Below are 72,089 nucleotides of genomic sequence, written 5' to 3'. Positions count from 1 at the left end.
AAAATCATCATGTGCAACGGTAAAAGGCAACCCATCAATACAATCCTTAACAAGAGCAAACTTCTCCGATATAGTGTAGTTGGGAGAATTCAAAAAGATAATAGGACTATCATGTGTGGGTGCAATAGCAACAATTTCATGTTTAACATAAGGAACAATAGCAAGGTCATCTCCATAAGCATCATTCATATTGGCATCTTGGCCACAAGCATAGCAAGCATCAAGTTCATCAAAAAGGGATATTTCAAAAGAATCAACGGGATCATAGCAATTATCATAGCATTCATCCTTCGGTAAGAACGAAAGGAAATTAAACAATGTATGAGTTGAAGAGTTATTCTCATTAGAAGGTGGGAACGGGTGATCAATCCGCTCTTCCTCCATTTGTTGTTCACTCTCCTCATCATCTTTTTCATCCAATGAGCTCACAATTTCATCATTTCTTCTTCCATAGACTCCTGCAAAATATCAGTCTCTTCTTGGACAGCGGAGACTTTCTCAATAAATTCATCAATATCGGAATTGAATTTATAATTATCATAGCAATATTTAAGGATAGCAAAATTTTCAGGTCTATAGACTGAATCATCAAAATCTTCAAACTTTTCAAACAAAAAATCAATTTCATAAGCACCCTTAAAAGCAACAAATTCTTCTATTCGTTCCACATCATAGTAATCATATATATACCATTAGCATAAGAAGCCAAGGTTTCATTATCATTAAATTCACATGAAAAGGGAAGATGTGGAGCATTCATCCTAGAGCAACAAGTATAATCATATCTCTGGCATAAATTCCAAGCATACCAATGCAACATATGAGTTTGATCCCATAACAATTCCCCTTTATGAGTCAAGCGATAATCCCTAAAGTATTCGCGTTGATCCAACGTTACTCCCATTATCAAGTTGAATGGGGTTTTCTCAGGATTATCAAAGTAATGCATAATATCTTTCACATAACGAGCATCGAGGGTTTTAGGAGGTTCCCCGTCTCCAAGAGTAGCAAGAACAACTAATTTTTTTTGGTGTTTCGTGTTCCATATCCGTAACTAAAGATAGAGAACAACTTAGAACAGAAATTAAAAACTACTTAGTGATAAAGCAAACAAGCACACATGAGAATATTCACCCCACACTATTGCTCCCCGGCAACGGCGCCAGAAAAAGGTCTTGATAACCCACAAGTATAGGGCATCGTTTGTAGCCTTTTTCGATAAATAAAAGTGTTGAGCCCAACGAGGAGCTAAAGGTAGAACAAATATTCCCTCAAGTTCTATCGACCACCGATACAACTCTACGGACGCTTGACGTTCGCTTCACCTAGAACAAGTATGAAACTAGAAGTACTTTGTAGGTGTGATAGGATAGGTTTGCAAGATAATAAAGAGCACGTAAATAAAATCTAGGGGCTGTTTAGATAAAGACACAACTAAGTTAGTTTTAGTACAGAGTTTTTGTCAACAAGAAATTCATTTGTCCCTAGGCAATCGATAACAAGTACCGGTAATCATTCTTGTAATTTTATATGAGGGAGAGGCATGAGCTAACATACATTCTCTACTTGGATCATATGCACTTATGATTGGAACTCTAGCAAGCATCCGCAACTACTAAAGATCATTAAGGTCGTGAAACCCAACCATAGCATTAAGTATCAAGTCCTCTTTACTCCCATACGCTATAACCCACCTATCCGCGTTTGGGCTACTATCATCCTCCGCAACACTGACAATAAGCAAACCATGAACATATTGCAACACCCTACAGCGGGGGCCCCTCACGTTTGAGCGAGACGGAGGGCACCGTAGGACAGCACCATAAATAAAATATACAATCATACCAACTGTCGTGGTTTTGTCACGGCAGATGTCCTAGAGAAAGGACTTAGTCGTGGAGCCATCGCTATGGGTTAACTTAAAGGGGTTAAAGCGGACAAGGGACGCAAGAGAGTTTTTATACTAGTTCGGCCCCTTACGATGAAGGTAAAAGCCTACGTCTAGTTGTGATGGAATTGCTGGGGTTTCGATGACCAGGGAGCGAATACGCTTTGCCTGGGCCTCGAGTTGTTGTCTGTTGTCCTTGAACCGCCGCCGGGTCGTCCCCTTATATACATGGGTTGACGCCCGTCGGTTTACAGAATCCCGAGGCCGGCTCATAATCGTGTCCGCCTTGGTCTCTGCTACTTCTATCTTACAACACAAGTTTACATATCAACGCCGGTTTATGTCTATGGGCCTTAAACCAGCTTTGGGCCCTGGGCCTTCATAAAGCATCACCGTCTGTCTTCATGGACTTCAGATACACACGAACTACTTATGGGGTTAACCCGGCCTCTCCTGGCCGGTTTACGCCCAGTGGTAATATCCCCAACATTAGGCCCCAGATTGATTTGAACTGGTTCATGTCAATCCGCAATACTTAAGAAAATTTCGTCTTCAACATCTTCACATGATCTTGTGAACCGCCGTGACATCATCTTCTAGGATCATGGTAAACCGCCATGACATCACCTGTTATTTAAAACTGTGTATAATCCACCTTCATTAATGAGCCTCCGACAATCGAGGCGACAGCTCCGCCTCATATCCAAAATTTAGGCTCCTCGATTTTCACGCCTGACGCTTATCTTTCTACCCTTATAAATAGGGCCAGGGGGTCTTTCCATTTCCCCCCTCGTGCCTCTTCGCGTCATCGTCCTCCTCGCGCCGACCGACCCTCAAGCTCTGCCGCCGCCGTCGTCCTTCGCCTCTGCTTCGACAAAGTCCGCTGCATCAACCTGATCGTATCAGAGAAAAGCGGTGATCCTCTGCTACTTCCTCCTGCACCAGTAAGTCCCTCTTCTTCTCGCCCTAGATCCGCCATTAGGGTTCGGTGTTCTTTGTAGCTTGAAGCTGTTCTTCCTTCGGTAGCACCAACGATCGGTTAGATCTGACTATTTTCAGCGCCTTTTGTAGTTTAGAATCCTTTCTTCTTGTTAAGGCACCTGCTTGATATCCAACTCATCTGAACTTACTGAACTTTTTAAGCGGTTGATATTAGACCATAATATATTTTGTTTTTCCAATGCGCAGTAGATCTGAAATTACCATGGCAAGATGTGAAACTTGTTTCTTCCTTCGCTTATACACTTTTAATACCAGATGGGGCGGTTTAACTTCATATACAAAATGATGACCCAGTAGATACCATTAGTCCCCTGTTGAACCGCCAATGAATTCATCATTGTACTGTTTCCATTAGCACACTCCGGATTACGAATAACCAATTCCGGTTTAACAATATGCTTACATCCTTATACCGTTGTATAGTTGTCCATTGTAAATCTTAAACCGGCAATAATCATGTTTCAGATCTTTCATTGCCATGGCCAAGCAAGTCTACGAATGCAATTGGGCTCCTTCTTGAGTAACCGAAGAACAGCTAAACAATCTTGTTAAAACGGGCGCTTTAGCCAAGAAAGATGTCATCCACTGGAGGGTCCCTGGATCGGAAAATCCTCCTACACCCATGGACGGAGAGGTAGTCATGTTTGCTGACCATCTGAGTCGAGGTTTTACCCCTCCCGGTTCGAAATTTTTCTGAGATGTACTAGCCAATTTTCAGCTGCGCCCTCAAGACATCGGTCCCAATTCTGTGACCAACATCTGCCACTTCCAAGTCTTCTGTGAGGTTTATCTGCAAGAGGAACCTACAGTCGAACTGTTTAGGGATTTCTTTCACTTAAACCATCGCACCGATTTCTCGGATGGACCCAATACGGAACTGGGCGGAATGGCGGTTCAGAAAAGGAAAGAAGTCACCTTCCCTCATCCCAAACTCCACAGTCACCCCAAAGAGTGGAACCGGACTTGGTTTTATTGCATGGATACATCTCCACCTGATGAAAACCCCCTGCCGGGTTACCGCCCTGAACGCCTGAGCAACACACATCCTTTTCCTCAGAGGTTGACTGCAAGAGAAAGGGCCAACTATGCTCCTCAATTATCAAAGCTTAGAGCCTTCATGGCAAACGGTTTGACAGGAGTTGATCTTGCTCGTTGTTGGATAAGCTGGAGTATTCTGCCCTTAAGCCGGCGCTCCGGTTTGATGTGTGAGTATACGGGGAGTTTGAAGGATGCTCAGCGGCACATTGACATTCAGCTCACAGATGCAGAAGTCACTGAGGCTGTAAAAAAGATACTAAACGAACCGGAGGCTGTCTGTGCCCAAACCGGACTACTCCCTTTCTGCACCTTCAACAAACCACTAGTTGTAAGAATCATATAATCTTTTTATCTGAAGTTGCTTCTGTCCAAATATTATGTGAAAGTGTGATTATTTTCTGACAGGGTGATGATCCGTTCTGGAACAAGAAACCATCACAAGACAAACCGGCGAAGCCGCAAGACAAACCGGTCAAGCTAGTTCATCCAAAGACCAAGGTTGTTAAAAAACCTGCCAAGAAAAGGACCACTGCATCCTCCGATCTGCCAGCTGATGACGATGTGGGTAATCCGGAACCAGAGGTAGAACTTGACTCTCTTGGTTCATTTTTCATACACCTCATTGACAATGATTATTATCAAGATGACGCTGAAGGCAGTCATGCTGATGATGTAGAGGTAATCATTCTTTCCTCCGATTCAGATCCTCTACCGACATCAAAAATCCGTCAAGCAAACCGGAAAGTAAAATTTTTCTCACCCCCTTGCTTACTTGGACCCAAACTTTCTTTTGAAAACACAGCAGCACGAGGCTCGCCGCACAACCCAGCACAACGGCCAGGTAGTTACCTTCGCCGGTTTACTGAACAGTCCGGTTCAGAAATGCCGATCAGAGGTCTCTTATCCCATTGATACTTCATGCCCCCAAAGCAAGTTGTTTCCGCCAGCCTCTTAACCCATCTGATTCAAATTATCAGGGTACTTCTCACTCATCTTCTGGCGAGTCGTCGGCCACAAAACTTCCACCCCTCAAAACGGTTCTTGGGTGAGCTATACACTTGTTCTTATCCTTGATGTTCCTATTTTGATATACTGTACTGATCCTCATGTTTATTTTTCTCAGCGCCAAGCCCAGACCCAGCAAGAAAGCTCGGTTGAATAAACCGGCTGATGAAGACGTGGCTGTTGAACTGGAGAAAACTCCAAATCCTGAAGAGACCAACATTGATGCCATACTGAATGACCCACCGCCTCAAGATCATGACTTCGTTGCTGAGCAGGCAGAAGTTGACACTACAAGCCATGCTGACCAGCCAACCAGCCCTGTCCGAACTGACAATAAACCGGCAAGTCCAGTTAAAAATACTGGCAAACCGCCAACCCCAGTAATGGCTGCTGATGACAAAGATGATGATATTATGATTACTGGCACTGGCCATACTGCTCCGGGCAATCCTGTCGCTTTGTCAAAGCATACTGCCAAAGATGAGCTCTCTGCAATTGGCAAAGGCAAATGGAACGCCGATTTGTCAAATTATGCCCATCTGAATGTTCAAGACCTTCACTCTGGCTTCCTGAACCGTCTGTATACCAGCCGTGATTATGAAGCCGGTTTGGTAAATATGATGAAGGAGTGATATGAGGTATCTTCATAAGTGTTTCTCTCTTATATTTAGTTGCAGCTTATCAACTCCAGTAGCCCCCAAGTGACGGTTTAAGATACCAATTTAAACCGGGACTTAGTAACAATTTCCTGTTTGCAACAATGCATCTTAACTTCACTGATGTAGCCCCCAAGGGCCGGTTTAACTTTATAAAGATGAACCGGGACTTTGTAGAAGAATTCCCATATCAGCATTTTATGAGCAAATACACATTAGCCCCCAAGTGCCAAGCTTAATCCTTGTATTGTGCTTGGGGCTTGTAAAAAATTTCTGATAAAGAGCAAATATGCATTAGCCCCCAAGTGCCAAGCTTAATACTTGTATTGTGCTTGGGGCTTGTAAATTTTTTTGATAAAGAGCAAATATGCATTAGCCCCCAAGTACTGAGGGCATAACTTGTTATGTACTTGGTACTTCAAATATGTACTGTCAACTTATTATATATCTGTCTCTTTGTAGGCTGAACTGAGCAAGAAGGAAAGCCAAACCGCTGATCTGCAAGAGAACCTCAAGTCCCAACAAGCTGAAACCTCCAAAGCGAAGGAAGAATTGACCTGCGCTCTAGGCGCTATGGAGAAACTGAAAGAGGGCTTCAACAAAGAGCGGGCGGTTTGGGAGACTGAAAAATCCGCTTTGATAAAAAGGGCTGAAAAAGCAGAAGCCGCTCTTAAACCGGTGGTTGATGAACTGACCGGCGTAAAGCGGCAGATTCATGCCATGACTGCTGCTGTGTTCGGTAAAGATTTTTTCCTTAATACTTTTAACATATCTTTCCCATGTTTTGTCGGTTTACTGATGTGTAAAATGGTACAGGAACTCGCATTAGCCATCTGGGCTCTGACGTACAGAAGAAATTGAAAGCGGCCTATACTCTGATAGCGCAGCTGTATACCGGCGCGCAGCGGATCATCTACACCGCTTCACACAATAAACCTCCTCCAACATTGATCAAAGACACCTTAGAAAGGCTATCCATGCTGCCTGCCCGGGTTGAAGAACTAAAGAAAGCTGCGGCAAGGGCCGGAGCTCTGACCGCTCTAACCCGGGCAAAGGCATGGGTGCCTGATCTTGATCCGGTGGACGTGGCTAAAGGCTTCCCAAGCTTAAAAGAAGACGGATTAGAATTTGGCTAGGAGGATCTCCGCGCCATAAACCGGGAAGTACGTCCACTGGCTTGTCAATTGACTGAAGAAGCTGATCTCTCATACTATCAGGCAAGTTATGATGACAAGAACAGACGGGTTGCTGCACCAATTCCGGAAGCGCAAAATCTGATCCCTCCAATCCGTAAGCACACTTATGCCCCTGATATTGGACCGTCCACCCTTATAAGCGACGAAGCTGTGTTCCAAGCTTTAACTGGGATCGACTGGGCAACTGTTGACTTCCAGCCGCTGGGTAGAGACGAAGAAGATGAATCGGTGCAAGATGATCCGCAGCCGTCAGGTCAAGCTGATAAGCAATCATAATCCGGGGGCCGGTTTAGTCTTCCACGTGCTGCCATGCTTATTGAGAAACAATTATCCCTTTGGGCACTGAAACGCCTTGTAATAGGCTAGTCAAAACACTTGGTCTGTTATGCCTTCGTGCATATTTATCTGCAACTGATGCGTGCTAATCCGCCATGCTTAAGATATGATGTTCATAATCCATAGCTATTTATTCAAGTTGTTCCTGCAGATAAGAAGCTTAAAGCGCCCTGGCGGTTTACCACCGGGCGGTTCATGATACCCAAATATATATATGACCAAGGTTTATAACCAAGGTTGTAAAAGATAACCAAATATGGAAATATATGGTACCTGTGACCTTTAGGCATAGTGTTGGCTGACCAACTATGTAATGAGGGTAATAACCCTAATCCAGAGTAGAAGTAACTCCTGTTATATGATGTCGATTTATCAGAAAACCGTTTCGGGTTGCGATAAACACCGGTTTACTCCATACTGGTGACTTTCAGTCAGAACCAGACCGGGCTGATAGTCTCCGGATTATAATTTGATCTTGTACTGACAACTTGTAGTTGACAGCCTAACTGGGTTGATAAACACCGGTTTTAAAAACATCACAAATCTTATGAGACAAAGAAAACTTAGCAAAAGGCAAATAAAAACCGTTGTAGTCGAGGCTTTTCACGGGCTGCCAGGCCCCAAATTCGAGGCTTTTCATGGGCTGCCAGGCCACTGAGTTAAACCATTTTTGCAAAGCCTTTTAAGATGGTCCTCAATCCTTAACCAATCATCGTTTTAACTTGACAAGTTCAGGGTCTTCATTTCAGAGTAACTTGTCAAAGTTCGAAGGGTCATACCAGGTTTACCTGGGCGGAGTGACTTACTTAAATAGGCAGGTTAACCCGGGGTTTTAGGTGTATACACCAGGCTTCCAAGCCATGGCTTGATAGCCTGTTACAAGTGTAGATTCTGAGTTCATTTCAACAGCAAGGAATCCCCAAGCAACATTGTGAGCTGTGCTCAGTGGGTGCCTATGTTTGAGCTGTTGTTTTACAGCACTCTCTTTGGCCCCGGATTGATGTGGCTTTGAGCCGATCAAGAGGTGTAGCTATGGTTCGGATACGACCAAGCCCCCAAGTGATGATGTGGCATTGCACCGATCAAGAGGTGTATCTATGGTTCGGATACGACCAAGCCCCCAAGTGATCTAATATAAAGCTTTGAGAAGCTAAATCAAGGGGTAAACCGGACGCTGCTTTGTAAGCTCCATGTAACCACACATGATGTAAGAAAAACAACAGATAACCCGCTTTAGCTGAGGTTCCGGTTTATTATATTGATCATAATATATACAATGTCATAATATGTACATAAGCAGAGCCTGTAGCTCAAGTATAGTAGGGCCGAAGATGAGCAATATTCCACAGCCGGTTGGTCTCCTCCTCCGATTTACGTGAGTCTTTGCGCTCTCGAACATCGATTAGGTAGTATGGCCCGTTGTGCAGATTCTTGCTGACCACAAAGGGTCCTTCCCAAGGGGGGATAGCTTGTGCATATCCGTCTGGTCCTGGATGAGTCGAAGCACCAAATCTCCTTCTTGAAAGGTTCTGGTTCTAACCCGGCGGCTATGATAACGACGCAGATCTTGCTGATAAATCGCCGAACGGGCTGCCGCCATGTCACGCTCCTCATCTAACAGGTCAAGAGCTTCCTGCCGTGCCTTCTCGTTGCTAGCTTCAACGTATGCCGCTACACGAGGTGAGTCATGACGGATGTCACTAGGAAGAACCGCTTCCGCTCCATAAACCATGAAGAACGGTGTGTATCCTGTCGATCTGTTGGGTGTGGTATTGATGCTCCATAACACTGAAGGTAGCTCCTCAACCCAACAACCCGACATCCATTGCAAAGGAACCATAAGCCGGGGTTTGATGCCTCTCAAGATCTCTTGATTGGCCCTCTCCGCTTGACCATTGGACTGGGGGTGAGCCACTGATGATACGTCAAGCCGGATGTGCTCACATTGACAGAACTCCTTCATGGAACCCTTTGACAGATTGGTACCACTGTCTGTTATAATGCTGTGTGGAAAGCCAAACCGGAAGATCACCTTTTTGATGAATTGAACCGTCGTGGTTGCGTCACACTTACTAACTAGCTCTGCTTCCACCCACTTCGTGAACTTATCAACCGCCACCAAAAGGTGGGTCTTCTTGTCCTTGGACCTCTTGAAAGGCCCAACCATATCCAGCCCCCAAGTTGCAAACGGCCAGGTGATTGGAATCATCCTCAATTCTTGAGCCGGTACATGAGCACGCCTCGAGAATTTCTAACAGCCATCACATCTTTTGACCAAGTCCTCGGTATCAGCATGAGCTGTCAACCAATAGAAACCGTGATGAAACGTCTTGGCCACCAAAGATTTTGAACCGACGTGGTGACCACAATCTCCTTCGTGGATCTCACGCAAAATTTCACGGCCTTCCTCAGGAGACACACAGCATTGAAACGCCCCTGTCACACTGCAATGATGTAACTCTCCATTGATAATAGTCATGGACTTGGACCGCCGGATTATCTGTCTGGCCAAAGTTTCATCCTCTGGTAACTCGCCCCGTTTCATATACGCCAGATATGGAACCGTCCAATCCGGGATAACATGAAGAGCCGCCACCAACTGAGCCTCTGGATCAGGAACAGCCAAGTCCTCTTCACCAGGGAGCTTGACGGACGGATTATGCAAAACATCCAGGAAGACATTAGGTGGAACCGGTTTACGTTGGGAACCCAGGCGGCTTAAAGCGTCCGCCGCTTCATTCTTCCGCCGGTCCACATGATCCACCTGATAACCTTTAAAGTGACCTGCAACAATATCCACCTCACGACGATATGCTGCCATTAGTGGGTCCTTGGAATCCCAAGTGCCGGACACTTGTTGAGCCACCAGATCCGAGTCACCGAAGCACTTAACTCGGCTTAGGTTCATCTCCTTAGCCATCCGAAGACCATGGAGTAAGGCCTCATATTCAGCTGCATTGTTAGTGCAAGGGAACATTAAACGGAGAACATAATAAAACTTATCACCTCGTGGGGAAGTTAATACGACTCCAGCCCCCGAGCCCTTCAATTGCCTGGACCCATCAAAATGAATAGTCCAATAAGTATGATCCGGCTTCTCCTCTGGCACTTGTAATTCTGTCCAATCATTGATGAAATCCACAAGTGCCTGAGATTTGATCGTCGTTCGGGGTATGTATTTCAACCCGTGAGGCCCGAGCTCTATAGCCCACTTAGCAATCCGGCCAGTTGCTTCCCTGTTCTGGATTATATCTCCCAACGGAGCAGAGCTGGCCACCGTGATGGGATGACCTTGGAAATACTGCTTAAGCTTCCGGCTTGCCATAAAAACCCCATACACCAACTTTTGCCAATGCGGGTACCTCTACTTGGACTCAATAAGTACCTCACTGATATAGTAGACTGGCCGTTGAACCGGATATTCCTTTCCGGCCTCCTTGCGCTCCACCACAATAGCCACACTAACAGCCTGGGCGTTAGCTGCCACATATAGCAACAATGGCTCTTTGTCAACCGGAGCAGCGAGAACCGGCGGATTAGCCAGCTGCCGCTTTAAGTCCTCAAATGCTTCATTAGCGGCGTCACTCCAGACGAAGTTATCCATTTTCTTCAGCATCTGATACAAAGGAATGGCCTTCTCGCCAAGGCGACTGATAAACCGGCTCATCGCGGCAATCCGTCCTGCCAGGCGTTGAACATCATTGATACACTTCGGTTTGGCCAAGGAGGTGATGGCCTTGATCTTTTCCGGATTAGCTTCAATACCCCGGTTAGACACCAAAAAACCCAAGAGCTTGCTTGCAGGTACACCAAAGACGCACTTGGCCGGATTAAGCATCATTTTGTAAACCCGCAGGTTATCGAAGGTTTCCTTCAAGTCATCAATCAATGTCTCCTTCTTCCTTGATTTCACCACAATATCATCCACATAGGCGTGAACATTGCGGCCGATCTGTTTATGAAGACAATTCTGCACACACCGTTGATAAGTCGCCTGGGCACTCTTGAGCCCAAAGGGCATGGACACATAGCAGAAGGCTCCAAAGGGAGTTATGAAGGTTGTCTTCTCCTGGTCCTTAACTGCCATTTTGATCTGATGATAACCAGAATATGCATCCAAAAAGCTCAAACGCTCGCAACCTGCCGTAGCATCAATAATTTGATCAATACGAGGGAGGGCAAAAGGATCTGCTGGACAAGCTTTGTTAAGGTCTGTGTAGTCCACACACATACGCCAAGTGTCGTTCTTTTTAAGGACCAGCACCGGATTAGCGAACCACTCAGGATGGAATACTTCAACGATAAATCCAGCCGCCAAGAGCCTGGCTACTTCTTCCCCAATAGATTTGCGTCTTTCTTCACTGAACCGGCGGAGAAACTGCTTGACCGGTTTATACTTGGGATCAACATTGAGAGTGTGCTCAGCGAGTTCTCTCGGTACACCTGGCATGTCAGAAGGCTTCCATGCAAAGATGTCCCGATTCTCACGGATGAACCCGATGAGTGCGCTTTCCTATTTTGGATCCAAGTTAGCGCTGATGCTAAACTGCTTGGACGAATCGCCAGGCACAAAGTCAACAAGCTTAGTCTCATCATCCGATTTAAACTTCAGGGCCGGATCATGCTCTGTAGTTGGTTTCTTCAACGAAGTCATATCTACCGGATCAACATTGTCCTTGTAAAACTTCAACTCTTCTGTTGCACAAACCGACTCAGCATAAGCCGCATCACCTTCTTCACACTCTAGAGCAATGTTGCGGCTCCCATGCACGGTTATAGTTCCCCCGTGACCCGGCATCTTGAGCTGCAGATAGACATAACAAGGCCGTGCCATAAACTTAGCATAAGCTGGCCGTCCAAATAGGGCATGATACGGGCTTCTGATTTTCACCACTTCAAAGGTCAAGGTTTTTGATCTCGAGTCATGCTCATCTCCGAAAGCCACCTCCAGAGCTATCTTACCAACAGGATATGCCGACTTACCAGGCACCACACCATGGAACACCGTATTGGACAGTTTAAGATTTTATCTGTTAACCCCATGCGACGGAAAGTTTCATAATAAAGGATATTGATACTACTCCCTCCATCCATGAGTACCTTAGTGAACTTATAACCTCCCACCTGAGGTGCCACCACCAGAGCCAGATGACCCGGATTGTCAACCCGGGGTGGATGATCTTCTCTACTCCACACAATCGGCTGCTCGGACCAGCGCAAATAACGGGGCACCGCCGGTTCAACGGCATTCACCGCCCTTTTATGAAGCTTCTTGTTGGGGATATTACCATTGGGCGTAAACCGGCCAGGAGAGGCCGGGTTAACCCCATAAGTAGTTCGTGTGTATCTGAAGTCCATGAAGACAGACGGTGACGCTTTATGAAGGCCCAGGGCCCAAAGCCGGTTTAAGGCCCGTAGACATAAACCGGTGTTTATATGTAAACTTGTGTTGTAAGATAGAAGTAGCAGAGACCGAGCCAGACACGATTATGAGCTGGCCTCGGGATTCTGTAAACCGACGGGCATCAACCCATGTATATAAGGGGACGACCCAACGGCGGTTCAAGGACAACAGACAACAACTCGAGGCCCAGGCAAAGCGTATTCGCTCCCTGGTCATCGAAACCCCAGCAATTCCATCACAACTAGATGTAGGCTTTTACCTTCATCGTAAGGGGCCGAACTAGTATAAAAACTCTCTTGCATCCCTTGTCCGCTTTAACCCCTTTAAGTTAACCCGTAGCGATGGCTCCACGACTAAGTCCTTTCTCTAGGACATCTGCCGTGACAAAACCACGACAGTTGGTGCCCACCGTGGGGCTATCGCACGATGGTTTCAAGTTCTTGGAGGGCAACTTCGAAGGACTCAAGGGTTACGCTGTGGGCCGGATGACCAAGAGTTGTCACGGCAAGCTCTACATCGACGATGCAGGATGGGGCCCCGAGGCCGGCTCAATCGAGTACGGGTACCGGGTCCCCTTTGGCGGCATACACGTTTTCATTGGCAAGATCGGCGAACCGGGCCCTGAACCGGACATCTGCACCGACCTCGTCGAAACGGCTCAGCGTGCGAGATCTGCCCGGGTCAAGCCTGTCATGAAGCGTGCCTTCGTGGGAGTTATCCATGGAGGGGAATCTGAGGATAGATCGGAATCTGGTGGTGAGACCGTCGTTTATTCCGGCGACGAGTCATCGACCGGAGAGACCGAGTCGTTATATCGGTTACAAGATGGCCAGATTGGGGGCTGTTCCGATGGCGACAGTATTCCGGACCCCTTCGATCTGCCAAACCGAGTTGCGATCTTCATGGCCGGTACGCAACCGGCGCTCCACTCTTCGACCGCAGCGGCGATGATTTCCGGATCGACAGCGGCAACAGCGGCCGGGGCAGGAGGCCCTATGCGACCGCCAGCTCAGGTTCTATCTAATTTATTTGACGCGTTGGCAACGCTGATGGCGGAGGTTAACCCGGCAGATCAGGATGCACACAATGCGAAAATCGCGAAAGTGAAAGATCAGATCACCCAGGCCAAAGCCGACTTAGCAGCTGAGGATACCAGGATGGCCGTGGAGTGGGCCGCTTTGGATGCACAAGCTTACCGGATTATGCTGGATCAGAGTGCGTCGAACGAAGTCCTGAAGAGGAGGTACCGATCTCGCCTGCCGCCGGTTTACGACGCTAGAAATCTCTTTAACACCCTAGGAGCATGGACCAGTAATCCGCCGGTGGTAAACCGGGCGGAGGCACCTGGAGCAGGGGCGTCGATTCAGCCATGTTTGATGGATCCGCCTCGTTAGAACAACATTGTAACACCGCATGTCCCCACGCCACCGGGTCATTACTCTAACCCGATGGACAACATTGTCGCTGCCGCTTCACGGCTGGCGGCCATCCCGATTGAAGGCGATTCTCCGGCGGCGGTCGAGACGCGTCGGGTTAAGGAGCTTCTTCAGACAGCCTTGGTTCAACAGGAGGCTTATTCATATAGTCGCGATCGGATTCATTCCACTCCCCGTGCAAGCCGGAGTTACAGCAGGCGTATGGATGAACCGGCAGTGTCAAGCAATGCGCGGAACCGTGATCCGCCCCGTGGCAATAACCCGGCGGGTGGTGCTGGTGATGCTCAGGAGGTGGTGGACCGGGCTCGGGCACGCAGAGAGGCCGAGTTAGCGGCGCAGCATGAAGCCCGTCAGCTTACTCCGGTTCGTCCAACCACATCGGTGGAACCAGGGGTTACCTCTAGTTCTTTGGGAGTGTCGTGTCTCGTCCCGGCGTTGCGCAATGTGCGCCTACCCAAGGATTTCAAGGGCCCGCGCAAGGTGCCGAATTACACCGCCGATTTATCCCCTGAAACATGGGTTGAAAGCTATGAGATGGGCATGGAGATGCTGGATGTGGATGATGCGGCATGTGCGAAATACTTCACCATGATGCTAGAAGGGACGGCCCGCACTTGGCTAAAGAGCTTACCGGCTAATTCTATCAGGTCATGGGCCGAGTTGAGAGCCCGGTTTATTCAGAATTTCAAGGATACATGCAAGCAGCCCATGTCAAATGTGGACTTAGCTGCCTGTGTCCAGGAGGAAGGAGAGTCAACAACCCATTGGGTGCGCCGGGTTTCGGAGATTTTGCATTCATCGGACCGCATCAACGCTGACACCGCAGTTTTAACATTGGAAGGCAATTGCCGGTTTGAACCCCTGAAGTTGAAGTTGGGACGGCTCAAACGTCATTGTAATGACATGGGAACCCTCATGGCTGCACTGGTGAAGTATGCCGACTCTGATAGTACCAAGGATCCCGAGTCTGACGATGATAAGACAGGGAAGGGAAAAAAGAGCGGCAACGCCAAGGGGCAGCACCACAACCCGGCGGGTCATGGAAACGGCGGCAAGCGTAAGGCGGACCACGGTTTAGACAAAACGGATCTACTCAAACATCATAGGATAACCATAGATCATTGGGAAATAATATATGGAGTTGAGCACCATGTTTAAGTAGAGATTACAGCGGGGGGGAAGAGGTGTTACACCGCTGCATAGAGAGGGAGAAAGTTGGTGTTGACGGTAGCAAGATTGTTGATGTAGATCGCCGTCACGGTCCTAGCCCCGACGGCACTCTAGCGCCACCGGGAGAGAGGGGGAGAGAGCCCCCTCCTTCTTCTTCTTCCTTGGCCTCCCCCCTAGATGGGAGGAGAGTTCACCCTCTGGTCCATGGCCTCCATGGCCGCGGAGGGGCGGGAGCCCCTCCGAGATTGGATCTCCCTCTCTGTTCTCTTCTGTTTCGCGTTCCCCATATCTGGCCGAAGACCGTTTCTTATATTCCTGGAGATCAGTAACTCCGATTGCGCTAAGATTTTAACACGGTTTTTTTTCTGGATATAAGCTTCCTCGCCCGAAGTAGAGCTCCAACCGACGTTCTAGGAGGGCACAACCCACCACCACGCGCCAAGGGCCTGGGGTGCGCCCTGGTGTCTTGTGGTGCGTGTGGGCCTCCGTTTGCGGTGATTCCAACTCCCAAAAATCACATATATTCCAAAATAATTCTCCATGAAATTTTATTGCATTTGGACATCGTTTGATATGGATTTTCTGCGATACAAAAAACATGCAGAAAACAGGAACTGGCACTGGATCAATAGGTTAGTCCAATAAATCGTATAAAAAGTTGCCAAAAACATGTGAAAGTTGTATAATATTGGCATGAAACAATAAAAAATTATAGATACGACGGAGACGTATCAGCGCCCCCCCCCCCCAAGGAAGGAGGCTGATAACACACAAGTATAGGAGATCGCAACAGTTTTCGAGGGTAGAGTATTCAACCCAAATTTATTGATTAGACACAAGGGGAGCCAAAGAATATTCTCAAGTATTAGCAGTTGAGTTGTCAATTCAACCACACCTGAAAGACTTAATATCTGCAGCAAAATATTTAGTAGCAAATTAGTATGGAAGTAACGGTAACGGTGGCAAAAGTAACAGTAGCAGTTTTTGTAGCAATCGTAACAGTGGCAACGGAAAAGTAACTAAGCAAAGATCAATATGTGAAAAGCTCGTAGGCAATGGATCAATGATGGATAATTATGTCGGATGTGATTCCTCATGCAACAGTTATAACATAGGGTGACACAGAACTAGCTCCAGTTTATCAATGTAATGTAGGCATGTATTCCGAATATAGTCATACGTGCTTATGGAAAAGAACTTGCATGACATGTTTTGTCCTACCCTCCCGTGGCAGCGGGGTCCTATTGGAAACTAAGGGATATTAAGGCTTCCTTTTAATAGAGTACCGGACCAAAGCATTAACACTTAGTGAATACATGAACTCCTCAAACTACGGTCATCACCGGGAGTGGTCCCGATTATTGTCACTTCGGGGTTGCCGGATCATAACACATAGTAGGTCACTATTGACTTGCAAGATAGGATCAAGAACTCACATATATTCATGAAAACATAATAGGTTCAGATCTGAAATCATGGCACTCGGGCCCTAGTGACAAGCATTAAGCATAGCAAAGTCATAGCAACATCAATCTTAGAACATAATGGATTACATGGTAAATCTCATCCAACCCATCACCGTCCAGCAAGCCTACGATGGGATTACTCACGCACGGCGGTGAGCATCATGAAATTGGTGATGGAGGATGGTTGATGATGACGACGGTGAGGGATTCCCCTCTCCGGAGCCCCGAACGGACTCCAGATCATCCCTCCCGAGGAAGATTAGGGCTTGGCGGCGGCTCCGTATCGTAAAACACGATGAATTCTTCTCTCTGGTTTTTTCTCCCCGAACGTGAATATATGGAGTTGGGGTTGATGTCGGTGGAGTCCCAGGGGGCCATGAGGCAGGGGGCGCGCCCCAAGGGGGCGCGCCGTGCAACGTCGTGGACAGGGTGTGGGGCCCCTGATGCTGATTCTTTCGCCAGTATTTTTTATTTATTCCAAAAATATTCTCCGTGAAGTTTTAGGTCATTCCGAGAACTTTTATTTCTGCACAAAAATAACACCATGGAAGTTCTGCTGAAAACAGCGTCAGTCCGGGTTAGTTCCATTCAAATCATGCAAGTTAGAGTCCAAAACAAGGGCAAAAGTGTTTGGAAAAGTAGATACGTTGGAGACGTATCAACTCCCCCAAGCTTAAACCTTTGCTTGTCCTCAAGCAATTCAGTTGACAAGCTAAAAGTGATAAAGAAAAAACTTTTACAAACTCTGTTTGATCTTGTTGTTGCAAATATGTAAAGCTAGCATTCAAGTTTTCAGCAAAGATTATGAACTAACCATATTCACAATAACATTTAGGTCTCATGTTTACTCATATCAATGGCATAATCAACTAGCAAGAAATAATAATAAATCTCGGATGACAACACTTTCTCAAAACAATCAAAATATTATATAAGAAGATGGTATCTCGCTAGCCCTTTCTGAGACCGCAAAACATAAATGCAGAGCACCCCTGAAGATCAAGGACTGACTAGACATTGTAATTCATGGTAAAAGAGATCCAGTCACAGTCATACTCAATGTAAATTAATAGCAATGCATGCAAATGACAGCGGTGCTCTCCAACTGGTGCCTTTTAATAAGAGGATGATGACTCAACATAAAAGTAAATAGATAGGCCCTTCGCAGAGGGAAGCAGGGATTTGCAGAGGTGCCAGAGCTCGAGTTTTGAAATAGAGATTGAATAATATTTTGAGCGGTATACTTTCATTGTCAACATAACAACCAAGAGATCTCGATATCTTCCATGCTACACACATTATAGGCGGTTCCCAAACAGAATGGTAAAGTTTATACTCCCCCACCACCAACAAACATCAATCCATGGCTTGTCCGAAACAACGGGTGCCTCCAACTAACAACAATCCTGGGGGAGTTTTGTTTGCAATTATTTTGATTTGAGCATGGGACTGGGCATCCCAGTTACCGGCCATTTTCTCGTGAGTGATGAGCGGAGTCCACTCATTTTGAGAATAACCCACCTAGCATGGAAGATATAGACAACCCTAGTTGATACATGAGCTATTCGCGCATACAAAACAGAATTTTATTTGAAGGTTTAGAGTTTGGCACATACAAATTTACTTGGAACAGCAGGTAAATACCGCATATAGGAAGGTATGGTGGACTCATATGGAATAACTTTGGGGTTTATGGAAGTGGATGCACAAGCAGTATTCCCGCTTGGTACAAGTGAAGGCTAGAAAGAGACAGGAAAGCGACCAACTAGAGAGCGACAACAGTCATGAACATGCATTAAGATTAATCAACAATGAGTGCAAGCATGAGTAGGATATAAATCACCATGAACAAAAATATCGTGGAGGCTATGTTGATTTTGTTTCAACTACATGCGTGAACATGTGCCAAGTCAAGCCACTCGAATCGTTCAAAGGAGGATACCACCCTATCATACCACATCACAACCATTTTAATAGCATGTTGGCACGTAAGGTAAACCATTATAAACTCCTAGCAAATTAAGCATGGAATGAGCAACTATAATCTCTAATTGTCATTGCAAACATGTTTCATTCATAATAGGCTGAATCAGGAACGATGAACTAATCATATTTACAAAAACAAGATAGGTCGAGTTCATACCAGCTTCTCTCATCTCAATCAGTCCATCATATATCGTCATTATTGCCTTTCACTCGCACGACCGAACGGTGTGGATAATAATAATAGTGCACGTGCATTGGACTAAGCTGGAATCTGCTAGCATTTAATACAAGGAAGAAGACAAGGTAATATGGGCTCTTGGTTAAATCAACAATAATGCATATGAGAGCCACTCAACATTTTCATCATGGTCTTCCCCTCTCAAGCCCCAAAGAAAAGAAAAGAAATAAAACTATTTACACGGGAAAGCTCCCAACAAGCAAAAGAAGAACGAGAAATCTTTTTGGGTTTTCTTTTAATTAATACTACTATAGGCATGGAAAGTAAACTAGCTAAAAGCTACAACTAATTTTTTTGTTTTTCTTAAGGTTTTTCAGACACACAAGAAGAAGGCTTAGAAAAGAAAATAAACTAGCCTGGATAGTACAATGAAAAAGTATGAGCACCGACAACTGGCATGAGTGTGTGAACATGAATGTAATGTCGGTGAGAAATACGTACTCCCCCAAGCTTAGGCTTTTGGCCTAAGTTGGTCTATGCCCACGGATCGAAGCTACTCTCTCTGGTGTACTGAGGAGGGTCCTCAGGGTGCCACTGGTTGGCGATCTCCTCCGGTTCCCACTGATAAACAGACTGTCAATAAGGGTCAAGTGGTGGCTCAGGCTCAGGCTCAGGCTCTGGGACTTGTGTCAGCCTCCAGTACGCATAAATGGCCTCTGGCAAGATGAGGTGCGTGCCTTAAAGTATGTTAAACAAGGAGGGTGCAGGCAAGGTAATAATCTCACAGTGAGTTTTATCAAATATCAAATTATACTTAAGCATCTTCTTCTTATTTTTAACAATAAAATCATGTGCTACCATACTCTTATAATCTAGAAAAACAGGGGGCAACAACTTTTCCTCTTTCACATAATGCCTAATAGGTATCTCAAAGTGTTCAGCAAGGCGTGAAGCAAAGATGCCTCCGAAGATGGGGCCCTTTGTACGTTTCAGACTTAACATTTAGCAAAAATAGCGCCTAAGCTGAAAGTTGTATCACGAAACAAAGCATGGCGCAAAATGACAAGATCAGGAGCACTAAGATTTCCACTGTTCCCGCGACCAATTAAGCATCTACTAGCAAATATCGCAAAGTGACGTAGAACAGGAAAATGTATACTAGTAATTCTTGCATCAGAAACTTTCCTCGTTTCCCCTGCAGCAATTCTATCAATAAATCCATCCACATCACTATGATGTGGTTCCTCGATGCTGCCCACAAAGGGTATCTTGCAGACCCGACAAAAATCATGGAGTGACATCTCCTTAACCTCATCATATAAGTGAAACTCCACTGAAGGTGGTGATTTCTTAGCATGGAAATAAAAAATTTGCATGAAAATATTAGTGAGTAGGAGATACTGTTCGCACTGGTCATGGAGGAAGTCGGTGAGGCCTGCATTCTCAGCCAAATAATAAGTCATCATAAATTCCGGCGGCTCTCAAGAATGCGTCACAAGGCCATTCGCACGGCCGAACCTCCGCAGTGTGAGGAAGATTGTATTTGGGCTTTTTATTCTCCTCATTCTGCTTATCCTTCGAGCTTTGACTCGAAGAGCCTCTCAACAATCTCTTCAACATTTTCTCCCTCTGAAATTTTCTGAAATTTTTAGTGACTCAAAATAAAAGTGAACCAAACTCAACAAGATTGATAGCAACTACTCCCATAAGTGCCTAGAGGCTATATCATGCATTGAAACTACTTTGACCATATAAATTTGACATGCAAGCTCAAGAACAGGGTGACCTTAGCAGCAAAAATTTGCAATAAATAAAGCACTAGAACAAAAACTAATTGGACCATTGGAGGAGTCACATACCGAAGAACAATCTCCCCAAACAGTTTTGTGAATGGGGCTTTGAGCAAAGAGATCAAAAATGGCAGCAAGATGAGCTAGAACACGGGTTTGAGCTATGGGAGGATTTTTTTCTGGAGGAAGACGAAGTGAGTGGGTGCTGGAATAAGTGGAGGGGGTCCATGTGGGGCCCACGAGGTAGGGGGCGCGCCCAGGGGGTGGGTGCGTCCTGTGCCCTCGTGGCCAAATGGTGGGCCCCCTGGTGTGTTCTCAGTGCCAGAAATTCTTAAATATTCTACAAAAAATCATATTTCATTTTCAGGATGTTTGGATAACTTTTATTTTTGGGGTATTTTTATTGCAAGGATAATTCAAAAAACAGACAGAATATACTATTTTTTCGTTATTTAATCTAAATAACAGAAAGTAAAAGGAGGGTACAGAGAGCTATGCTTTCTAACTTCATCCATCTCGTGCTCATCAAAAGGAATCCACTAACAAGGTTGATCAAGCATTGTTAACAAACTCTTTCTGAATCGCATGAAACCAGAGAATTATCGAATAACACTAGGTTACCTCAACGGGGATATGTATGTCTCCAACAATAAGAATATCATATTTCTTCTTGACAGTAGGAAGAGGAAATTCAAAGCCTCCAATAATAATAGTTGAAATTTTTCTAATAGAATTGATACTGTGGACTTGAGGTTGTTTCCTCGGAAAGTGTATTGTATGCTAATTACCATTAACATGAAAAGTGAGATTGCCTTTGTTGCAATCAATAACAGCTCCTGCAGTATTCAAAAAGGGTCTACCAAGGATAATCGACATACTATCGTCCTCGGGAATATCAAGAATAACAAAGTCCGTTAAAATGGTGACGTTTGCAACCACAACAGGCACATCCTCACAAATACCGACATGTATAGAAGTTGATTTATCGGTCATTTGCAAAGATATTTCGGTAGGTGTCAACTTATTCAAATCAAGTCTATGATATAAAGAGAGAGGGATAACACTAACACCGGCTCCAAGATCACATAAAGCTGTTTTAACATAGTTTCTTTTAATGGAGCATGGTATAGTTGGTACTCCTGGATCTCCTAATTTCTTAGGTATTCCACCTTTAAAAGTATAATTGGCAAGCATGGTGGAAATTTCAGCTTTCGGTATCTTTCTTTTATTTGTAACAATATCTTCATATACTTAGCATAAGGATTCATTTTAAGCATATCAGTCAAACGCATACGCAAAAAGATGGGTCTAATCATTTCAGCAAAGCGCTCAAAATCCTCATCATCCTTTTTCTTGAACGGTTTAGGAGGAAAAGGCATGGGTTTATGAACCCATTATTCTCTTTCTTTACCGTGCTTCTTAGTAACAAAGTCTCTCTTATCATAACATTGATTCTTTAATTGTGGGTTATCAAGATCAACAACAGGTTCAATCTCTACATCATTGTTATTGCTAGGTTGAGCATCAACATGAACATCATCATTAACATTATCACTAGGTTCATGTTCATTACCAGATTGTGTTTCAGCATCAGAAATAGAAATATCATTGGGATTCTCAGGTGTGTCAACAACAGGTTCACTAGAAGCATGCAAATTCCTATCATTTTTCTTTTTCTTCTTCTTAGAAGGACTAGGTGCATCAACATTAGTTCTGTGAGAATCTTGCTCAACTCTCTTAGGGTGTCCCTCAGGATACAAAGGTTCCTCAGTCATTTTACCCCCTCTAGTCATAACTCTAATAGCATTATCATTTTTCTTATTATTTAATTCATTGAGCAAATCATCTTGTGCTTTAAGCACTTGTTCTACCTGAGTGGTAACCATAGAAGCATGTTTACTAATAAGTTTAAGGTCATCTTTAACTCTAGACATATAATCGCTCAAGTGTTCAATCATATAAGCATTACGTTTCAATTGTCTACCAACATAAGCATTGAAGTTTTCTTGTTTAACAATAAAATTATCAAACTCATCCAAGCATTGGCTAGCAGACTTATTACGAGGAATATCACCTTCATCAAATCAATAGAGAGAATTTACCTTTACTACCTGTGTCGGGTTATCAAGACCATGTATTTCTTCAATAGGTGGTAAATTCTTAACATCTTCAGCTTTAATACCCTTTTCTTTCATAGATTTCTTTGCCTCTTGCATATCTTCAGGACTGAGAAATAGAATACCCCTTTTCTTCGGAGTTGGCTTAGGGGTTGGTTCAGGAAGTGTCCAATCATTATCATTACTCAATATATTATTCAATAGCAATTCAGCTTGCTCAGCAGTTCTTTCCCTGAAAACACAATCATCACAACTATCCAGGTGGTCTCTGGAAGCATCGGTTAGTCCATTATAAAAGATATCAAGTATTTCATTTTTCTTGAGAGGATGATCAAGCAAAGCATTAAGTAATCGGAGAAGCCTCCCCCAAGCTTGTGGGAGACTCTCTTCTTCAATTTGCACAAAATTATCTATTTACCTTAAGGCAGCTTGTTTCTTATGAGCGGGGAAATATTTAGCAGAGAAGTAATAAATCATATCCTGGGGACTACGCACACAACCAGGAGCAAGAGAATTAAACCATGTTTTAGCATCACCCTTTAATGAGAACGGAAATAACTTAAGGATATAGTAGTAACGAATTTTTTCCTCATGAGTGAATAGGGTGGCTATATCATTCAATTTAGTAAGATGTGCCACAACAGTTTCAGATTCATAGCCATAAAAGGGATCAGATTCAACCAAAGTAATTAACTTATGATCGACAGAGAAATCATAGTCCTTACCAGAAATACAGATAGGTGAAGTAGCAAAAGCAGGGTCGTATTTCATTCTAGCATTCAAAGACTTTTCTTTCAGCTTAGCTAACAATTTCTTAAGATCATATCTATCCTTGCAAGCAAAAAGGTCTCTAGCAGTTTCTTCATCCATAACATAACCCTCAGGCACATCAGGCAATTCATATCTAGGGGGAGAATCTTCATCATCACTTTCATCAATATTATCAGTTTCAATAATTTCATTCTCTCTAACCCTCGCAAGTTGTTCATCAAGAAATTCACCTAATGGCACAGTATTGTCAAGCATAGAAGTAGTTTCATCATAAGCATCATTCATAGCAGAAGTGGAATCATCAATAATATGCGTCATATCAGAATCAATAATAGGAGTAGGTGTCGCAAGTTTACTCATAACAGAAGGTGAATCAAGTGCAGAGCTAGATGGCAGATTTTTACCTCCCCTCGTAGTTGAGGGATAAATCTTGGTTCTTTCATCTTTCAAGTTCCTCATAGTGATCAACAGATATAAATCCCAAGTGACTCAAAGAATAGAACTATGCTCCCCGGCAACGGCACCAGAAAATAGTCTTGATAACCCACAAGTATAGGGGATCGCAACAGTTTTCGAGGGTAGAGTATTCAACCCAAATTTATTGATTCGACACAAGGGAAGACAAAGAATATTCTCAAATATTAGAAGTTGAGTTGTCAATTCAACCACACCTGAAAGACTTAATATTTGCAGCAAAATATTTAGTAGCAAAGTAGTATGGAAGTAACGGTGGCAAAAGTAACAGTAGCAGTTTTTGTAGCAATCATAACAGTGGCAACGGAAAAGTAACTAAGCAAATATCAATATGTGAAAATCTCATAGGCAATGGATCAATGATGGATAATTATGTCGGATGTGATTCCTCATGCAATAGTTATAACATAGGGTGACATAGAACTAGCTCCAGTTCATCAATGTAATGTAGGCATGTATTCCGAATATAGTCACACGTGCTTATAGAAAAGAACTTGCATGACATCTTTTGTCCTACCCTCCCGTGGCAGCGGGGTCCTATTGGAAACTAAGGGATATTAAGGCCTCCTTTTAATAGAGTACCGGACCAAAGCATTAACACTTAGTGAATACATGAACTCCTCCAACTACAGCCATCACCGGGAGTGGTCCTGATTATTGTCACTTCGGGATTGCCGGATCATAACACATAGTAGATGACTATTGACTTGCAAGATAGGATCAAGAACTCACATATATTCATGAAAACATAATAGGTTCAGATCTGAAATCATGGCACTCGGGCCCTGGTGACAAGCATTAAGCATAGCAAAGTCACAGCAACATCAATCTTAGAACAAAATGGATACTAGGGATCAAACCCTAACAAAACTAACTCGATTACATGGTAAATCTCATCCAACCCATCACCGTCTAGCAAGCCTACGATGGGATTACTCACGCACGGCGGTGAGCATCATGAAATTGGTGATGGAGGATGGTTGATGATGACGACGGCGACGGATTCCCCTCTCCGGAGCCCCAAACGGACTCCAGATCAGCCCTCCCGAGGAAGATTAGGGCTTGGCGGCGGCTCCGTATCGTAAAACGCGATGAATCCTTCTCTCTGTTTTTTCTCCCCGAACGTGAATATATGGAGTTGGGGTTGAGGTCGGTGGAGTCCCAGGAGGGCCACGAGGCAGGGGGCGCGCCCCAGGGGGGCGTACCCTGCACCCTCGTGGATAGGGTGTGGGCCCCCTGATGCTGATTCTTTTGCCATTATTTTTTATTTATTCCAAAAATATTCTCCGTGAAGTTTCAGGTCATTCCAAGAACTTTTATTTCTGCAAAAAAATAACACCATGGCAGTTCTGCTGAAAACAGCGTCAGTCCGGGTTAGTTCCATTCAAATCATGCAAGTTAGAGTCCAAAACAAGGGCAAAAGTGTTTGGAAAAGTAGATACGTTGGAGACGTATCAGAGGCCGAGTGGGAGAGGGGGAAGAGGGGATTCGGCCTTTCCTTCTCTCCTTCCTCTTCCCTTTTCCCCCTTCGGCAAAAAAGGAAGGGGGGAGGCCGAATTGGGGAGGACCCCAAGTAGGGTTTCTCCTACTTGGGGCGCACCTTTGCTGCTCCCCTCCCCTCCCACCTATATATATGTGGGGAGGGGGCGCCTAGAACACACAACATCAATTGTTAGCCGTGTGCGGCGCCCCCCTCCACAGTTTACACCCCCGGTCATATTCTTGCGGTGCTTAGGCGAAGCCCTGTGAGGATCACTTCACCATCACTGTCACCACACCGTAGTGTTAACGGAACTCATCTACTTCCTCGACACCTTGCTGGATCAAGAAGGCGAGGGACGTCATTGCGCTGGACGTGTGCAGAACTTGGAGGTGCCCTATGTTCGGTGCTTGATCGATCGGAGCTAGAAGAAGTTCGACTACATCAACCTCGTTATCAAACGCTTCCGCTTTCGGTCTACGAGGGTATGTAGACACACTCTCCCCCTCGTTGCTATGCATCTCCTAGATAGATCTTGCGTGAGCGTAGGAAATTTTTTGAAATTGCATGCTACGTTTCCCAGCACCTTCTGGATCCGGTCTTCGTTCGTCTACGTCTATGTGTCTGTAGGTTGGATCCTTTCGATTTATACTTCTCTTCATCGACGACGGTTGCTATTCTGGTGCAATGGAACTCTGGGGCCTTAGCACGACGACTTTTTGACTGTCTACTACAACAATGTTTGCCCGGCTCCGACGAGGGAGGGGCGATGACGGTGGCATGCCTTCGGCTTGCTTCAGTGCTTGTAGTCATCGCTAGGTGGTTTACGGACCTAGATGTAAATTTTACTTCTAGTATTTTTTGTACTACCTTGACAATAGATGAATAGATCGGAAGTTTTCTCGCAAAAAAAAGAAAATGGTTGTATAAATATTACTTGATTAATACATGTGGCTCTTGTAACATCCCAAATGTAATAAACCAGATATTGCTATTGTTGCTTTATTTAATCTCTAGTGTAGAAAAACCTACCTATGGCATGCCAAAAGGGGCTTTATTGGTGGACACCCGACGCCACCAATATGACGCCATTCTTAAAAAATAGTGCTGGCATTGGACACTACACCAGCAGTAGGCCAACGCCAGCAGTAATATTCATCAATAGTGACATTTCATGTTGTCGCGACGCTAGTAATTTGATTTTAATATTTGAAATAAAAGCTGTACAACAGCGATCCCAACCAAAATGATAGCATAATCTAGTTTAAGAACAGGAAATAAATCAACTTTAAATAGACCCAATAACAGCATTTAAGTTCAAAAATGCACTTATTGACATAGTACAGCAAAGTAGCGGAAGTAACATATGAATGTACAAGTTCAAATAAATAGAGGTGATAATAATATGAGATCTTCCATGCATGCCAACTAGCTAACTAGACTTTTCGGTGGGCGGACTCAAGGTCATAGTCCAGAGTAAGTAAACCATCGTCCCTGCCAGCTGGCCTGTAGTAGACCATGATCTCATCACAATCGTAGTCGAGGTAGAACGTGGCTCTCTCCCTAGCTTCCATCCCGTAAGCAATTGCAAGGGATCTCCAACCAAGGCAACCGAAATAGGTGCAGTTTGCCTCGTTGGTGACAAGACAATTGAATTGTTGGGTCGTTAGCATATTCATGAGGATGCACTGGAATGTGATCGTGATATCAACTGGAACTCAAAACTTCTCTAAGTCACGCCCATGCCCCGCAAGGGATGACCTGAGCAAAATTGAAAGAAAGAACTAGCTAGTTAGACAATTTTGGGCACAACCGTATACATCATATGACTCAATCAGAACATGTTCAACTAAAACATACCCTCCTAGCGAGGAAGTCATTTGGAAGATCTATGAAGAACTTCTTATCCCTTTGGCATCTCACTGAACCATAGGTCTCACATAGGCATTCATTTACCACTTTCATCAAGTTGCAAAAAATAAGCATACATAACAGATGCATAGATATAATATAATGCAAGATAAGCAGTTAGTACGAATTAGGACTACCCGACCATCTAGATATTAACACATACTTGTAATTAACCAGTTCTATAAACCATGCGTAGTTCAAACAAAAAAGATGCATAAAGCTAAATAGTTCATACGAAATAGGTAGCGCTACATCTAGCAAGCTAGTGGCCAGAGGGACCGGCCTCGGGGTCGTCCCTAGTGGACCTACGACACCCTTGTTGACCCTCCTCTTGATGCTCCAAGGCATCCCAGTCTATGGGATCCTCCTCCGTGCTCTTCCTGGGTGCGTACTGAAGTAACATCATCTTGTTGGTCTCCATGAGTTTCTCATCTCTCGCAAGCTCGCTCACCAATGGGTCGAAGAACTACATCTCGATCTGTTTGTTCTCCTTCTCCTCAGCCCTACTGCATATCCTCATGCCCACCGGCACGAGGAACTTCGCGTACTCATGACACTCAGGGAAGTTCAGAACCGCCCCATCATGATAGAACTCTACCGCCATGGCATCATAGGCGCACGCCACTAACTCCGGGGTGTCCCAGTGGCCAAACTCGTGGACGACATTGTCCTTCCTAATGGTGGCATAGTAGTTATTCCCCTTCGGTCGAACACCGCGAAATTTTAGAGCCATCTGTGACGGTCCATATATAACTAACAAGTTAGTAAAAATTGGACATATTAATGAGTACCTACAAAACCTACAATTTACAATGTAATTAAACGTACACTTCAACTACACTAAAATCATACACTACAACTACACTAAATTCGTGGTCTGAAGCGACTTAATCGCTGATATGCAGCTTTGCGGAACTCCAAGGTGGCTTAGAGCATCTACATCCGGGCGCCCCAAACCCTCGTCAAATGCCCGAGCGACCCGCCCGGTCACTGACTGGTCACGATTTTTCAACCCGGACGGACGCCTCAAACGGGCCTCAAACGCTCGGGTTGACCGACACCCCTCATATCCAGCCTAAATATGGGGCGGATATGCCCGTGCACGCCCGCATCGAACCCCGCCCATCCTGGCCCACCCGACCCCACCTATATTCGTCCCCATTTTCTCGCCGAAGCAAACCCTAGCCACCTCACTCCACTTCCCCCACTTCCCTCCGCCACCCAAGCTCACCTCCGGCGGTTTCCGGCCTTCTCCAGCATGGCAGACAGCGGATCGGACTTCGACCAGTCTGGATCCGTCGACTGGGGTGTCATCTCGTGCGGGTTGGAGGAGGCAATGGTAGTCCGCATTGCACTCCGCCGCTCCCGGGAGGACAACGCCAGGCCGACGGACGGATCTGTCCGCCGCGACTCCGTATATAGCGTCAGCTCACCGGGCGCTCGGGTCCTCTGGGGCTGGATCCTCGAGGTCCCGGCAGCCGAAACACCTCTCCTTCCCCATCACCGGTCAGGCAGACTATGAGTCCCACCGGGATCGAGTGACCTATAGTGGGAAGGAGAAGATAAGGGCCACCGAGGCCCGTATCGCGGCCGAGGAGGCTGATGCGGCGGCGCGGGCGGACGCAGAGGAGGAAGCCATCCGCGCCCGCATTGTGAAGAAACGGCAGCGAAGGAACATGCGCGCCCTCGCCCGAGAGCAGAATCGGGCTGTCTGTGCCATGGTCGGACTGCCACCGAAGGAGGAGAAGGCGGACGGTGACGGCGATGACAACTCCGGCGACGAGCAGATCCAGCTCGATCCGTACTGCATCTTTGACCCGTACTTCCGCGAGAAGGACGGCAAGGGCGCGGAGAAGGGCAAGGGCAGCCGTGGATGAACTCCACCATAGCCAAACATGCCAAATTTTGGTAGTCCGATGGCATGTTTAGTTAGTTATGATGGAGTAGCCGGACGATGTGTATGCATCGACGTAGTTGCATCAGTTTGTATGGATTTGAGATATAATAATTGAGATGTCCGGATGTGGATTACATTATTTGAGGGGTGCCCGGTCAGTGCCCGCAGACGTGCCCGGGCGCGTCCGTGGGCGTTTGAGGGGGCGGATTTGCAAAGTCCGGCTGTAGATGCTCTTACCAAAAGTAAAGACATTGCCGTTGAACGAATCAGACTAGGGCAACACCCGGGACATGCCATCGAACTCAGATCTGGCACACCACCACGACTAAGACGCCGGAGGAGGAAACCATGCTTGTCATCCATCAACCACGAACCCAACACACGTTTCGTCTTTCAGATGTCGTCGATGCACACCATAATCTGCATCTGCTCCTGGACTACCTCCCATTCTCCGTGTCGGCGTGGGAGCAGACGTCGTTGCAATGACGCGTCTCGAGGATACATGTCCACCACAAAGATGCCGCCACCGTCACGGCATCCCTGCTTGAACGGACTGGTTCCCAAATCCATCAGCGACATAGAGACGATCGCATCGTCGGAGAAGAATCCGGAGCTTCTTTATTCAGCATTGTCGTCACCGCCGCCGAAGCCAAGACATCGGACAATTCAAAAACCTAAGCTACTAGGGGCCTAGAACCTAAAGCTAAAATGATCCGCATGCGCGGGATCCGGCGACCCCCCTCATCACCGACGATCAATCACCACCGACGACCAAGAGGTCGCTGGCGGAGGGAGCCTTGCCGGAAGGGTGGGCTCTCTTGGCGACGGTGGCAGCGGTTAGGGTTCCTTGTCACTAGCCATCTGTTTTTTGATTGATCTGTCTGATTTCAAAGCAAAGAATCAAATACCCGATACAGAGTTACAGACGGACGAGCCTACACAGTAGTACTACGCAAAGAACCTGCTTCCAGAAAACACAAGAACCCGTCTGGCCTTTTCGATCCATCCGCCCACCCGCCCCCCAAGTTATCTCGTGCCGTCTTCTCTTCTCTTCTCCCCTCCCGCATCCGGTAGCAGCAAGCACTCTGCGTCTCTCCCTTTATCCCCGCCCGCATGGCTGCTCTCCTCCGCACGGCGGCCGCCCTTGCGCCCCGCCCTTCGCCTGCCCGCGAGTCCCCGCGCCGGCCGTGCGCTGCGTCCCTCGCCTGCTCCCGCCGGCCGCCGGTGCGGTCGCTCCGCGCCCAGTTGCTTACGACCCGGCGCGCTCCGGGCCACGTCGCGAGCCGGCTGCGGCGATTGGGGGCTACCGAGGCCGACGAGTCTGCGCAGACGGCGACGCAGGTGAGGGGTCGCATCCTCGTCCCCATCCCTGGGGCGCTCTGTTTGTAGCTTCCGTAAATTTTGGGTTCTCCTGCATGATTTTCGATGGATAAGCGTCTAGTTATGAAGATGTGCTATCAGAGTTACAATGTCGTACGTCTCTGATGAAAAATTAGATTGCGGGCCTTAAATTGTGTATATGCATGGCGCACACAAGTTTGCATACGAAGGGTCGGTATGACCATGCTTGCATTAACATCTGTCGGACAGCTTTTTGCGGTTATTATCTACTCCCTCCATCCCATAATGTAAGACGTCATTATGGGACGGGGCAGTAGTAGTGTGTCGAGAGCATATTCAGTTTAAGCTCTAATCTTATGATAAATGAATAGATTTGGATGTACTATGTATCTTTGTGAAACTGTGAGTCGTTGGATGTAACATCTGCTTTTCAGTTATTTTGATTAGTTAAACAGCTGATTCCATGTGTTGCTTTGACTTATATTGGATGATCATAGTTCATATATTCAATATAAGCTTGTTCATTTTCTCAGTACAACCTTGTGAGCTACACAAATGGTCTAGTAAATTTAAGTTTTACTTAGTGATCACTGTGTAGTAGTATGAAGGTTTGAAGGAACTGTTTGTGTATGGCTTATGCTGTAAAGGCAAAACTTCAACTAATGTAAAAAGTGAAAGCAGTCGAACTATTTATCGTTTGTACACATCATTGAGCTATAGCTATGATGGAATTTCCTGCAGTACAGGGTGTTAGTTCTCTAACTCCAGTTTTATTATATATTCATCTTAGCCCCTGCCAACTGCATCCATGTGAGCCTGTGCTTATGTGGGAAGATGCTATTGTTGTTTCTTCCTACATTTGGTCCCTAATTGTATGCAATTAGTTATTCTAGAGCATAGGCTCATAGTATTTATTTGAAAGTCCTCTATCGTTTCTTAGTCCAGGTCTGGATTCTAGGTTTAGAACAATTAATTGATTATGTTATTGCATAGGCTTGTTTTTTTCCGTTACGGAGCAATGGTTTAATTCTAGATTTAAAACAGTAATAAGTGTGATTTCTGTAACTCGTAGTACATTAGTTTAATTGAACATTCAAATTTAGTATGAGCTTCTGTTATACTTTATAGCATGAGGGTCTGCAGATTATATGATAGCACAAGGATATAAGGTACTGTTTTGCCAATATTGAGGTTGGAAATTGCTGTCCACTGAAAAGCTATCTACAAATATGTAATGCTAACTACTATGAAATGTCATTGGGTAGCAGTATCTTGTTTCATTTTCATTAAATTCTAAGGAATGTGTCGTTAGAATAATAGCCTTGCACAATTTCAATTTGTATACAGGAATGGTTAAATATTTGCGCTGTAATTTTCGTATGTCACAGGAGGATACAGAAACTGAAGTTACTGGGGACACTCTTGCCGATGATGCTTCTGCGGGCACAGAAGAGACTCTCTCTGTTCTCATCACAGCATTGCAATCATACAAAGAAGCTTTAATGAACAATGATGAAGCAAAAGTTGCGGAGATAGAATCCTTTCTACTTTCTATTGAGGATGAGAAAAATTCTCTAATGAGCAAAATCACCGCTTTAGATGCAGAATTGACAACTGAGAGAGATCGTATCTTGCGGATTGGTGCTGACTTTGATAACTACAGGAAGAGGACAGAAAGAGAGAAGCTTTCTTTGATGACAAATGTGCAAGGAGAAGTTGTTGAGAGCTTGTTGCCTGTTCTTGACAACTTTGAAAGGGCAAAAACACAGATAAAGGTGGAAACAGAGCGTGAAGCTAAAATAAATGACAGCTACCAGAGCATTTATAAGCAACTTGTCGAAATTCTGAATTCACTGGGTGTTGAAGATGTGGAAACTGTTGGCAAACCTTTTGATCCTATGGTAATCAGCACTAGCAAGAAATGATATTTTGAACTGCATATTTTTTTAACTGCATTTTAGGATTATCACAGTACATCTGAATTTTTTTTTGCCTTGCCTGGACTGGTGTCAAGTGCATTCATGATCAAACATCCAGTTCTGAGCAGAGGCAAATGGTTAATGTCATTTGTTGGTAGAATAAATAGCTTTATGTGAAGTTTACGTTTTCCCTAGAGCAATCTTACATAGCATCCTCCCATGTTTTTGGATAATATCATAGTAACATGGAAATGCTACTGATTGTCATAGAAAGAATTGAATCTCTCATAAACTTTTGATCTTTAATTCTGGGATTTGATAAAGGTTTAACTGCATTTAACAAGGGTTCCTTTTTGCACCTTGTGTTTCAGCTTCATGAGGCTATTATGCGAGAAGAATCGGTGGAATATGAAGATGGGGTCGTCCTCCAGGAATTCCGCAAGGGTTTCAAGCTTGGCGAGAGATTACTACGTCCGGCGATGGTCAAGGTGTCTGCAGGACCAGGCCCTGAAAAGTCTGGAGATGACGATACTACAATAGGTGAAGACAGTGTAGGGCCTCAAGCGTTCGACGACGGTGAAGACGATGGTTTTGATGATGCCGATGCCGAGTAATTGGGCTCGGTTTCTAATTTGGAAACAAGAAATTCCAGAAGTTTTGATGTTTTTTCTGGAGTGTGCCACATGATAGAGTTAGATATTCTGCTCCTCAAATGTGCCGGTTCTCTCTTCCTGCTCTTGACATGGAAGTGTTGATAATTGTGTCAAAAGTTTCTGTATCCTCGTGGTACGGTCATTATCATGGTTAGGAATTATTGTTGGGTCAAGCAACAACAAATGTTATATATATACGAGGTAAATTGTGTTTGATTTGTTGAAGATCCAAAAACCAGACAACTAGATCTGTGGCTTATCTCGCTTTCTAATCTTTTTGTAAATGGAGAGCAACTCTATTGCTGCAGCGTATGATCGTTACTTTATCTCGTATAAACTGTAATGCACTCGGTGAAATGGTTAGCATCAGAATTCGGAAATTTGAGCAAGAAAGAGGAAGCGCACGTCAAATTCTCAGCCGTGCACCTCATCGCCAAGCGCCTTATCAAAAGTTCAGTCCCGTGTGGGGCAAACCGTCCAACATTTCGCCTGCTCTCTCTCAGTCTCTCCGTGCTAAAATCGAAACCGCGCAAATCCTAGGCTAGGCCACCGGCGCCCGAGATGGCGGCGGCCTTGGCGGCGGGCGTCGGCGTGCTGCTGCCGTTCCCGTTCTACTGGGCGCTGTGGACGCGCCCGCAGCGGTGGGTGGACCTGTGCGGCCGGGGCGCCGACCCGTGCCGCCGCATGGCGCAGGTCTCCCACGTCCTCAAGGCGCTCCAGCTCCTCGCCCTCGCCTCCGTCGCCTCCTTCTCCTGGCCCCCTCCTCTCTGCGCCCTCCCCCTCCTCGCCTTCGGCCAGTACCTCAACTTCAAGTAAGCACCAGCCTCCTTCGCCTTTAGATTAGCTTCTAGGTTTTCCATGTCTGTCTTTTGCTAGAAGCTACTCATCGTTTTTGTTTCCCTTACTAAATTGCAAACCTGTTGGAGCTTAATATGCCGTCATAGAGTTCGTGGTTCAGAAAGAAAACAGATAGTCCTCTTGGGATGACAGACTGGACTGTGTGTTCTACTCCCTCCGTCCCATAATATAAGAGCATTTTTTACACTAGTGTCCAGTCCAAAACGCTCTTATATTATGGGACGGAGGGAGTATATGACTCTTGACGTGGATGGTGTATTAATCAGGAAATTTGTGCTATTTAGCTAATGTGAAGAAATGGACTGGAATTTCATCTTGTGTTGACAAATGTGAACTCATGGTACTTTAATTATGAGTAAAAACAGTAGTGCTTTAAGGTTGGTCATAGTGGGATGCACGATATCATAGTATATCATAGGTTGGTATGTTAGATGACATCATTTATTTTTTGGTATCCACCAACACATCTATTGGATTATCTTTCTTCCCGTTCTCAGTAATGGGCCAGGCACTCAAGCTTAATTATCATGCTCTTGTTCTTGTTGTAACCTTGGATGTTTTATGAGCTTGGAAACCCTTGCAAATGTGGTGGGGTCTTTGATCACTAAGCATGATAGTTCACCAAAAAAATATTAGCTACTCCCTCCGTCCGGAAATACTTGTCTTAGAAATGGTTGTATCTAGACTTATTTTAGTTATAGATACATCCATTTTATCCATTTCTAGGACAAATATTTCCGGACGGAGGGAGTATAAGACAATGGGGTAGTTGTTGTAAGCGATGTCAGCAAGTTAGGTCTTTGCATGCTCTTGGAAAAGTTAGAAGTATGTGTTTCCAGTTTAGAAGTTAATGGCCACTCCTGGTAACAATCATGGTAATCTATGATGGTGTGATTTTTACATGTGAAACCAGTCCCCTGGAAATTGTAGACATTGCTGCCTTAGTAAAGAATACATTAATATGCTACAGGTACATGACTACTATTTTATGACTGTGCTAAAGTGGTGATGCCCATTCATTTCTATGCTTTGTAAATTCTGGCAACACTTAATATCACTCTGCATTGTGAGGCCTTGAGGCAGTCAGGCTCCAAAATCTGTTGGTGTTCCGTTTTTTTTTGTGGACTATCATCGCATCCTCTCTACTGTCGTACATGTGACTTCCGTATCACATATCATTGAAGCAATGGGCAGCAAATAAGTGAATAACCAATTTGTACATGACTGTTTTGATAGACACTACATTCTACTCCCTCCATTCCTAAATATAAGTCAATTTAGAGATTCCAATATGGACTACATACGGAGCAAAATGCATGAATCTACACTCTAAAATATATCTATATACATCCGTATGTAGTCCCTAGGGAAATCTCTAAAAAGACTTATATTTAGGAACGGAGGGAGTACATTTGTCAGCCAAATTTGTTAGTTCCATCACATGTAAAAAGCAAGAGAAGTACACCGTCGTTGTCTGAACCCACTTCTGAGACATGTGGTTTTCCTTCAGGGTGTACCAGCTGCTGGGCGAGTCGGGTACCTACTATGGCGTCCGGTTCGGGAAGAAGATCCCGTGGGTGACGGAGTTCCCCTTTGGCTACATCAAGGACCCGCAGTATGTGGGGAGCATCCTGAGCCTCGTGGCGCTGCTGTGCTGGGTTCCCTTCCAGTATATTGTGTTGTGGTGCCTCGGTTATGTTTTCATGATTTTGGTGGAAGACAAGGAAGATCCAGCCACCCGTGCCAAGTTGCTCTCCTGACTGTTGTATATGTTGTGCGGTTGATAGATGACTCGAGATCTCTCACTGTCCATTAGTTGTGTTGTTCCTGGACGTGTCCCAGTCATGCCTTTTTTTTTTTGCGGGTGTGTCCCAGTCATGCTGGCTAGACATTTTGTTTAATAAGGAGATGTGAGTGTTGTTGTTTTCTTATCACGGCTCTCAGACCGTGAGAAGGTCTTTTGTGTCTGGCGTTTAGACCCTGAGATGGGCTTCTATACTATTAATAAAAAAAATAGGTATTCTTATTCCGTCATGCTATTTTATGAAAAACCCCTTAATGTTTTTGACATTAAACCCGCAGTACATATCAAATGTTTTTTTAAATACTCATATCTTCTAAACCGTAACTCCAAATATAATATGTTATATATGAAATTTGATTAGAAAAATATATAGAATCTAAATATGATATTATTTTACCTGATAACAATTTAAAATATACTATCTAGGCTGCAATGTTAATCGCCACACCAACGCTTCCTCGCCTCTAACCATCAACCTGTCGCGTCGTTTACCATCTCCAACGGCGATACGATCCTCTACCTTTTCTCGGTAGGTGCGATGCCAACATCAGCAAACGACCCAGTAGCCTACCGGCGTGCCACCATTGGCTTATTAGACGACGCGCACCACAACCTTTGCTGAGCCGCTCCTCCCTGTAGGCGGCGAGTTCTGGCCACATCAAGACGAGCCGCAGTGCCGCATCGTCCTCCGTCGCCTGAAATGGAGTCGGCCTGTTGGACGATGTGGACCACAAGATCATTTGTTTTTGTCGTTTTTCTTTACTCACCCGTAAAAACACCTCATCCCAAACATGACATGAATAAATGCATGATCACTTGCTTGTTTCTTTGTACGGATTAAATCTGCATGCAAGCCGTGTTGAAATAGAACACCTGTAGAATCTTAAACATCGCTTTTGTAGGTTAAGACCATCTTTGTTTGAGCCATAGCTACAAATTCTCAGATTATAGACCATCTTTTATAAATTAAGAGCGTGTGATATTTTTTTCTCCTGTTGCAACGCACGGGCCTTTTTGATAGTCTACACCTATGACGTTAAGCTCGATTATCAACTGTTGGTTGTTTGGATAGCTGGGTGGGGAGTCGCGATCGGACAGACGGGACACTGGGGAACATTTTCTGGGAGGTACTAGGTTTTTTTGTTTGGAAAAGATAACTGGGGAACATTTTCTGGGAGGGAGGTCCTATGGAAAGCCCTCAAAGCCATCTGATCATGATCGAATGGCAATTTTCTCGTAAAACGTGGCAATTTTTTATGCATTCGAGTTTAAACCACATAAACCTACCTGCCATGGTGACAAAACTTTTTATGCATTCGATGGTTTGACGACCACGGAGTATAGTCTTTCGGTCTTTCTCTTCTGGAAATGATAAAGCCAAAATGTTCGAGATTTGCCCATGGCAAATTGAACGTTTTTTATGGCAACTCTAATTGACGCGAGGATGGTAATTTTAGTTGAGAAGCCCAGCAATTTCCTGGCAAAACCAAACTGAGCGGGATTGTCATGCTTACCAACTAAACTTGTCATCCCTCACATATACAAATTGCCATAAATAACATTCAATTTGCCATGGACAAATCCCGAACGTTCGGGACTTACAGGCATCCTTCTCTTTCTACATCAGAATTTGGAGAAAAACATTCAATACCCGGGTCTCGCATCACATAACTTCTTGCAAAATATCAGGTGCCTGAAAGTCACTTTTCTGCATCACACGAGGACAAAAGAGGGGACGACGTGAGGAGCACTTTTCTGCATCGCACGAGGACAAAGGAGGGGACGACGTGAGGAGCGTAGCGTCGGCCATGGCAAGGCCAAGCCATGGGCCAAGCCATGACCTCACCGGAGACGAAGACGGCGCTGTGAGGCGGAGGCTAGGAAGCAAGTTAACAGGTGTGGGCACTGCCGACCGAACAGGAGGTTGGGAGAATTTAGAGAGATGGTCGCGGCAATGGCAGTGAGAGAGGGCACAGGGCGGCGAGGGGCAACACCCTCCAGCCACGGGAGGTGGTCGGGGCAGGTGGGCTGAGGATCAAGCGCTGATCTGTTTGTGGGGGAGAAGAATACAGGCTGAGGTTAAAACGACCATCCAATTGTCGATTTGGCATCCAACGTCTCAGATTTTTTACTTACGCCAAAAAAAAAATTTAGGTACCTGAGATATAGGTGTTTCCTTAAATATCAGGTCTGGTTGGTCTATAGTTCTTCTCGGCCACCGTATGATCTCACTGTGACTGGTCATAACTTTCTGGAGATTCATGGTTCAACTAATCAGTGGCCAGCACCCAATGGTCACTATTCTTAGAACTTAATAGTCTTAATCAGCAGCATACACATGCAAGAGTTTCAGGGGGTGCAAGTCATGCAAAGGCTGCACTATGTTGATGAACTGATTCTAAAATGGAGGCAAAATGTGAATGGCTCAAGGGAAAATCAAGTCATATGGCATACAAACGGATAGATAATACTACTATTGTGCATTTGAATATGGCAGCAATTTGCTTCTCGGGTTCAGCGCCGGCGTTTCTTATCGTAGTCGTCATCTTCATCATCAGAATCACCTTTCTCGCGAAACCTGGGATTCTTTTCCTGTACAAGAAACCATGGAATACTCAATAAATGTCTTATGTCTGTGAAGTGGAGGGAAAGAGAAGGTAGATGATGTAAGTACAGGCTCTTGATTAGCATCTCTCTTAGAATCCGAGTCAGTTGCTCTCCTGGCCATATCTGGTGCCGACCGTCTCCGTTGGTAATCTGACAGAGCAGCAGATTGTGTTATTTTCTACCTCCAAAAAGTATAACATGGATATAAGGATATATGAAAGCTGTGGCACCTCCTCTGTCATTCCGGTCGCCATATCCTCTCTTCCTGTCAGCTCTATCAACTGCATATTAAAATGGAAAGTACATATGTTTTTGGTGAGTAGTTAATATAGTTACGCTCAGCCTGTCTGGAGTCAAATACTGAAAAAAACATGAATACATGCAGCAAAATCACATATCTGACGGCATACGAATGGTTGTACAACCCTACACATTTTTGTGTCATGTAATAACTGAAATCTAAAGCCGGCATAACACTACATATGCCTAAAGAATGGAAAGAAACTGGACTCCCTCCCATTAGCAGGTCATAGATAGAAATAAATATCCGACTGTGTAGTGCAGCTATATGCAAGGTGAAGTGCTACTGTAGACAAACACTAACATGGGCTCTGTCAGAAGCTAGCTACTTTAACTGTGAAGTCAAACTTCACGATAGGAGGTGGCATGGCATTTTTATTTCATCAAACTATATTTAGAAGATTTAAACAATGGATGTATTGTTTCTGTTTGTCTGGCAAATACTCTCTCTGTTTCTAAATATAAGCCTTTTTAGATATTTCAATACGGTCTACGTATGGATGTACATAGACATATTTTAGAGTGTAGATTCACTCATTTTGCTCCGTATGTAGTCTGTATTGGAATCTCTAAAAAGGCTTATATTTGGGAAAGGAGGGAGTAGTTCCCAGTTGCAAATCTATCGACGAGCCTACTGTACACAAGCAACCACTTAACATGCTATTACGGATTTACCGTTCTAATACACATAAGTGCTTTTAGTAAGGTACATGGAGACACAAAATTACAAGGTATGTAAAAGCAATATAAATGCATACAACACTTTGTTAAAAGCACATAATACAACTAAGTTCAAAACTTACACTGCGGTGGAGCATTCGTTTGAAAACCTACACCATAGTCAACTAATTCTCTTTGTGCTTCTAGCTCTTTCTGAACCATCTTGCCATAGCCACCTCTTCGTTAGATTCATTAAGGAAGATTCAAGAAAAAGAGAAACATGTAAAGGCATACCAAATGAAGAGTGAACCTATAAGAAAAATATAAATAAGCATCTAAAAAGCAACCAACAGTGTCCAGATGCACAGGCAAATTGTTGATTTTTAGATAGCGTGGTAGGTTTCTGAGTATGCTAGCACTCTCACATCACTGCAGTAAGTGGCAATTTTAGTATCAAAGGATATCAGGATCATAATCCGTGCGGTACTCATCTCGGACCTATGAAAGGAGTTAGCAATATCAGTATAAGTAGGGTACAAGGCCTATATATCTGTTGAATATAAAGAGTAAGATCGCAATAATACTTGTCCACCACTCCTTCCACGGCCCCATTGTCTGCCTTCTTCAAAGCCCCAATCAAAATCAACACGGATTGGGCGATCATCAAGCATTGTGCCACTAATATATTTTACTGCATCTTCAGCATCTTCCCTGGAGTAGTACCTGAACAGGGAGGAACAAAAAGAGTAGGTCATAAACATTGCAGGCTGACAGGGTAGCCAGTTAGCCAATATTGGCTCAAACTAGACATTAGCCATCTTCCAAACTTTAAAGACCACCAAAACGCACTCAAATATATTGATGCAGACAAGAACGTGATATATGACTATCAGATAAACACCTCTTACATGTATATATAAAGTCAAAACATCAGGAAATGCCCTACCCAAGTCCTGTGCACCGATTTATCCCAGAACAAGGCATATTGTGGTTCGTGAGATCACTAGCACACAGTTCCTACCATTACTTTCAATATTCATGGAACGCATAAAACCAAATATGGCAACAGTTAGATCAGCCTACCAAATCCGGGAACCTCACTAGGATCTGGAAAGATCCCATTGGAGATCGGAGCCCGTTTCAAGAACAATATCCCCTGCTGTTTGATATTTGCAACAATCAAGACTGTACTGTGGATAAACTTGGCCATGTTGATGTACATACGTTTTTCCGTAGGAGACTCTCCTCTGATATGCTGGACCAGTGGAAAGATATCAGAGACACCATTGCAAGTATTCCGTTGACCCAGGAAGATGATAAAGTGACCTGGGGGCTTGCGAGCAATGGGAAGTTCTCAACCAAATCCATGTACAAATGGCTAGAAAAAACCCTTAGTGGGTGTCATTATAGATGGATCTGGAGAGCTAAAATCCCCCTCAAAATCAAAATATTCATGTGGCAATTGTCCCAGGACGCTGTCCTTACTAGACAGGTCATGAAAAGGCGAAGATGGCCTGGTAACCCTAGTTGCTCTTTTTGTAATAATGTTGAAACATCCCAACACTTGTTTTTTACTTGCCCTGTTGCTAATGTGGTGTGGCGCTGTATTGGGATGGCATTGGGTACAGACAGGTGCCCAAATAACTACTGGCAATATTATGCTTGGTGCAACACTTTCCTCCCCGGCGGAGAGGAATACTATACCGTAGGCCTGGCTGCCGCGTGTTGGGCTATATGGCTTGCTCGTAACCGAGCTACCTTTGAGAAAAAACAAATTAAAACACCTTTCGAGATTGTTTTCTCCATGTGCTCCTTTCTCATATATTGGACAGGTCTTCAAAGCGAAGGAGGAGCCAAGGAGCTGCAGGGAGGCGCAGAGATGATCAGGGCGGGTACAATGAATCTGCTGAAGATGTGCAACGCGATGCACCGACCGATCGAGAGCGAATAGAAGGTGTCAGATCGCTACTTTCCTTCTTCCGGTGGTGGGACGCTCCTTTGGATAGCTGATGCTGTTTTGGTCTCCATGTAGCTGGCTTTGGAGAATGATTTCATCCCTCTAGCCTGGCTGGATGGGCTTTTGTAATAGGCTGTAGCTTTTGTTCGAACTGTGATTTGGTGTTATCAGGTTTTCGCCCCACGGCACTCGTTTCAATGGCGAGCGAGTGTGGTGGGTTTCCTGATAATGCCCGAACTCGCTCTCCTCTTTCCCTCCTCCTGTTGTCTCTGGAACTAGTGTATTTCCGTTCATTTGCAATGGAAAGGGGTGCAGCCCGGTTCAAAAAAAAAGAACAAACCATGTACTCACCCCAGTTTGTGATCTTACCATAGGGGCAACCTTGACTGACCCACTAACCAATCTAACCAGATTCAGATACATGATGCCACACTTAACCACCACTTAGCCAAGACAATCCCAGCCCGCTCGACGACAAAAACGTATTCTAAATAATAGTGCACAGGTGAACAGAACATGCATCGTGTAGCGATATCCAAGCAGCAGATTCCTTTTTAAGAGATACATATGACCAATGTTCAGGATATCAGTAACTGGTACCATATTACTGGTGAGGCTGAGTAGGGATTAATCAGCGAATCGTCCATTTAACTGAATTTATGTAACACATTTATCGCGAGGTTAACTAGGGCCATATCTATATATCCTAGGCTATGTAGCAACATGTAATGTATGAAGTGTCTAAATATGCAATCCTAGGCTACATAGCAACAAGGATAAGTGTTTGATGTTCTGATGATGTTGCAGCCGATCTGGAAGGCCCTAAACCTTCACGAGCGGGAGCAGAAACAAGTCGAACGGGAATGGAAGGGAGCGACCTACCTAATGTGTGGCTGTGAAAAGTAGGGAGGGAAGGGGCCGGTTTTGGGCTAAAAAATGGCAAGCAGTTAATTGGCCCGACCGATAATTCGGCCTTACAGCTGATAAATCGGCTTGTCAGACAAATTAACTGGACCTACCAGTTAATTGCTCGAGTAACACGTTCTCGCATCGGGAGGGGTCCGAATAGCAGTTAACTGACCATATCGGCAGTTAAATGGGCGATATTTGGAACAATGCATATGATAGGGAAGCCATTGTGAAGCCATAAGGCCTAGTTCTAGAAGAACCAAGGATACACTATATGGTGCTACTCCCTTACAAAACCTGCAACTGTGTTCCACAAGACCTACACAACATTTAACTGTTCAAGCTACGCCATATTTACAGTGTGACAGCATATGTTCCTGTTCTAGCACGTTTCTCGCATTCCCAGCAGCACGGAAATTGCATCAGGCATTCTAGTATCACAATTCAATGATTAACTCTCACAGTCACAACAGCACACTGCCACCGAATTAAGTCAATGCATAATCAGAACTAGATGGCCACCTTCCAAGCATCTAATTGCATAAAAAACCACATTTGAACCTTAATTTCTAACAAAATTAGGTCAATGCCTTTGGTCTAAAATTTTGACATACTACATCACCGGATCCAGCACAAGAACAATTGAACAAATTAAACGCAAGGGGCTCATCAAGGAAAAGAGCACGCACAGTACGAAGCAGAAGCCGCAGGGGGTCTTGGTGTTCTTGTCGAGGCCCATGATGATCTTCTTTATCTCGCCGGCGCGGGAGAACAGCTCGTAGGCCTGCTCCTCCGTGGTGTAGAAGGACATGTTCCCCACGTACACCGTCAGCGACGCCAGCAGCGCCGCCTCAAACTCCTCCTGCGTCCCAGGGAACCGCCGGTCCCTGTACACCGACAGCTTGCTCGGGTCCTGGAAGAGCAGAGGCGCGGGCCGTGTGAGCGGAGAGTAAGCGGGGGTCGGATGCCTGGTTAGGGTTCGGAGGGATCCATACCTTGAAAAGGGACGCCATTGTTGCGGCGGCCGCGCGAGGTCGACAGCGCTTGTCGAGGGTTTTGAGTCGAGCAAAGGGTTGCGGGTGGGGAATTTGATGGTCTTTTGTGGGGAGTTCTCGTCTTGCGCCTATCGCCGATCCCCTTTCGCTCAGGAACAACCACCGAGTGTAATGACCAACGATGAAAGAGTAAATTTTCAGATCTCACTATTTTCCTTTCTTCCTTTTTCTTGAAAGGAAAAGGCCTCGGATCTACTCCCTTCGTCTCATAATATAAGAACGTTTTTCAAGCTTTGGACAGAAGGAGTAGTATATTAATCAATTCAAATGTTAACAATCTGATGTTAGTTCAGTAGGCTTTTTGAAGCGAGACATGTTCAATTTCCGTGTACGAATCTCAAAGCGAGACATATGGCAATCACTGTTCGCTCTCACACACCCTTCTAAGCAAATTATGAAACGGTGATACTAGACGATTCGCTCGGGATGACAATATGAGCAAACACATCCGAAATGATAAATTCTGTTTTTTAGTATGGCAATTTTTATGAATTCCCGTTGATGTGGCATGGCAATTTTCATTTGCCAGTATGTCAAACCTGAACAAGTTATCTTTTTTTTAGGTTGGCAATTCTCCATATTGCATCATGGCAAATTCTTGAAAACACATAGGAATTACTCTGGTGCAGCATGACAAATCTCTGACAATGTTATGAACCGACGATATTAGACGATTCGCTCGGATGACAATCTGAGCAAACACATCCGAAATGATAAATTATTTTTTTAGTATGGCAATTTTCATGAATTTCCGTTGATGTGGCATGGCAATTTTCATTTGCCAGCATGTCAAACCTGAACAAGTTGTCTTTTTTTAGGTTGGCAATTCTTCATATTGCATCATGACAAATTCTTGAAAACGCATAGCAATTACTCTGGTGCAGCATGACAAATTTCTGACAATGTTATAAACAGGCGATATTAGACGATTCACTCGGGATGACAATGTGAGCAAACACATCCGAAATGATAGATTATGTTTTTTAGTATGGCGATTTTCATGAATTCCTATTCATGTGGCATGGCAATTTTCATTTGCAAGCATGTCAAACCTAAACAAGTTGTCTTTTTTAGGTTGGCAATTCTCCATATTGCATCATGGCAAATGCTTGAAAATGCATAGCAATTACTCCGGTGCGGTATAACAATTTTTTCTGACAAATTTTCTGCTAGATGAAAAAAATTCTTTAAAATATGCCAAATCTTTATACAATAGCATGCCAAAGCTGTTTTAGCATGACAATTCTCGAGCATTCGCTTGGAGTGGTCTTTTGAGAGAACACTCCCAAATGGCGGCATTCGCTCGAATGACCTTTTGTAGAGAACGATAATTCGCTTGAGGGACTTCCGTGATGGAACATCAGCGCAATATTGAGGTCCTTATTCAAACCAGCAGCGTTGACACACTTATATCCATACCCATCTGTTTTAATTTCTCATACCAAAAAAACTAGGGTTTTCCCTTCTTCGACGTTGCGCCGTTGTGAATTTATCCCACCCATGCCGACCACCCCTCAATCCCCCATCTTCTTGGGCTGAGTAAGGTGGTTCCTCTGCTATCCTTCCCGGACTTGGTCGGCGATCGGTTGTTGAGTGCGGGTTGACGACAAGGTGACCTACTAATATAGGGTTCTAATGGCGGGTATACGAACTCCATTCGTATACCAAATCGATGCTTTTATTTCTGTGTTATTTTTGCAGGGGCTTGGACATTATGTGGTGATGTGTAAGAGATGGTGACAATCGTATAAAAGACCCACAAAAGCCACTTGGTTGCTTCATCAAGATGAACTTCACCCAGAAGTGCCCGACAATGTTTTCCAATACGAACCTTGTTCAAATAAAAGTTGCTTAGTACCGAGTTTCTCAACTTAAGTGAGGATCTCCCTTTTTAATTAGGCACGTAGGAGCTGGACACTTGTGTTTTGTGACACCCAAAAATTTTATTTGGTTTTATCAAAATCTTTATGACAAGTATTTGGTTTGGGTTCATCCAAGACTTGATCTTTGACCTTGGAGGTTTTTCACCTTGTGTTGACTCAACACAAATGTTTTTCATTGGGAAAGTTTGTGAAAATCCTTTCTTTTATAAATAGCCCTATGGCTTATGGGGTGATCCTTTCCCTTTCAAAATTTACCTCTTGCCATAACCTAAGTTGAAATCCCCCTCCCAAAAGCCATCTCCCCACTTTGTGTCAAGATAAACTTCAAATCCAGCAAGTTAAACTCCCCCATGATTTTATCTCCATTTATTCCTAATCAAAAACCTTTTTTGTCCTCTATTTTGACCCTTGGAGATTTACAAAGGAACCACTAATTCTCCTTTGAGTTTTGCCTCCAAACAAATTTCCCTGGCTAGTCCTTAGAACCCTCAACCAAGATCCAGGAAGATCCACTGGTCTCCAGTTCAAAATTTTCAAAATGTGCTTGCTGCAAGTTTGGGCCATATTTGTCAGATTTGATGAAATTAATTTGTTTCCTCCTCCTAAAAATCTGAGAAAATTCAGGCAGCCTCTGGATGCATCAAGAGGTCACCTCACCAAGCCCCAGCTCCAGAATATTTTTTTCCTCGTGCCAAATCATATCGTCGAACACCTGGCATGCACTGTTCCTGTCGAAGTTCAGAGTTCAGTGAAACAGTTTCAGAAGCCGGTGTCGTTTTCTTCAGAACCTCTCCTCGATCTCGCCAGTAGCCGCGGTGGCGCCTAGCTCCCTGTTCCCCCTCCTTATCCACCGCGCCGCACGGTCGCCTGGACGCTTGCGGGCGTCGACGGCGAGCTGGCAGAGGTGCGCCTCCCCGTGAGCGGCGGCAGCAGCGCCCGCTGCGGCTGCCAGAGAGGCGCAGCGAGGGACGGCGCCGTCCAGCACCGCCCAAGCCACCAGAGGCCACCGCGTGGCCGTCCCCTCCCCTGTGCACGCTGCAGAGCCGTCGTCGTGAACTGGAAGGCGCGGAGCGCGCTCCCTGCCGCCGTCGTGCCCGTACGGCCGTTCCGTCGAGGACCGGAGCATTACCCCAAGTCCGACCGAGGTTTTAGCGGAGAAACCGTGCCAGTGGACCACCACGATGATGCCAAACCACCTAAGCCTTCTGCCCAACCTCTGCCTCGCCGTAATTGCTCGCCGGCGTTATCCCGTTCACGGCCACCTCCTCAGATCGCCTATAAAAGGAGGTCCCGAGCTCGAACTCGAACACGCACCATCCCTACACCCCACAAGTACCACGCCAAGCCACTGGGAGAGCCTCGAGGAAGTCTTCTTCCCCAACTCCGGCCGCCTCGACCCGCTTCGGGATCCGGCAAGATTCGCTCCAGTGCGTGCACCCCTGCCTCTCAACCCATGCCAGTAGCATCCTAGTGCATCCACCTCTCTGACCCGCGCCCTAATTTGGAGTTTGCAGCACCCACCGGAGAGTTCCACCCTCGCCCGAACCACCGTCCGCCGGAGATAAGGTCGCCGTCGCCGTGGTGCTCGCCGACGGTCAAGTCCACCACCCACCGACGCGGAAGGACACCCTGAACCCGTAGGTACCCTCCGATCACCCTACCTCGCCGTGGATCAACGCCGGCGACCACCGCAGCCTTCGGGCGCCGGCGAACTCCGTTCGGAGTTTGAACCTGACGGGTGGGACCCCCCCGTCAGCCTCTCTTTCTTTTCCTTCGAACCGTTTTCTGAAGGCGCCTTCGGGCAAAGTGTGTTTTCCCCTCTGGGCTAGCGTATTTCGTACCGAAGCGTTTTCTGCTGTTTCAAACAAGCCCCTGGATCTTTTCTGTTTCATCACAGATTAGTCCTTGAACTAAAACCCTTATATCTTTTAAACAAAAGATGCTTTTTGATTGATTATTTTTTGTCAGTCTTATATTTTTGTCTAGTTTTTTATAGTATTTATTTGGAAAAAAATTGGAATAATTTTTATACACGCAACGGTATTCACGTTAGTATACGGTTTCTTTATACCGTAGATACCGGAGGAGGTGACGGAGCCGCGAACTTCGCCGAGCTAGACTCCGACTTCTCCGAACCAGGCAAGCATGTTTGAACCTTTGATGTGATGAGTGTTTTGCATGTTTGCTTGAATAGTTTGTGCATGGCATATGGGCATCGGTGAGTGTTACGTTGCATGCAAAGCAACTACCCGTGTGCTTCGAAGTTTGATGTGATCTTTTGATGGGAGATGACCTGATCATGTGGTGACATGAGAGGTAGTAAGATGGTATTGTTGCAGCATGCCAGTCTTATGTCAACCGTTAAACCCCGACGTTAACGTGGACCGAGCCACGTTACCGTTCGTCCCCTTTCGTACTGCCACATGTTTTCTGCAAAGAATACAGTTTAGTAAGTTGCAAACCTCTTTCCTTGTACACACCAAATAGAGGGGCCGGGATGAGGGTTCCATGGCCCTGGATTAAAGCCAGTCATCCGGTCAGGGGGCATGGGTGTTTCCGGTTGGGACCGAGAGGGGGGCACCCCTTAGAGCGCGCGATATAAATTTGATCCCATGCTACGCGAGGTTGTAGCCTCCCCGTCTCAAGGTTTTTCTTGAACGTTGCTTAGGGTGATTCCTGGCAACGGAATGTGGAATGGGTGTGTACTGGTTAGATGTGTTTCTCCCAAAATACCGTAAACGGAACTAGTCCCTTGTGACTACTGAAATCCGCTGGCTGTGGTTAAGAGTACAAACTCTGCAGAGTCAAACCTTCCGAGTCATCGTGTCCATGGTCAAGGACCTCGGTCAATGTATCCATAACAGTATCCATATCAGTCCCAGTGTCAGTCCTTGTGCCAGTCTCCGTGGAAATCTCGGTGAACAAGCTTGAGTGGTAAAACCGGTTGAATGTTATTCCTGTGGATGGACTAACCATTTTATTATTTCATACCTGAGTATATCCTTGAGATGATTTAAATTCATGAGCTACTGGGATATCAAGTTATGAAATATAACCCCTTTTTGTGATGTCGCTCAGACGTCCGACTGTGGCACTCTTGTCATTTACTTTTGATATAAGCCCTTTATGTGATGTCGCTCAGACGTCCGACTGTGGCACTCTTGTCATTTACTTTTGATATAAGCCCTTTATGTGATGTCGCTCAGACGTCCGACTGTGGCACTCTTGTTATTTACTTTTGATATAAGCCCTTTATGTGATGTCGCTCAGACGTCCGACTGTGGCACCCTCGTTATTTACTTTTGATATAAGCCCTTTATGTGATGTCGCTCAGACGTCCGACTGTGGCACGCACTGTCATTTATATTCCATTATAAGCCCTTTATGTGGTGTCGCCCTGACGCCCGACTGCGGCATTGTTAATTTATTTGTACCCTTTCGAGGAGTCATTTCAGACACTCGATTGGCCTTCAGTATTGCATTGGGATTTCGGGAGGACTACCGCCCGACTTCCTTTTTATTCCCATGCACTGCAAGTTCACTCACGGAGTGTGCATTATTAATCTGCTCATGTGCATCATGTTTGCATTTGTTATATCTTATGTCCAAACTGTCTTGCGAGTACTTTCATAGTACTCACCTGGCTTGTTGATTTGGCCAGATGTTGACGAAGGCGATCTCATGGATGATGAGTTTGATAGCGAGTCCGACGCCCAGAGGAGTCCCAGTCAGACCCGTGCGATCCTGGATTTGGTCACTTGTAGTATATACGCTTCCGCCACCCACAATAATAGTCCTCGAGCCTCATTCCGACGCTCGATGAGCTGTAAGATTTAGGAGTCCTGTCACCCACTTCACTGTGACATATCCACCACCACTTTTATTACGAGTCAGTAGCTATGCCACCATACCCCTTGTGTCATATCCGATTTTATGTGTAATATCGGCGTGCTTGTAATAAATTGTTGAGCAGCCTCCGCTCAACCTTATATTATATTTAGTACTCCTGGATATTTCTGTAATCAAGAAATTGTCTACCAGTAAGAAGGATTTTTCTCTATTAGTCCGTTAAAGGGATCGGTTTCTCAATAAATGTTTTATTGGAAAACCGGTCGTGACAAACTTGGTATCAGAGCCAGGCTGACTGTAGGAAGCCACTAGGTGCGATCGCTAATCGGTTATTAGCGTTTTTAGTGCTTTTTCAGCATTTTGCAAATGTAGCTATTTTCTGTTAGTCATCATAAAATTTATGATTTGACTATTCGGAATTTTTGCCTACTTTTGTAGATGGCTGGCAACGACTGCGAGTCCCGGGTGTTCACCAATGTGCCTGAGGGGTTTGTCAAACTTCTCGTCTCCATCACCAAGCTCACGATCGGGCCGTCGACTCGTCCAGAGTTCACACTTTACCAGCACAAGCTCAGCGACGACGTGTCTATGCACCAGGCCGTGGTGAAATTCAAGGGAGGACGTTCTGCATCTCGCCACTTCCGTTTTGTGGGAAGGGCCATGCCTACGGAGAGGCATGCCATGCAGATGACCGCCCGTGAGGCAATAGCTCGTCTTCGGGATGTTCTTCCTGCGATGAAGACTCGTCGCTACCGCTACCTCCCATGCCATGTGCCATATACTTGTCACTATGCATTCGCCTGCCATAGGGGAGAGAGAGATGAAGCTATCGAGATGCTTGTTGAATATGTCAAAGCTCTTGAGGCAGCTTTCGACAACCTCGTGGACGACCTTGTGGCTGCCCGTATGGACTCAGTTCAGGGCTGTTCCGCCAACAGGAGGGAGCTTCTCCACATGGCTCCGCCACTGACTTTCGTCTCGTCCTCAGCATCCTATTCACCTGCCATTTTGGCCACCGCTCGCCGTCTGCCTACCACTGAGGAGTTTGACCAGGTCATTGCTCCTACTCCAGTCAGAGCTGCACCACCGACCGCACCCGCACCAGCTCCTCAACGCAGTGCTACGCGCCTGGAGCCTATTAGGGAGGAGGTGGAGGTTGAGTCTCCTGCACCTCTGGGTCTTACCCTCAGCAGGCAGAAGGAAATTTTCACCATCTCCGACTGAGTGCGCCTAGTAGCCACGCGATGTGCCGCATGTACGATATGTTTTATATGTACATAGGTTTGGTAAGAAGTAGTTTGTGTGCGCATCATGTAGGAACTCGGAGAAGTGCACTAGCCTAAATAACATGTCAGGAATGTGTACGCACATCCTGAGTGATGTATTGTATAATTACGACTCGCGTGTAAGATATGTACTGAGCAGTCCTTCTCCGTGCGCAATCAAGTATTTTTCTTGAAAAATCTTGAGGTATTTTAAATTCTCGCCTTTGCAAAATTTTCCTTGTGCCACACAGTTCTTCTCATGAGTTTTGCAAAATAATACCCCAGAGTGGAAAATGCCTCGTCCCTGGACTCGTTCCATGCCAAATCCATCGGAAGAAGTTTATGGGACCCAGACAAGCAACAATTTCACACAGGGGCAGTCTAGCCAACAGGGCAGCGAGGCAGCATTTTCTCAAGTATGCCGCCTTTTCGAACAAAGCCAGCAGCAGCACCAAGAAATGATGAATCACGTTATCAATATGGGAAATCAGCGTGAGCCTTACCAACCGCATTCCAAGTTGTCTGGACTACAGAAGACACGTCCTCCAACGTTCGCTCACACCGATAGGCCGCTTGAGGCCGATGATTGGCTTCGAGACATCGAAAGGAAGTTGATTATTGCACAATGTTCAGATCGTGAGAAGGTGCTTTATGCACCTCACTACCTCACTGGAGCAGCTGCAGCATGGTGGGAAAATTTTCTACACATGCACCCCAATGAACATAACATCACCTGGGAAGAGTTTAAGGAAGGTTTTCGTGGGGCGCACATCCCCAGGAGCATTATAAAGATCAAGAAAAGGGAGTTTGATGACCTCAAGCAGAGAGGCATGACAGTGACTGAGTACAACAGTCGGTTTACTCAACTATCTCGTTATGCCTACGATGAGCATATGACTGAGAATAAAAGGATGGAAAAAAATTTGGACGGCCTGGCGCCAGCACTTAAATGCCAACTAGTCGTACACACCTTTCTAGATTTCAAAACACTGGTTGACAAGGCCATTACGTTGGAGAATGAGCGCCGCAGTCTGGAGGATATTCGCAAGCGAAAAAGGGACACGACGACTCATGCTCGCAACAACCGGAGCAAGACTGATATTCAGAGGAATGAAGCGAGAAAATCCACGACTACTGTTCTAAGGCCAACCAAACATTTTCATTCAAGGGACAAGGACTTTACGTACCGCCCAGGTGTCACTTGCTATGCTTGTGGGGAGGAAGGGCACTACGCCAAACAGTGCCCAAAACCAAGGAACTCGGTCCCCAAGCCGAACAACGGTGGGAATAATCCAGCTCCAAAGCGTAACAACTTCAACCCCAATAACGGCCACAAGAAGGGTCACCTGAACCATGTGACCAAGGAGGAAGCACAGAATGCCCCAGACATCGTGCTCGGTACGTTTCTTGTCAACATAATACCTGCCACGGTTTTGTTTGATTCTGGAGCTTCTCACTCGTTCATTTCGAAGAGTTTTGTTTTGCAACATGGTTTTCCGATACTTCCTTTGGAAAAGTCCATGATCATCAAGTCCCGGGGAATAAGCAAATCACTCAGAGTTACTGCCAAGGTGTGATCATTGAGTTTAAAAGGCTAAAGTTTCAGGCGAATCTCATCGTGTTGGAAAATAAAGGACTGGATGTTATCCTAGGAATGGACTGGTTAACCACCAACAAGGGATTTATCGACTGTTTCAATCGGACTGTGATTCTCACTCATCATCACGGCAAGACAATAAAAGTTGCAGCTCAAGAGAGACCACAGTCACGGCAACCAAAGTTGAACAAAGTGGACATTTCAGAATTGAGAAAAGTTCAAGTGGTGTGTGAGTTTCCCGACGTATTTCCCGAAGAGCTACCAGGCATGCCACCGGACCGGGAAATAGAGTTCAGCATTGAACTAGCACCTGGCACCACCCCCATTTACAAGAAACCTTATAGAATGTCACCCTCCGAGTTGGTAGAATTAAAGAAGCAAATAATGGAATTACTGGACAAAGGATTTATACGAGCCAGCTCCTCACCTTGGGGTTCACCAGTATTATTTGCCAAGAAAAAGGATGGGACACTGAGATTGTGTATAGACTATCGAGCACTCAACATGGTCACCATCAAAAACAAATATCCGATGCCATGGATAAATGATCTATTTGACCAGCTCGCACAAGCCAAGGTGTTCTCAAAAATTGATTTAAGATCGGGATATCATCAATAAAAGTACGGACAGAAGATATCCCTAAGACAGCATTCACCTCCAGATACGGATTATATGAGTTCACAGTAATGCCATTTGGACTGACGAACGCCCCCGCATATTTCGTCCACCTCATGAACAAAGTGTTTATGAAATTTATGGACAAATTTTTTGTGGTGTTCATTGACGATATTCTGGTATACTCAAAGACACCGGAAGAACATGCTGAACATCTCAGAATTGTATTGGGAGAATTAAGGAAACATCAATTGTACGCCAAATTTAGCAAATGTGAATTTTGGCTAAGACAAGTTGGTTTTCTAGGCCATGTATTGACCCAAGAAGGCGTTGCCGTAGACCCAGAAAAAGTCAAAGCCGTACTTGACTGGAAACCACCAGCCAACGTAACAGATGTACGGAGTTTCCTAGGAATGGCTGGATATTACAGAAGGTTTATTGAAGGATTCTCCACCGTGGCAAAACCAATGACACAGTTACTCAAGAAGGATAAGAAATTTGTATGGACGGAAGCGTGCGAGAAAAGCTTCCAAGAACTCAAAAGGAAGTTAACAACAGCACCGGTTTTGGTTGTACCAGATATACACAAAAGTTTCGAAGTATATTGTGACGCATCCCGGAAGGGTCTCGGGTGCGTATTGATGCAGGACGGCAAAGTTGTCGCATATGCTTCCAGGCAACTACGGAAGCATGAAGAAAATTATCCTACTCATGACTTGGAGCTAGCAGCAGTCATCCATGCACTCAAAGAGTGGAGGCACTTTTTGCTGGGAAATCGTTGTGAAATATATACGGACCATAAAAGCCTTAAATATATTTTCACGCAACCAGAACTCAATTTACGACAACGACGCTGGTTGGAATTAGTCAAGGATTATGATGTCGGCATTCACTACCATCCAGGGAAAGAAAATGTAGTGGCAGACGCTCTGAGTCGGAACCCCAGCTCGGGCTACGATAGTCTACAGAACTTGAGGCCTGAATTTCAGCAGGAGTTCGCCAAACTCAACATGGTGATAGTCGCTGAGGGCAACGTATCAAATCTGGAGATACATCCTACCCTAATGGAACAGATTAAGAAGGCTCAGCATGGACATCCCAGCATCGAAGGTATAAAGAGAAAAGTGAGCCTTGGCAAGGCTTCAGAGTTCGTCATAGACAATGAGGGAGTATTATGGTACGGGGACAGCCTTTGCGTACCAAACATTGAGGAACTCAAACAGCAAATCCTAACCGAAGGCCACACCGCCCCATATTCAATCCACCCTGGAGGAACCAAAATGTACAAAGACATTCAGGAAAGATTTTGGTGGCACGGTATGAAGAGGGATATAGCCACATTCATTGCATGCTGTGATTCGTGTCAGCGCATTAAAGCCGAGCACCAAAAACCAGCAGGGCTGCTACAGCCAAACAGGATACCTGAGTGGAAATGGGACGAAATTGGAATAGATTTTATCGTCGGACTACCTCGTTCACAACGCGGAAATGATGCCATATGGGTCATCACAGATAGGCTAACCAAGGTAGCACATTTCATTCCCGTAAAGACAACCTACTCCACTCAGAAGCTTGCTAAGCTTTATCTCTCCCGCATAGTTTGTCTGCATGGAGTCCGAAAGACAATAATATCCGACCGGGGCACTCAATTCGTCTCTAGATTTTGGGATCATTTACAACAAGCTCTGGGGACGCAACTAGCATTCAGTACAGCGTACCATCCCCAGACTGATGGACAAACGGAACGCGTGAACCAAATCCTAGAAGACATGCTGAGAGCCTATGTTCTCACCTATGGAACCAGTTGGGAGGAGAGCTTGCCATATGCCGAGTTCGCGTACAACAACAGTTACCAAGCCAGCCTACAAATGGCACCTTTTGAAGCATTGTACGGACGGAGATGTCGTACCCCATTAAATTGGTCAGAAACAGGTGACAGTTGTATCTTCGGCCCAGGCATGCTCAAGGAAGCCGAGGAGAAAGTTAAACAAATCAGGGACCGACTCAAGACAGCTCAAAGCCGACAAAAGAGCTATTACGATCGAAAACATCGTGAGGTCAGCTTTGAACCCGGTGAATATGTATACCTACGAGTGTCTCCTATGAGGGGCCTGCAACGGTTCAAAATTAAGGGAAAGCTGGCCCCAAGATTTATTGGACCCTTCTGTATAGTTGCACGAAGAGGCACAGTAGCCTACCAGCCAGACCTCCCCAAAGAGCTGTCAGACGTCCACGACGTGTTCCACGTCTCACAGTTGAGGAAATGTGTGAGCAACCCGGAAAAGCATGTATCTCATGAGAGCATTGACGTGCAACCAGACCTCACCTACAGAGAGCGGCCAGTAAAAATATTGGAAGAGTCTGAAAGGAGAACCCGTCAGAAAACAATTAAATTTTTCAAGGTTCAGTGGAGCAATCACAACGAGGATGAAGCAACATGGGAAAGAGAGGATTTCCTCCAGGCAGAGTACCCACATCTATTTGAGGATCAGCTGAAATCTCGGGGACGAGATTTTTCCTAAGGGGGTAGGTGTTGTGACACCCAAAAATTTTATTTGGTTTTATCAAAATCTTTATTTGATTTGAAGGGGGTTATTTAATTTTTTTTAGAGACTCCCCTTCTCAAAAGTTTTCTTTTATGACAAGTATTTGGTTTGGGTTCATCCAAGACTTGATCTTTGACCTTGGAGGTTTTTCACCTTGTGTTGACTCAACACAAATGTTTTTCATTGGGAAAGTTTGTGAAAATCCTTTCTTTTATAAATAGCCCTATGGCTTATGGGGTGATCCTTTCCCTTTCAAAATTTACCTCTTGCCATAACCTAAGTTGAAATCCCCCTCCCAAAAGCCATCTCCCCACTTTGTGTCAAGATAAACTTCAAATCCAGCAAGTTAAACTCCCCCATGATTTTATCTCCATTTATTCCTAATCAAAAACCTTTTTTGTCCTCTATTTTGACCCTTGGAGATTTACAAAGGAACCACTAGTTCTCCTTTGAGTTTTGCCTCCAAACAAATTTCCCTGGCTAGTCGTTAGAACCCTCAACCAAGATCCAGGAAGATCCACTGGTCTCCAGTTCAAATTTTTCAAAATGTGCTTGCTGCAAGTTTGGGCCATATTTGTCAGATTTGATGAAATTAATTTGTTTCCTCCTCCTAAAAATCTGAGAAAATTCAGGCAGCCTCTGGATGCATCAAGAGGTCACCTCACCAAGCCCCAGCTCCAGAAAATTTTTTCCTCGTGCCAAATCATATCGACGAACACCTGGCATGCACTGTTCCTGTCGAAGTTCAGAGTTCAGTGAAACAGTTTCAGAAGCCGATGTCGTTTTCTTCAGAACCTCTCCTCGATCTCGCCAGTAGCCGCGGTGGCACCTAGCTCCCTGTTCCCCCTCCTTATCCACCACGCCGCACGGTCGCCTGGACGCTTGCGGGCGTCGGCGGCGAGCTGGCAGAGGTGCGCCTCCCCTTGAGCGGCGGCAGCAGCGCCCGCTGCGGCTGCCAGAGAGGCGCAGTGAGGGACGGCGCCGTCCAGCACCGCCCAAGCCACCAGAGGCCACCGCGTGGCCGTCCCCTCCCCTGTGCACGCTGCAGAGCCGTCGTCGTGAACTGGAAGGCGCGGAGCGCGCTCCCTGCCGCCGTTGTGCCCGTACGGCCGTTCCGTCGAGGACCGGAGCATTACCCCAAGTCCGACCGAGGTTTTAGCGGAGAAACGGTGCCAGTGGACCACCACGATGATGCCAAACCACCTAAGCCTTCTGCCCAACCTCTGCCTCGCCGTAATTGCTTGCCGGCGTTATCCCGTTCACGGCCACCTCCTCAGATCGCCTATAAAAGGAGGTCCCAAGCCACTGGGAGAGCCTCGAGGAAGTCTTATTCCCCAACTCCGGCCGCCTCGACCCGCTTCGGGATCCGGCAAGATTCGCTCCAGTGCGTGCACCCCTGCCTCTCAACCCATGCCAGTAGCATCCTAGTGCATCCACCTCTCTGACCCGCGCCCTAATTTGGAGTTTGCAGCACCCACCGGAGAGTTCCACCCTCGCCCGAACCACCGTCCGCCGGAGATAAGGTCGCCGTCCCCGTGGTGCTCGCCGACGGTCAAGTCCACCACCCACCGACGCGGAAGGACACCCTGAACCCGTAGGTACCCTCCGATCACCCTACCTCGCCGTGGATCAACGCCGGCGACCACCGCAGCCTTCGGGCGCCGGCGAACTCCGTTCGGAGTTTGAACCTGACGGGTGGGACCCCCCGTCAGCCTCTCTTTCTTTTCCTTCGAACCGTTTTCTGAAGGCGCCTTCGGGCAAAGTGTGTTTTCCCCTCTGGGCTGGCGTATTTCGTACCGAAGCGTTTTCTGCTTTTTCAAACAAGCCCCTGGATCTTTTCTGTTTCATCACAGATTAGTCCTTGAACTAAAACCCTTATATCTTTTAAACAAAAGATGCTTTTTGATTGATTATTTTTTGTCAGTCTTATATTTTTGTCTAGTTTTTTATAGTATTTATTTGGAAAAAATTTGGAATAATTTTTATACACGCAACGGTATTCACGTTAGTATACGGTTTCTTTATACCGTAGATACCGGAGGAGGTGACGGAGCCGCGAACTTCGCCGAGCTAGACTCCGACTTCTCCGAACCAGGCAAGCATGTTTGAACCTTTGATATGATGAGTGTTTTGCATGTTTGCTTGAATAGTTTGTGCATGGCATATGGGCATCGGTGAGTGTTACGTTGCATGCAAAGCAACTACCCGTGTGCTTCGAAGTTTGATGTGATCTTTTGATGGGAGATGACCTGATCATGTGGTGACATGAGAGGTAGTAAGATGGTATTGTTGCAGCATGCCAGTCTTATGTCAACCGTTAAACCCCGACGTTAACGTGGACCGAGCCACGTTACCGTTCGTCCCCTTTCGTACTGCCACATGTTTTCTGCAAAGAATACGGTTTAGTAAGTTGCAAACCTCTTTCCTTGTACACACCAAATAGAGGGGCCGGGATGAGGGTTCCATGGCCCTGGATTAAAGCCAGTCATCCGGTCAGGGGGCATGGGTGTTTCCGGTTGGGACCGAGAGGGGGGCACCCCTTAGAGCGCGCGATATAAATTTGATCCCATGCTACGCGAGGTTGTAGCCTCCCCGTCTCAAGGTTTTTCTTGAACGTTGCTTAGGGTGATTCCTGGCAACGGAATGTGGAATGGGTGTGTACTGGTTAGATGTGTTTCTCCCAAAATACCGTAAACGGAACTAGTCCCTTGTGACTACTGAAATCCGTTGGCTGTGGTTAAGAGTACAAACTCTGCAGAGTCAAACCTTCCGAGTCATCATGTCCATGGTCAAGGACCTGGGTCAATGTATCCATAACAGTATCCATATCAGTCCCAGTGTCAGTCCCTGTGTCAGTCTCCGTGGAAATCTCGGTGAACAAGCTTGAGTGGTAAAACCGGTTGAATGTTATTCCTGTGGATGGACTAACCATTTTATTATTTCATACCTGAGTATATCCTTGAGATGATTTAAATTCATGAGCTACTGGGATATCAAGTTATGAAATATAACCCCTTTTTGTGATGTCGCTCAGACGTCCGACTGTGGCACTCTTGTCATTTACTTTTGATATAAGCCCTTTATGTGATGTCGCTCAGACGTCCGACTGTGGCACTCTTGTCATTTACTTTTGATATAAGCCCTTTATGTGATGTCGCTCAGACGTCCGACTGTGGCACTCTTGTTATTTACTTTTGATATAAGCCCTTTATGTGATGTCGCTCAGACGTCCGACTGTGGCACCCTCGTTATTTACTTTTGATATAAGCCCTTTATGTGATGTCGCTCAGACGTCCGACTGTGGCACGCACTGTCATTTATATTCCATTATAAGCCCTTTATGTGGTGTCGCCCTGACGCCCGACTGCGGCATTGTTAATTTATTTGTACCCTTTCGAGGAGTCATTTCAGACACTCGATTGGCCTTCAGTATTGCATTGGGATTTCGGGAGGACTACCGCCCGACTTCCTTTTTATTCCCATGCAGTGCAAGTTCACTCACGGAGTGTGCATTATTAATCTGCTCATGTGCATCATGTTTGCATTTGTTATATCTTATGTCCAAACTGTCTTGCGAGTACTTTCATAGTACTCACCTGGCTTGTTGATTTGGCCAGATGTTGACGAAGGCGATCTCATGGATGATGAGTTTGATAGCGAGTCCGACGCCCAGAGGAGTCCCAGTCAGACCCGTGCGATCCTGGATTTGGTCACTTGTAGTATATACGCTTCCGCCACCCACAATAATAGTCCTCGAGCCTCATTCCGACGCTCGATGAGCTGTAAGATTTAGGAGTCCTGTCACCCACTTCACTGTGACATATCCACCACCACTTTTATTACGAGTCAGTAGCTATGCCACCATACCCCTTGTGTCATATCCGCCTTTATGTGTAATATCAGCGTGCTTGTAATAAATTGTTGAGCAGCCTCCGCTCAACCTTGTATTATATTTAGTACTCCTGGATATTTCTGTAATCAAGAAATTGTCTACCAGTAAGAAGGATTTTTCTCTACTGGTATATTAAAGGGATCGGTTTCTCAATAAATGTTTTATTGGAAAACCGGTCGTGACAAACTTGGTATCAGAGCCAGGCTGAGTGTAGGAAGCCACTAGGTGCGATCGCTAATCGGTTTAGCGTTTTTAGTGCTTTTTCAGCATTTTGCAAATGTAGCTATTTTCTGTTAGTCATCATAAAATTTATGATTTGACTATTCGGAATTTTTGCCTACTTTTGTAGATGGCTGGCAACGACTGCGAGTCCCGGGTGTTCACCAATGTGCCTGAGGGGATTGTCAAACTTCTCGTCTCCATCACCAAGCTCACGATCGGCCCGTCGACTCGTCCAGAGTTCACACTTTACCAGCACAAGCTCAGCGACGACGTGTCTATGCACCAGGCCTTGGTGCAATTCAAGGGAGGATGTTCTGCATCTCGCCACTTCCGTTTTGTGGGAAGGGCCATGCCTACGGAGAGGCATGCCATGCAGATGGCCGCCCGTGAGGCAATAGCTCGTCTTCGGGATGTTCTTCCTGCGATGAAGACTCATCGCTACCGCTACCTCCCATGCCATGCGCCATATACTTGTCACTATGCATACGCCTGCCATAGGGGAGAGAGAGATGAAGCTATCGAGATGCTTGTTGAATATCTCAAAGCTCTTGAGGCAGCTTTCGACAACCTCGTGGACGACCTTGTGGCCGCCCGTATGGACTCAGTTCAGGGCTGTTCCGCCAACTATCTCGTTATGCCTACGATGAGCATATGACTGAGAATAAAAGGATGGAAAAAATTTTGGACGGCCTGGCGCCAGCACTTAAATGCCAACTAGTCATACACACCTTTCCAGATTTCAAAACACTAGTTGACAAGGCCATTACGTTGGAGAATGAGCGCCGCAGTCTGGAGGATATTCGCAAGCGAAAAAGGGACACGACGACTCATGCTCGCAACAACCGGAGCAAGACTGATATTCAGAGGAATGAAGCGAGAAAATCCACGACTACTGTTCTAAGGCCAACCAAACATTTTCATTCAAGGGACAAGGACTTTACGTACCGCCCAGGTGTCACTTGCTATGCTTGTGGGGAGGAAGGGCACTACGCCAAACAGTGCCCAAAACCAAGGAACTCGGTCCCCAAGCCGAACAACGGTGGGAATAATCCAGCTCCAAAGCGTAACAACTTCAACCCCAATAACGGCCACAAGAAGGGTCACCTGAACCATGTGACCAAGGAGGAAGCACAGAATGCCCCAGACATCGTGCTCGGTACGTTTCTTGTCAACATAATACCTGCCACGGTTTTGTTTGATTCTGGAGCTTCTCACTCGTTCATTTCGAAGAGTTTTGTTTTGCAACATGGTTTTCCGATACTTCCTTTGGAAAAGTCCATGATCATCAAGTCCCGGGGAATAAGCAAATCACTCAGAGTTACTGCCAAGGTGTGATCATTGAGTTTAAAAGGCTAAAGTTTCAGGCGAATCTCATCGTGTTGGAAAATAAAGGACTGGATGTTATCCTAGGAATGGACTGGTTAACCACCAACAAGGGATTTATCGACTGTTTCAATCGGACTGTGATTCTCACTCATCATCACGGCAAGACAATAAAAGTTGCAGCTCAAGAGAGACCACAGTCACGGCAACCAAAGTTGAACAAAGTGGACATTTCAGAATTGAGAAAAGTTCAAGTGGTGTGTGAGTTTCCCGACGTATTTCCCGAAGAGCTACCAGGCATGCCACCGGACCGGGAAATAGAGTTCAGCATTGAACTAGCACCTGGCACCACCCCCATTTACAAGAAACCTTATAGAATGGCACCCTCCGAGTTGGTAGAATTAAAGAAGCAAATAATGGAATTACTGGACAAAGGATTTATACGAGCCAGCTCCTCACCTTGGGGTTCACCAGTATTATTTGCCAAGAAAAAGGATGGGACACTGAGATTGTGTATAGACTATCGAGCACTCAACATGGTCACCATCAAAAACAAATATCCGATGCCATGGATAAATGATCTATTTGACCAGCTCGCACAAGCCAAGGTGTTCTCAAAAATTGATTTAAGATCGGGATATCATCAATTAAAAGTACGGACAGAAGATATCCCTAAGACAGCATTCACCTCCAGATACGGATTATATGAGTTCACAGTAATGCCATTTGGACTGACGAACGCCCCCGCATATTTCGTCCACCTCATGACAAAGTGTTTATGAAATTTATGGACAAATTTGTTGTGGTGTTCATTGACGATATTCTGGTATACTCAAAGACACCGGAAGAACATGCTGAACATCTCAGAATTGTATTGGGAGAATTAAGGAAACATCAATTGTACGCCAAATTTAGCAAATGTGAATTTTGGCTAAGACAAGTTGGTTTTCTAGGCCATGTATTGACCCAAGAAGGCGTTGCCGTAGACCCAGAAAAAGTCAAAGCCGTACTTGACTGGAAACCACCAGCCAACGTAACAGATGTATGGAGTTTCCTAGGAATGGCTGGATATTACCGAAGGTTTATTGAAGGATTCTCCACCGTGGCAAAACCAATGACACAGTTACTCAAGAAGGATAAGAAATTTGTATGGACGGAAGCGTGCGAGAAAAGCTTCCAAGAACTCAAAAGGAAGTTAACAACAGCACCGGTTTTGGTTGTACCAGATATACACAAAAGTTTCGAAGTATATTGTGACGCATCCCGGAAGGGTCTCGGGTGCGTATTGATGCAGGACGGCAAAGTTGTCGCATATGCTTCCAGGCAACTACGGAAGCATGAAGAAAATTATCCTACTCATGACTTGGAGCTAGCAGCAGTCATCCATGCACTCAAAGAGTGGAGGCACTTTTTGCTGGAAATCGTTGTGAAATATATACGGACCATAAAAGCCTTAAATATATTTTCACGCAACCAGAACTCAATTTACGACAACGACGCTGGTTGGAATTAGTCAAGGATTATGATGTCGGAATTCACTACCATCCAGGGAAAGCAAATGTAGTGGCAGACGCTCTTAGTCGGAACCCCAGCTCGGGCTACGACAGTCTACAGAACTTGAGGCCTGAATTTCAGCAGGAGTTCGCCAAACTCAACATGGTGATAGTCACTGAGGGCAACGTATCAAATCTGGAGATACATCCTACCCTAATGGAACAGATTAAGAAGGCTCAACATGGACATCCCAGCATCGAAGGTATAAAGAGAAAAGTGAGCCTTGGCAAGGCTTCAGAGTTCGTCATAGACAATGAGGGAGTATTATGGTACGGGGACAGACTTTGCGTACCAAACATTGAGGAACTCAAACAACAAATCCTAACCGAAGGCCACAGCGCCCCATATTCAATCCACCCTGGAGGAACCAAAATGTACAAAGACATTCAGGAAAGATTTTGGTGGCACGGTATGAAGAGGGATATAGCCACATTCATTGCATGCTGTGATTCGTGTCAGCGCATTAAAGCCGAGCACCAAAAACCAGCAGGGCTGCTACAGCCAAACAGGATACCTGAGTGGAAATGGGACGAAATTGGAATGGATTTTATCGTCGGACTACCTCGTTCACAACGCGGAAATGATGCCATATGGGTCATCACAGATAGGCTAACCAAGGTAGCACATTTCATTCCCGTAAAGACAACCTACTCCACTCAGAAGCTTGCTAAGCTTTATCTCTCCCGCATAGTTTGTCTGCATGGAGTCCCAAAGACCATAATATCTGACCGGGGCACTCAATTCGTCTCTAGATTTTGGGATCATTTACAACAAGCTCTGGGGATGCAACTAGCATTCAGTACAGCGTACCACCCCCAGACTGATGGACAAACGGAACGCGTGAACCAAATCCTAGAGGACATGCTGAGAGCCTGTGTTCTCACCTATGGAACCAGTTGGGAGGAAAGCTTGCCATATGCCGAGTTCGCGTACAACAACAGTTACCAAGCCAGCCTACAAATGGCACCTTTTGAAGCATTGTACGGACGGAGATGTCGTACCCCATTAAATTGGTCAGAAACAGGTGACAGTCGTATCTTCGGCCCAGGCATGCTCAAGGAAGCCGAGGAGAAAGTTAAACAAATCAGGGACCGACTCAAGACAGCTCAAAGCCGACAAAAGAGCTATTACGATCGAAAACATCGTGAGGTCAGCTTTGAACCCGGTGAATATGTATACCTACGAGTGTCTCCTATGAGGGGCCTGCAACGGTTCAAAATTAAGGGAAAGCTGGCCCCAAGATTTATTGGACCCTTCTGTATAGTTGCACGAAGAGGCACAGTAGCCTACCAGCCAGACCTCCCCAAAGAGCTGTCAGACGTCCACGACGTGTTCCACGTCTCACAGTTGAGGAAATGTGTGAGCAACCCGGAAAAGCATGTATCTCATGAGAGCATTGACGTGCAACCAGACCTCACCTACAGAGAGCGGCCAGTAAAAATATTGGAAGAGTCTGAAAGGAGAACCCGTCAGAAAACAACTAAATTTTTCAAGGTTCAGTGGAGCAATCACAACGAGGATGAAGCAACATGGGAAAGAGAGGATTTCCTCCAGGCAGAGTACCCACATCTATTTGAGGATCAGCTGAAATCTCGGGGACGAGATTTTTCCTAAGGGGGTAGGTGTTGTGACACCCAAAAATTTTATTTGGTTTTATCAAAATCTTTATTTGATTTGAAGGGGGTTATTCAATTTTTTTTAGAGACTCCCCTTCTCAAAAGTTTTCTTTTATGACAAGTATTTGGTTTGGGTTCATCCAAGACTTGATCTTTGACCTTGGAGGTTTTTCACCTTGTGTTGACTCAACACAAATGTTTTTCATTGGGAAAGTTTGTGAAAATCCTTTCTTTTATAAATAGCCCTATGGCTTATGGGGTGATCCTTTCCCTTTCAAAATTTACCTCTTGCCATAACCTAAGTTGAAATCCCCCTCCCAAAAGCCATCTCCCCACTTTGTGTCAAGATAAACTTCAAATCCAGCAAGTTAAACTCCCCCATGATTTTATCTCCATTTATTCCTAATCAAAAACCTTTTTTGTCCTCTATTTTGACCCTTGGAGATTTACAAAGGAACCACTAGTTCTCCTTTGAGTTTTGCCTCCAAACAAATTTCCCTGGCTAGTCGTTAGAACCCTCAACCAAGATCCAGGAAGATCCACTGGTCTCCAGTTCAAAATTTTCAAAATGTGCTTGCTGCAAGTTTGGGCCATATTTGTCAGATTTGATGAAATTCATTTGTTTCCTCCTCCTAAAAATCTGAGAAAATTCAGGCAGCCTCTGGATGCATCAAGAGGTCACCTCACCAAGCCCCAGCTCCAGAATTTTTTTTCCTCGTGCCAAATCATATCGTCGAACACCTGGCATGCACTGTCCCTGTCGAAGTTCAGAGTTCAGTGAAGCAGTTTCAGAAGCCGGTGTCGTTTTCTTCAGAACCTCTCCTCGATCTCGCCAGTAGCCGCGGTGGCGCCTAGCTCCCTGTTCCCCCTCCTTATCCACCATGCCGCACGGTCGCCTGGACGCTTGCGGGCGTCGGCGGCGAGCGGCAGAGGTGCGCCTCCCCGTGAGCGGCGGCAGCAGCGCCCGCTGCGGCTGCCAGAGAGGCGCAGCGAGGGACGGCGCCATCCAGCACCGCCCAAGCTACAAGAGGCCACCGCATGGCCGTCCCCTCCCTTGTGCACGCTGCAGAGCCGTCGTCGTGAACTAGAAGGCGCGGAGCGCGCTCCCTGCCGCCGTCGTGCCCGTACGGCCATTCCGTCGAGGACCGGAGCATTACCCCAAGTCCGACCGAGGTTTTAGCGGAGAAACCGTGCCAGTGGACCACCACGATGATGCCAAACCACCTAAGCCTTCTCCCCAACCTCTGCCTCGCCGTAATTGCTCGCCGGCGTTATCCCGTTCACGGCCACCTCCTCAGATCGCCTATAAAAGGAGGTCCCGAGCTCGAACTCGAACACGCACCATCCCTACACCCCACAAGTACCACGCCAAGCCACTGGGAGAGCCTCGAGGAAGTCTTCTTCCCCAACTCCGGCCGCCTCGACCCGCTTCGGGATCCGGCAAGATTCGCTCCAGTGCGTGCACCCCTGCCTCTCAACCCATGCCAGTAGCATCCTAGTGCATCCACCTCTCTGACCCGCGCCCTAATTTGGAGTTTACAGCACCCACCGGAGAGTTCCACCCTCGCCCGAACCACCGTCCGCCGGAGATAAGGTCGCCGTCGCCGTGGTGCTCGCCGACGGTCAAGTCCACCACCCACCGACGCGGAAGGACACCCTGAACCCGTAGGTACCCTCCGATCACCCTACCTCGCCATGGATCAACGCCGGCGACCACCGCAGCCTTCGGGCGCCGGCGAACTCCGTTCGGAGTTTGAACCTGACGGGTGGGACCCCCCGTCAGCCTCTCTTTCTTTTCCTTCGAACCGTTTTCTGAAGGCGCCTTCGGGCAAAGTGTGTTTTCCCCTCTGGGCTGGCGTATTTCGTACCGAAGCGTTTTCTGCTTTTTCAAACAAGCCCCTGGATCTTTTCTGTTTCATCACAGATTAGTCCTTGAACTAAAACCCTTATATCTTTTAAACAAAAGATGCTTTTTGATTGATTATTTTTTGTCAGTCTTTGTCTAGTTTTTTATAGTATTTATTTGGAAAAAAATTGGAATAATTTTTATACACGCAACGGTATTCACGTTAGTATACGGTTTCTTTATACCGTAGATACCGGAGGAGGTGACGGAGCCGCGAACTTCGCCGAGCTAGACTCCGACTTCTCCGAACCAGGCAAGCATGTTTGAACCTTTGATATGATGAGTGCTTTGCATGTTTGCTTGAATAGTTTGTGCATGGCATATGGGCATCGGTGAGTGTTACGTTGCATGCAAAGGAACTACCCGTGTGCTTCGAAGTTTGATGTGATCTTTTGATGGGAGATGACCTGATCATGTGGTGACATGAGAGGTAGTAAGATGGTATTGTTGCAGCATGCCAGTCTTATGTCAACCGTTAAACCCCGACGTTAACGTGGACCGAGCCACGTTACCGTTCGTCCCCTTTCGTACTGCCACATGTTTTCTGCAAAGAATACGGTTTAGTAAGTTACAAACCTCTTTCCTTGTACACACCAAATAGAGGGGCCGGGATGAGGGTTCCATGGCCCTGGATTAAAGCCAGTCATCCGGTCAGGGGGCATGGGTGTTTCCGGTTGGGACCGAGAGGGGGGCACCCCTTAGAGCGCGCGATATAAATTTGATCCCATGCTATGCGAGGTTGTAGCCTCCCCGTCTCAAGGTTTTTCTTGAACGTTGCTTAGGGTGATTCCTGGCAACGGAATGTGGAATGGGTGTGTACTGGTTAGATGTGTTTCTCCCAAAATACCGTAAACGGAACTAGTCCCTTGTGACTACTGAAATTCATTGGCTGTGGTTAAGAGTACAAACTCTGCAGAGTCAAACCTTCCGAGTCATCGTGTCCATGGTCAAGGACCTGGGTCAATGTATCCATAATAGTATCCATATCAGTCCCAATGTCAGTCCCTGTGTCAGTCTCCGTGGAAATCTCTGTGAACAAGCTTGAGTGGTAAAACTGGTTGAATGTTATTCTTGTGGATGGACTAACCATTTTATTATTTCGTACCTGAGTATATCCTTGAGATGATTTAAATTCATGAGCTACTGGGATATCAAGTTATGAAATATAACCCCTTTTTGTGATGTCGCTCAGACGTCCGACTGTGGCACTCTTGTCATTTACTTTTGATATAAGCCCTTTATGTGATGTCGTTCAGACGTCCGACTGTGGCACTCTTGTCATTTACTTTTGATATAAGCCCTTTATGTGATGTCGCTCAGACGTCCGACTGTGGCACTCTTGTTATTTACTTTTGATATAAGCCCTTTATGTGATGTCGCTCAGACGTCCGACTGTGGCACCCTCGTTATTTACTTTTGATATAAGCCCTTTATGTGATGTCGCTCAGACGTCCGACTGTGGCACGCACTGTCATTTATATTCCATTATAAGCCCTTTATGTGGTGTCGCCCTGACGCCCGACTGCGGCATTGTTAATTTATTTGTACCCTTTCGAGGAGTCATTTCAGACACTCGATTGGCCTTCAGTATTGCATTGGGATTTCGGGAGGACTACCGCCCGACTTCCTTTTTATTCCCATGCAGTGCAAGTTCATTAACGGAGTGTGCATTATTAATCTGCTCATGTGCATCATGTTTGCATTTGTTATATCTTATGTCCAAACTGTCTTGCGAGTACTTTCATAGTACTCACCTGGCTTGTTGATTTGGCCAGATGTTGACGAAGGCGATCTCATGGATGATGAGTTTGATAGCGAGTCCGACGCCTAGAGGAGTCCCAGTCAGACCCGTGCGATCCTGGATTTGGTCACTTGTAGTATATACGCTTCCGCCACCCACAATAATAGTCCTCGAGCCTCATTCCGACGCTCGATGAGCTGTAAGATTTAGGAGTCCTGTCACCCACTTCACTGTGACATATCCACCACCACTTTTATTACGAGTCAGTAGCTATGCCACCATACCCCTTGTGTCATATCCGCCTTTATGTGTAATATCGGCGTGCTTGTAATAAATTGTTGAGCAGCCTCCGCTCAACCTTGTATTATATTTAGTACTCCTGGATATTTCTGTAATCAAGAAATTGTCTACCAGTAAGAAGGATTTTTCTCTACTGGTCCGTTAAAGGGATCGGTTTCTCAATAAATGTTTTATTGGAAAACCGGTCGTGACATGTTTATATCTTGTCTCACACACACCTCATTCAAATCTAGGAGTAGCTAGAACTTCTGGACATAGTTTATCTTCTTAAGCGAGGTGCTTAGGTAGATGAACCGATCATTGTGAGGCATATGTTTTATCACTTGTGTTGCTAATCCTTTGTGCTACATTTTTTTTTGAAAAATCAGAAAAGCAGAAAATATTTCGCTTTCTTTTTAGTTCGTTTTCAACAGGTTCTATCCGAGGACATGCGTTGGACCACCATAAGGAGATCAATTGAAGTAAGGTCAAAGTCTATTAGAAGATAAATCATACGCGCCTCAACGATAAAAGTGTCTAACCCTTACTTAATCTTAAGCTTGGGGAGGTAGTCACTTCTCACGCTCTCTTTTGAAAACTGCACTTTCTTTTCACTTTCATAATTTTCCCTAGTTTGCTTCGAAGCGTGGGTAGGTTACTTTTGCATGTGTAGTGTCTTGTGCAATGCTTTTTATCATAAGGTTTTCATGCAATAGTGTGTCCCGCTGTTTTGCCATGCTTGCTTTGCATTTCTTTAACCAAGCTTGCGGAATTCTTGCTATCTTCTAAAAACATTACCATGTTCTTTTACCAAAACAATAATAAAGGAGTCCTTTGAATTGTTGCCTTCTTTCACCTAATCACTTAAGTCGGGGACTCTAGTGGTGGCTTGATTGGTGATTGAATGATTATAGAGGCTTTTTGGTGATGAGCCCAGAATCTTTGGTTGATCCGGGACGTGCAATGGGGTTTATCCCCGCCAAACTATCCCCTTAGGGTACTTAGCTTTTGAGTCTTATGCAACATGACACCATGATACTCTCGTGTAGTGTTCCATTCATCTTTTATTTGTTGGCCTCTACCATACCGTGCATTGCCCACTCTCACATTGAGACACGACGCATCCTTTGTAGGTACATCCGAACCAGTGGGAGGACTTTCTCTTGTTCTCCTACACATAAAACACCACATATCCACAAAATAACACCAACTTACATGGCATTTTCATAGCCATTCCGAGCATATCGCCATGCACTACCATCATTTTATATTACATGAATAGAGACATGGTTCCATTTGCCTTGCATGATCATAATATGGCTAGCTCGATATTTTCATGGCTTGTCCATTTTTTATGTCTAAGCTATCTGGATCATTGCACATACTGGTACACTTCCAGAGGCATTCATCCTATAGAGTTTCTCTCATGTATTCAGTTTTGAGTTATGATTACATTAAGTTGAAGTGAGTTATTGTAAAGTGTATTGATCATCGTTTTAAGGTGTTGCTTCTAAAAAAAGAGAGAGATACAAAATAAAAGATGCACCACGGAGGTGCCACAAAAAAAAGAAAAAAGAGAAAAGAGAAAAGAGAAAAAAGAGAAAAAAGAAAAAGGTGAGGATGAGAGGAGTAACACCATTATCCTTTTTAGTATACACCTGTGCTTTCAAAGTAGCACCACTTCATGCATAGTATAGTAGAAAGTTTCATGAGCTTCATATGTTTCATAGTAGTGGGGAATTTACATTAAAGAACTTGTCTTGTATATTCTGATGACGAGCTTCCTTAAATGCTCGAGGCCTTCATGAGCAAGCAAGTTGGATGCACCCCCACTTAGTCCATAAGAGAGCTTTCACATTTGCGACTCTATGTGCATCCTAGTTGCATGGTGATCACTACTCTTTGCATTAACATCGATCATAAGGCCTTCTCCATTACCTAATGGTCAACTACGTTGATGCAAGCCTTTCTTTGTTTTTGACTTCTCAAAACCCCAATCATTAATCTATTTTCTCTTTAGGTGCGAGGCATAGGCTTGCGCTCAGTGCTGCATAGGTAGTTGAACGGATGAGAATAACACAGACAGGCGATCTTGCTATTGTACATGGTAAGTCTCGGGTTGGTGTTTTTGAAGCGATTGCTAATGCATGATTTCTTTTGTCTATGATAGTCATTGTTGTGTTCCTAACATAATTTTGACCTTCTTTCTAAACCTTTGGCAATGGAAATTTGGGCTCCACAAAAATATTTCCTCTTTCTCAACCTCCATGGCAATGGAACTAAGGGGATACTCCCTTGCTGGTTAATTTTTGCATCATTGCATGATGAATGGATAACACTTTTGGGGTTTGGTTCAATGTAAGATTTAGAGTTGGTAACAGTGAGCTTTTGGTAGTCAACCTTCTTAGTCGAGTACGAGCATGGTTTAAGCGTGGGGAGGTTGATGGCTCTATATTTTATGAATTTTTAGAGCTCATTTGTTGCATATTCTCTCTATATATTATGTCCCACTGATACAAATATATGTCCATTATGCATGATTACCGGCTTTTGCATTTATCATCGTGAGCATTGCACATTTAGAATTTTATTTAGTCTATATTAGTTTTCTTTGTTTTCTTGTGTCTACAGGTGTATTGGAGCAACCTAGGACCAAGCACGGTGAAAGAGTCAAAGACAGGTTCAATACGGAGACACCAAGGGGGTAGACTTAGCCATTTCGGAGGTTGGAAAAAGTCATTTTTTGAAAGTTGTCAAAATCAAGATCTAGCACCAAAAATTGATCGGTGTCGCTCTCTCTAATCCAACGAGCCCAAGAACATCAAAATCGGAGTCCATATGAAGAAACGGCGGCCAAAACATTAGAGAAGGACACTATGAAAGACGGCGCACCATGCAACCATCCATGGTCATATGACATCCGGGCAGCTTCGAAAGTTGCCTCTTCTGACAAGATTCTTCACCTATTTCGCCCCTAATTGTCCCCACAAGATCCTTGGCCCATAAAGAAGGGATTTGGAGAGGATAAGGCTCATCTTGAACCCTTGGATGACCACATCAATGGAGGAGACACCGGGAGGCCTTTATAAAAGCACCTCCAACCCTAGGTGCCTCCACAATCCTCCTTTAGTCAGCACATGCAGTCGTCATCCATCTCCATAGCTGCTCAAAGACCGCCTCCATAGAGAAGAGAAGGGCCAAGACAAGAGGAGTAAGATGGGGCGCCCCCACCACGCACACCAGCCTTCGTGTTGGTGCGGTCTTCATCATCGGCGCCACCACTGTCATCATCTTCACCACCGGCGCCACCGCCATCACCATCGCTTCCACCATGCTCCTCTCCTCCACTGGTTTTTTGCCGGCTTGTAACTTGCCTTCTCCCCCTCCTATGTTTGAGTAGTTGTATTAGTTCTTGAGGATTTGGATGAACCCTTGCATGATTAGTACTTTGATATTGAATAAGCAATCCAATCATTCCCTTTATGTATACCGTTGATTGTCTCATGGTGTTGTGAAGGGCGCCCACACAACATTAGCCACTTATGGACTTGAGGTGATTTATGTTGGTGAGCAGGCTGGTCGCGAAGGTACGTGGTGACAGCCCTATTCTCCCTTCGTCCCTGGTCATTGCAATAGGGATTAGTGGAGAACCCCTGAACTTAATGCCATGTCCACGGGGAGTTCACTCCCCTTAATCATTGTGATAACCGGAGTGGGGAAGCACGGTGGTGGCACGAGGGTACGCAATAACCGGAGTGAGGATGCATACTTTATTGGCTTCGCCCACGCGAGATCATATACAAGTGAATTAGTGATACAGATATAGAGCCATGTCTATCATGTGTTGTCAGCGTCATACTTGTGGTGATGACTTCGAATCCCTCGAGAACGCTTACTACTCAAGCACCGTTTCACGTAGTTTGGTCTCATTTTTTTGTCTTTTATTTCCTGTTTGGAATTTAGTAAACAATATCTTTATTTGTTTTCCTAGCAACCAACTGTAATAGGCTATTTCCAAACTATGGTTTGGGTGCGTATGTAACTGCATAAGCGATAGCGTAGTTTTGTGGTTTGTAATTCCTTCCTATTTGCTTGTTGTGGGTTCGACACTTCACTTATCACGAAAGTGCTATAGTAGCCCTGTGCACTTGCAGGTCATCACCCATGGAAGAGTGGACTGTTTAGGACTCTATGGGAAAATGCATACAAGAAGAAGCTAAAGGGTAGCAATGGTATGGCAATTAATACTAGTTCCTCTAATGAATCAGTGACCTCAATGGCAGAGGACCGCCAGGAGCAATGAAAACCTTAGGGGGAGCTTTCAAGGGATGATTTTGACCATGGTAGTTTGTGACCTCTTGGATCTCCAAGGATGAGTGAGAGAGGATGTGATTTTCTTGTCTGAATCTCATCTGAAGAAAGCTAAGGCAAATGATTTGAGAATTAAGTTAGGTTTTCATTTTCCTCATTTAATAGAGAGTGATGGTCTCTTGATACGTCTCCAACGTATCTATAATTTTTGATTGTTCCATGCTAT

At 45.5% G+C, this 72,089-nt stretch overlaps 3 protein-coding genes across 3 annotated transcripts; 2 read left to right on the top strand and 1 right to left on the bottom strand.

The window, feature by feature from the left end:
- The first annotated feature begins 30,176 nt into the window (after positions 1-30,176).
- Positions 30,177-33,330, top strand: LOC109736192 (uncharacterized). Its single transcript, XM_020295406.4, has 3 exons — positions 30,177-30,542; positions 31,931-32,443; positions 32,833-33,330. The coding sequence occupies exons 1-3, from the start codon at positions 30,315-30,317 to the stop codon at positions 33,073-33,075; spliced, it is 984 nt and encodes a 327-aa protein (XP_020150995.1). The 5' UTR covers positions 30,177-30,314; the 3' UTR covers positions 33,076-33,330.
- Positions 33,331-33,554: 224 nt separating this feature from the next.
- On the top strand, positions 33,555-36,001 carry LOC109736193 (phosphatidyl-N-methylethanolamine N-methyltransferase). Its single transcript, XM_020295407.3, has 2 exons — positions 33,555-33,926; positions 35,483-36,001. The coding sequence occupies exons 1-2, from the start codon at positions 33,676-33,678 to the stop codon at positions 35,730-35,732; spliced, it is 501 nt and encodes a 166-aa protein (XP_020150996.1). The 5' UTR covers positions 33,555-33,675; the 3' UTR covers positions 35,733-36,001.
- A 2,040-nt stretch (positions 36,002-38,041) lies between these two features.
- Positions 38,042-43,389, bottom strand: LOC109736194 (nuclear cap-binding protein subunit 2). Its single transcript, XM_020295408.4, has 8 exons — positions 43,205-43,389; positions 42,899-43,122; positions 39,928-40,066; positions 39,808-39,841; positions 39,487-39,585; positions 38,614-38,664; positions 38,451-38,533; positions 38,042-38,368 (listed from the first exon to the last, which is right to left on the bottom strand). The coding sequence occupies exons 1-8, from the start codon at positions 43,220-43,222 to the stop codon at positions 38,291-38,293; spliced, it is 726 nt and encodes a 241-aa protein (XP_020150997.1). The 5' UTR covers positions 43,223-43,389; the 3' UTR covers positions 38,042-38,290.
- Positions 43,390-72,089: the final 28,700 nt, after the last annotated feature.

The sequence above is a fragment of the Aegilops tauschii genome, chromosome 6 (assembly GCF_002575655.3).
Source record: "Aegilops tauschii subsp. strangulata cultivar AL8/78 chromosome 6, Aet v6.0, whole genome shotgun sequence".
Taxonomy (NCBI): Eukaryota; Viridiplantae; Streptophyta; class Magnoliopsida; order Poales; family Poaceae; genus Aegilops; species Aegilops tauschii.
This window is presented reverse-complemented; position numbering and strand designations above follow the sequence as displayed.

Bases quoted from the DNA above. Each gene is read 5' to 3' on its own strand.
- LOC109736192 (XM_020295406.4), top strand. From the start codon at position 30,315: ATGGCTGCTCTCCTCCGCACGGCGGCCGCCCTTGCGCCCCGCCCTTCG. The intron at 30,543-31,930 runs GTGAGGGGTCGC...CGTATGTCACAG, and splicing joins CTGCGCAGACGGCGACGCAG to GAGGATACAGAAACTGAAGT. The intron at 32,444-32,832 runs GTAATCAGCACT...CTTGTGTTTCAG, and splicing joins GCAAACCTTTTGATCCTATG to CTTCATGAGGCTATTATGCG.
- LOC109736193 (XM_020295407.3), top strand. From the start codon at position 33,676: ATGGCGGCGGCCTTGGCGGCGGGCGTCGGCGTGCTGCTGCCGTTCCCG. The intron at 33,927-35,482 runs GTAAGCACCAGC...GTTTTCCTTCAG, and splicing joins GGCCAGTACCTCAACTTCAA to GGTGTACCAGCTGCTGGGCG.
- LOC109736194 (XM_020295408.4), bottom strand. The intron at 40,067-42,898 runs GTGCGTGCTCTT...CTCCCTGTTCAG, and splicing joins TGCGGCTTCTGCTTCGTACT to GTACTACTCCAGGGAAGATG. The intron at 38,534-38,613 runs GTGCCACAGCTT...CTGCTCTGTCAG, and splicing joins CGACCGGAATGACAGAGGAG to ATTACCAACGGAGACGGTCG.